This window comes from Ranitomeya imitator, chromosome 8, assembly GCF_032444005.1.
Source record: "Ranitomeya imitator isolate aRanImi1 chromosome 8, aRanImi1.pri, whole genome shotgun sequence".
NCBI classification, from domain to species: Eukaryota; Metazoa; Chordata; class Amphibia; order Anura; family Dendrobatidae; genus Ranitomeya; species Ranitomeya imitator.
In genome coordinates this window covers 17,936,977-17,999,188 of record NC_091289.1, presented here as the reverse complement: position 1 = coordinate 17,999,188, position 62,212 = coordinate 17,936,977, and the positions used below count along the sequence as shown (strand labels likewise).

Here is a 62,212-nt window from a genome sequence, read left to right as displayed (position 1 = left end):
GGGACAGTTGAGGAGGCAAACATTGTTACTCCAGCAGGTATTGTGCAAAAAATGTCCCTCCTGCTTTGCCGCAGAGTATTTCAATACTTAATGTCAGGGGTGTAACTACAATAGGTGCAGGGATCAAAACTGCCCCCAGGCCCTGGAGCCTAGAGGGCTCTAAAGCTTCTTTTGGCCCATATGAAAAGACTTTAGATTACTAGTACAGATCTGCAATAGTTTGGGTCCCCGTTGCATTGGGGAACACGAGCTTCAAGTTACGCCACCGCTTGATGTAATGAGATGAGCTACACGACACCTTCAAGATGTCTATACACTATAGATAAATATTGTCCGCACCCACTGATTTTAGTTTGACCCCTATTCTATTTGTGTAAGAGTCCTAAGGTCACATGTTGGTGCAAAGAAGGATCAGACATGTTTGGTTTTAATATGCCTGATCATTTGTTTCTGGCAAGGAAATATTTGATGCCAGAGTTGGGGTCCCCTTTACTATAGACACAGCATCCCTTTCATCAGGCTGTACACCTTAAAGCAGTTTTCTAATATTCTTCATTTGAGCTACATTTTACCATTTTTGGCTAAGACATGATTTTCTGTCATGATGATAAACATCCAATTGCAAAGATACGTCAACATAAGTCTGATATTTGCATACGAGTGCTATCTGCCATGTTTTTTAACGGACAGCACTCATACCTGTGATAATGGGGCATTCACATGTCCGATTTCTTTTTGCGCACCCCTGAAAATATCGTAGACGGCCAATTATAATCTGAAAGTTGCATCAAAATTGGCAATTCAAGTCAAAGGGTAGCGAAAAAATGCAGCCCACACTCTGATTACATCACAGACTCTCAGAATGGAGACGGTGGAGTTTCTTTCTTTTCATTTCTCCACTTACAAAAAAATCGGATCACAGTCCGATCAGAATAATTATTCTGTTTTTCTCTTACGTGAAAAAAAAAAATCTGATGTCTGAATGAGGCCTAACAAAAAGACATCACTCGGCTGACCCACGGATGGCATTCACATCCTATCGGTTTTTATTGTCTGACCTATTTTATCGAATGAGCGAGTTTTATCTGCAAATCAGATAAAAAAACAAACATGTCTCCATTTTTCCTTCAATTGTTCCACAATAAAAAACAGCTCCATAGATTATAATGGGTACTTGTTCTATCTTTAGTAAATCAGCCCCACGTGTGAATGGAATAAATGGTGCTATAAAAAAATAAATAATAATAAATAATAATAATAGTGTAAAGTGCTGCGGAATATGTTGGCGCTATATAAACAAAAATAATAATAATTATTATTATTTTTCAGGTTTCTGTCACCCTTCTCTCATTTATATAGATATAAGACAAGGACTAAACAAAAACTGATGACTTGTGACCTGTATAGTGATGTCTTTGGATGGCAATGCTCTTTTGTTTTTCCTCTCCTCTTTGGAATGTTTACAGTAGAACGTTGATACAATGTATCTTCTTGTAACAGTGCGCGTGCGCGCCCTCTGCAGGTCAGAGCAGGAACAGCAGCGCGTGTAGAATGTGTCATAGAGAACAGAGGGAGCTTGAGCTCCACACATTACGGTAGGATCCCTCCCACCTCTGTCTCCTCTGCCCCCCTCCCCCTGCCATGACAATCGGATACGTGGTGCCTGCAGCCCCCGGAGCTCCCTGTGGAAGCTTCTCACAATGTTGCCTGCAATGCTGATCCCCAAGGGGTAAGAAGCCCCCCTCCAAATATGATCTACAAGGGAGACCCCACACTATGAGGATCCATTGCAAGCTCCTGGTCAGCTTGCTCTGCCTGGGGGGGCTTCTGATCCTATATCTCTTCTTGGGGAATACAGATGAGCCCCCTGGTAAAGGAACCAGGAGATCCAAACTTCCAGCCCCCTCTGGACACAACCTGGTGCAGCCCACCACAAGTACCACCACCACTCCTAGGCACTTCAGAGCCATAGAGGAGCACAAACCAAAAAAAGAGTCCAGGGTGAAGAAGAAGAAAAGCAGCACGAAGGGGAGGCCAGCTAAAACTAGGTAAGAAGTTCTGGACGCAGCTGCTGCAGAACATCTTGGCTGACGGCTTGTACTTTCTATGATGATTGACAGCTGTGGTCTCTATAGTGAATGTGTTCTGTTTGTTTACAATTGTTTATTATTTATAGAAATTACTACAAAGTATCCATTCATATCGCAAGATACTGCGCCACGTAACCCTTGAATCATTTAGAAAGGATGGGGGTACGCGGACATTAGGTGGGGGGTTTCCTGGGTTTGGTTCATATCTTGGTTTTATCATTTCACCTTAATCAGAATATAACAATATTTTAAATATTACAATACATTGTTCTCTTCAAGGGATTTTCCTCTTTACGCCCCTTTCTGATATGTCAGTGGATAACGTCGGTCGCGGTCCATGACTCCCAGCAATTCCCAGAACTGTCGTGACTGGATCCGCACCCTCTTAGCACTGGATGGCGATTTTATTTCAAGCCCGTTTCTCGCATCCCGACTTTTACAGTCCGAGTATAGACAGGCCGGGGGTCTCCTGACCCCGAACTCAACAGCCTCATATTTGCTTTTGGGTGTCCGTAATGGGCATGGCGATCAGGGCAGTGTGCTGGGCGCAAAAATCCCGGATATTTAGACACAGAGCTAAAACAGCAAAGTGAAACTTTGCAAAAAAAAAAAGGACAGTGTTAATGGGTGTTTTAGGGAACACTATTTCGATGGCCTATCCCCTGTCAGATCAGCGCCAAATCTCTCCCACCATTAGCTGTTTGATGGGGCCGAGTGTCAGGTCCCCATCATTGTGGTCCTATGGATAGGCCATCAAAATTGTGATCCCAGAAAGCGAAAATCCCCTTAAAGTTTCTTAAATTCTTCATTTCGGGAACATTTACTGAAGTAAATAGAAGCAAAGTTGCTGTTTGCAGCCATTTCTGCGTTCAGCTCCGTTTACTGTTTTCAGTTCCGCTGGCAGCCGGATGTAATCAGCTGACTATTGGGGTGCCGGACCCCCCATCAATCTAATATCTAAAACCCAGGGGTGTAACTACAACAGGTGCAGGGGTTGCAATCGCACCCGGGCCCTGGAGCCTAGGGGGCCCTAAAAGTCCCTTTGGCCTATAGAAAAAGACTATTGCTATTAAAGATTTAAAATATTTGGGGGCCCCGTTGGAGCTTTCGCATCGGGGCCGATGAGTTTCAAGTTACGCCACTGCTAAAACCTATCCTTGGAATAGGTCATCAATTTCATAAATCTAGACCACTCCTTTAAAGGAAAACTCCGGGCCAAGTAGAGGGGGTATTCTAGGCTAGTATATTTTATTAAGGCAACATTAATGGGGCTACTGGGACCCCCACTATTGCATTCTATGGTCAGTCCCACAGACGTTGAGTGGAGCAGCAGAAGATCTTCTTGATCACCTTTCCATTCAAACTCCTCCTAGGCTGCTTGTTTGAGGCTGCAGAAAACGATGGACAAGGGTTCCCCCATTCTGGTGATTTTTGGGGGTCCCAGGATATGGACCGCTCTAATCTTGCATCACTCATCTACTATATAATTGTCTAAGGGTCACTTCCGTCTTTCTGTCCTTCTGTCTTTCTGTCACGGATATTCATTGGTCGCGGCCTCTGTCTCTCATGGAATCCAAGTCGCTGATTGGTCGCGGCAAAACGCCCACGGACCATTGCCACGACCAATCAGCGATGGGCACAGTCCAGAAGAAAATGGCGGCTCCTTACTCCCCGCAGTCAGTGCCCGGCGCCCGCATACTCCCCCCCCCCCCCCCCCCCCCCGGGTCACCGCTCACATAGGGTTAATGCCGGCAGTAACGGACCGCGTTATGCCGCGGGTAACGCACTCTGTTACCGCTGCAATTAACCCTGTGTGTCCCCAAATTTTTACTATTGATGCTGCTAAGTCATCTGGATAATTTCGCAATGCTTCCTGGGAACGGAAGATGGCTGCAGCCGCGCGCCTATCACCGGAGCTTCGGTGGATCCCAGGGGGTGAGTATATAACTATCTTTTATTTTAATTATTTTTTTAACAGGGATATGTGCCCACACTGCTATATACTACGTGGGCTGTGTTAGACGTGACTGGGCAATATACTACGTCGCTGGGCAATATACTACGTGGCTGGGCAATATACTACGTGGCTGAGCAGTATACTACGTGGCTGGGCAATATACTACGTGGCTGGGCAATATACTACGTGGCTGGGCAATATACTACGTGGCTGGGCAATATACTACGTGGCTGGGCAATATACTACGTGGCTGGGCAATATACTACGTGACTGGGTAATATACTACGTGACTGGGCAATATACTACGTCGCTGGGCAATATACTACGTGGCTGGGCAATATACTACGTGGCTGAGCAGTATACTACGTGGCTGAGCAGTATACTACGTGGCTGGGCAATATACTACGTGGCTGGGCAATATACTACGTGGCTGGGCAATATACTACGTGGCTGGGCAATATACTATGTGACTGGGCAATATACTATGTGACTGGGCAATATACTATGTGACTGGGCAATATACTATGTGACTGGGCAATATACTATGTGACTGGGCAATATACTATGTGACTGGGCAATATACTATGTGGCTGGGCAATATACTACGTGGCTGGGAAATATACTATGTGGCTGGGCAATATACTATGTGACTGGGCAATATACTATGTGACTGGGCAATATACTACGTGACTGGGCAATATACTACGTGACTGGGCAATATACTACGTGACTGGGCAATATACTATGTGACTGGGCAATATACTACATCGCTGGGCAATATACGTGGCTGTGCAATATACTATGTGACTGGCCAATATACTACGTGGCTGGGCAATATACTACGTGGCTGGGCAATATACTACGTGACTGGGCAATATACTACGTGACTGGGCAATATACTACGTGACTGGGCAATATACTGCGTGACTGGGCAATATACTATGTGACTGGGCAATATACTATGTGACTGGGCAATATACTATGTGACTGGGCAATATACTACGTGGCTGGGCAATATACTACGTGGCTGGGCAATATACTACGTGACTGGGCAATATACTACGTGGCTGGGCAATATACTACGTGGGCTGTACAATATACTACATGGGCTGTGCTATATACTACGTGGGCTGTGCTATATACTACGCGGGCTGGGCAATATACTATGTGACTGGGCAATATACTACGTGGCTGGGCAATATACTACGTGGGCTGTGCAATATACTACATGGCTGTGCAATATACTACGTGGCTGGGCAATATACTACGTGGGCTGTGCAGTATACTACGTTGGCTGTGCAATATACTACGTTGGCTGTGCAATATACTACTTGACTGGGCAATATACTACGTGGACATGCATATTCTAGAATACCCGATGCGTTAGAATCAGGCCACCATCTAGAATTCATGGCAGAGCATGACGCCGTCCCCTCCGGCCATCACACAATTTAACAGTTTTGCGGAGTTTTCCTTTAATTACTGTGACTTTTTCTGCATTGGGTGATATCATTGGTGGCAGCGTTTATTTCCAGGTCTCCCGGGGACTTGCAGTTTTAGAGTTGAAGAGTCTCCTATCTCAGCAGTACGAGTAACATTTCGGTAATCTATGCCTCCTGACTGCCGCCAGAGCCATAAAGTGCTCTCGATGTTAAATTGCTGCATTTAGCAAGCGATTCGCTCGATCTAAGCAGTAATGTATTAGTTTACGCGTCTCAGCAGTGCCATCCTTTTAATAGAAGCGCAAGTTTTAATTTGGGTGACAGTAAAACGTTGGGTTGTGGCGTAAAGTTTAGTCCGTTGTGATATTATCCATGGTGCGGAGCCAGTGCCATCCACATGTGTGCCGAGGAGCCGACATGGATGCATCTGTGCCCAGACTATCGGAGATTATAGGGTTACGGACACTGTGCAGGATGAGCCCCAGAGCTGTAGGAAGGATGGGCGATGAATGGCGCAGTATCAAGCTTGAAAGTTCCCCTGCAGTGACCCCAGCGATCCCTAGAACTGGACAGAGGTCGGTAATGCGCACTGCCGCTCCATTCATTCTAACGGGAGAGCCAAAGATTAGCAAGCGCTGCTCTCAACTAATCTCAGGCGCCCTCATTAAAGGGGTTGTCCTAGTAGGGCTTGTCCTTCTCATACGCCAAGTTGGGCCCTGATAATATAAATAAAGCCTGTACTCCCCTGCCGTGTCGGCACTCGCGGTCCCGGGACTCTCGTGCGGTTGTATGACACGTGGTTCCCGGCGCCCAGTTAGTGGTGGCGTCACTATCTCCACCTTCGGACAACCTGAACATGAAGAGGAAGTCAGAGATCAGCTGCAGCCCGTGTTCAGTTTGGCCAAAGGCGCCGATCCGGGTCACGTGTCGCGACAAAGTGGCGCCAGCACAGGAGGTGAGTGTAGGCTTTATTATTTTATTGGGGCCAAGCGTGAGATGTCCAAGTAGTGGACAACTTCTTTAAGAGTAAGTGGAAAGGTAGCGCTCATATCCGACCACCGCTCCATTGAGGAGCCCCTGTTCTCAGAGTCAAGGACCCTCAGCAATCGGAAATGTATTCCCTATAACTTTCAAACTTGAGAATCCCCCTTTACGTGAAACCACCCCCTGGACTCATCTGCCATATCTCCATCTGGTCAGTACCCCTTGCTCTGTAAAGTGGGTCTCATAGAAGGGGTGGTAGGCTTTAAAGAGGACCTGTCACTTGCCATAAATATGTCATTATTGTATCTGGTGTAAACGCCGCCGTTCCCCTGAATCCGATGATGTTTTTCTTTTGTTCCTGCGCCTCTCCGTTCCTGAGATATGGCCTCTTTTTGTCTGGATATAAATCTTTTTGTTTTTAGCCAAGTGGGTGGGATCCTCAAGAAAAATCTCACATAGAGGATTTTCAGTGTCAAGCCCAGTTGGCTAAAAAGACTAGATTTTTATACAGGGAAGAGGAGGCCGTATCTCAGGAACGGAGAGGAGCAGGAACAAAAGAAAAACATCGCCGGATTCAGGAGAACGGCGGCATTTACACCAGGGTAAGAAAATACAGATTTATGGCAAAGTGACAGATCAACTTTTAAATGTGACCACACAAATCCAATAGCTGTCAGCAGAACGCTGTTTCAGTGGCCGGCTATTCCTTCTGACGTCCCCGTGTACATACACTCTGATGGGCCCCAGCAAAACAAAGTGGGGATTTCAGGGGAGCCTGGGAGTGGGGCTTACTTATGTAACGTCTGTCTGGTTACATTACATTGATTTCTGTAAGGTTCGCCATCTTGGTGCCAGTCATTCCCTTTTCACTGATTTCTATATTTTAGGACATAATAAGCCTCCCCTTCATTGTGTCCTAAAGGATTTTATTGTAGGGTGGGCATCCACCGCCACAGTGACCAAGGAAACCCCCAACACCGACCCTGCCTGATGACTACTGTCTACCCTGTATGTTATAGTGGGGTCCAAAGGTGGGATGGGGTCTCAGGGGCCTTCTCCAACCTCCGTCTTTCTCTGGGTTTTGGGCTCGGCGGCTTCTCAGCAATTTTTGGCCCCAAGAGTAGCAAAGAGCCCTTCATTTTGGCAGCTGGGATCCATACACACGAAGCCTCGGAGGAAGGCTCAGGCTGTAATTTCATTTTTTGCTCCAGGTTTCTGCTGCGGTCTGTTATCCAGACTTCTCGGTTACGTAATATAGTTTTGGCCGGCGCTCTGCACTCGTTTATCAGGTTTTATTCTGTGGTTATTATAACAATGTTCTATTATAGTTCCACGTACATTCCTACTCCAGGGATCGACGGCACAAAGGTTCATTGGGGCAGAGTTGGGCAGTCGGTGCCGCCCTTTTTTATCCGCGGTGTGATCATTATTTTCAGATGTAAACTGTGTATGATAATTACGTGCTGAGAAATCTGGGTTTAAGCTCCTCTGCCTTCTCAGGGGACGCAGTCAGAAAGTTTTGCTCCTGCAGATTAACCTTTTTTTTTCTGCCAAGTTTCAGCAAAAGGTGAATCAGCAGCTGACAAACACATCTATTTCCACCCATCCTCACAAGGAACAGATAGTCTAAACCGGACCTGATACTTGTCATAAATGCTTTTTTTTCAGCCTGTATAAATGCCTCTGTTTTCCTGAATCCGTTGACGTTCTTCTTTCGTTCCTGCGCCTCTGCGTTCCTGAGATACGGCCCCATCTTCCAATATGTAAATATAGTATTTTTTAACAAAGTGGGTGTGGTCAGAAACTCTTCTCTGTGGGCGTCATCTTGATAGCCACTCCCATTATGCTACAAAGACAGGATTTACATACAGTGAAGAAAGGGCCATATCTCAGGAACGGAGAGGCGCAGGAACGAAAGAAAAATGACGCCGGATTCAGGAGAACAGCGGCATTTACACCAGATAAAAAATGTACATATTTACAACAAGCTCAATTCAACCTGTAAGAGTTTTTTTTTCTTCAATTCTAGACTTTCAAGGACAGTGAGTGTTTATTATGCCACTGGCATCTTGAAAACTTTTTTTAAAAGCGTTATTCCCACCTCTGATTTTTATGGCATTGATGGATTTAACTTCTTTAAGGTGTACTATGGTTCTGTGCAGAAAGAATATCATATTATCGGCAGCATTTCCGTTTACACTGGACAGTATTCTGCTGAGAACATTAATTTTAATGCCGACATGAATGATCCAATTACCTGACGATCGAGCTTGTTCCCGATCGGCCCATTTAATGGGGCCATATACATGATGAGATAACTGACAAACGTCCGTTCCGCAGACCGCTGTCCCTTTCCATTCCCCCCATTCACAAAATGGCTCCCCTCAACCGAGCGTTCATGGGTTTTCCTTGGAGAAAGCCTTTGCCGTATTCCTCTTCTCTGAAAACAAAAAGATCAGCCATGAAAATTCCCAACACCGAATCCATCTCTCTCCCGACACCTTCCGCCTTGGGCGGGCCGGGAAGCCCCCATACATGTCCGATGGCGTCCGGTCCCATCAGTTTCAGCCCATTCTAGCGTGCCTACTGTATTGTATTGTTGGCGAACCTTCAGACACTTCCGTATTTGGGATTTTAGAACCGCGTCTTATTTCTGGTTTTCTGTAGCAATTATATATCAATTCATGATGGATGTTGTAGAGTTTGGATGAAGGACTAATATTGGCGGGAGGTTAACGTCTAATAGAAGTGTTAAATGTACATTACGGCGGGCGATGCCAGCCAGCGAGGAGCAAATAAATGGGAATTTCCTGCGTTGTTACCGCACAGATACTTTTAAGTTTCAATTATAGATTGTTACCGAGCCGTCGGCGTGTGCCGTGACTCCGTAGGGTTTGGCAGGCGATACAATGCGGAATCGTTCGACGTCTCCACGTTACATTTCAGGGTTTGTGAGTTCTGACGGCTTCATAAGTAAAGACGAGAAACACAAATTTTCCTGTAGAGAATTCGAAGCGCAAAAACTCTGGTGGTGAAGACTATAATGTATCAGCATTCTCCGCTTCTTGTCTTAGTACGTTGCGCTCTCTGGAGTGTTCATCAGTCCAACGCAGATCCCCCGGCTCTGATAGAAGAAGTTATCTGTCCCGTATTCAGCAGAAGCTGAAGATTATAGGATCGCGGCTTGTCAGTCATGGCTGGCTATAGGAGACGGGCTGGTGGGATGCCGCCATTAGGGTATGTGCACACGTCAGGATTTTATGCAGAAATTTCCTGAACAAAACCGGAGATTTTCTGCAGAAAATCCGCACGCGTTTTTTTGTGCGCGTTTTTCTCGCGTTTTACTCGCTCCGTTTTTTGTGCGGATTTTTCGCATTTTTTTTTTCCGGTGCTTCCCAATGCATTAAATAGCGAAAAGTCCGCAAAATTAATGAGCATGCTGTGTATTTTTCCGCAATGCGTTTTTATCGCGGAAAAATATGCAGCATGTGCACAAAAATTGCGGAATGCATTCAAAATGATGGGATGCTTAAACGCAAAAAATCCGGAATGATCCATCCACTTGTTCCCTCCAACAGACTAGAGTTGGACCCTCACCAATCTGTAATTGATTGTCTGGGAGAAGCTATCAGTTTTTTTTTTTTTTTTTTTTTCCAAATAATTTTTATTGAATTTTAATTAAATTTTAACTGGGGGGGGTAAATCAAGGGGGGGAAAGGGGGGGAAAGATCAATCAGCCTAAACGAGGAGCTACAAGACTTGTCTAGAAGCAGGGGTATAATTATAGGGAATGCAAATAATTCAGTCCAGACTTGGGCACCGCATAGATCTAATTGATACACCTGTATCAGTCTTCTCTCACCACTAGAGGGAGCTTACTGTATATTAATTTGTATTCGGTGAGCTCCCCCTAGTGGTGGCTGAAAGAAGCAGAATTCTACCAACTGTAAAGGAAAGCTGGAGATTTGGAGATCTGTATCAGGAAATTCATCAATAAAGAATTTTTGGAACGAAAAACATGAAGCTGTGTAATCTCAGCTCAGCTCACATTGAGTTGGGAAAAAAGCATTTACTTGGCACAGAAAGTTGTTCAGATCGGATTTAATTAACTCCATGAAACAAGTTTGCAGTTTGTACTTTTGTGCATTGTTTAGCTTGGGTCTGATGTGGGGATACGTTCCCGCTGCTGCGTTTTTGGATCGGATTACTGTTTTATGTTTCCAGCTTTTTGTAATCTGAGAAATATTCCATTTGGCTTCCTGGCGGGTTCTTGGACGCAAAACCCCCGAATAAGTCATGTGACCCAAACTTGTTACGATCACAGACACAAGGTCTCCATACATCATCAGGGGGTGGGGGTGAGTCAAGTTTCTAGGAATGTATAAGAGGTTAATAATATCAATCATTAGGAATCTGACTTACAGCGCCCCCATGATCAGCTGGCTGGAAGTGGTACAGCGCCATCCATTATGTTGTGGCCTTGAGTGGTGTTGCAAGCAAATAGAAGACCACTTGCAGTACCATTCATGACCACTAAACTGTGTATGAAGCCGTGCCACTTCTGGTGCATTATGGCCTCTTCAATTAACTAATTGGTGAGGGGAGCAGGGAATTGGCTAATATAATATCGAGAACCTAAGCTATGGATAGGAATATAGTATTAAAGTCCCTGAAAATCCCTTGAAAAATGTATATTTAAGCCTCATCTTCCTGTCTGTTACACTGCCGCTCTGCTTGTTCAGGTCGTCTGCTGTGCGTTATCACAAGCTCACCAGAAAGTCTGTAACATTAGCTACTAAACCAGCATGCAGTGGAAAGATGACAGAAATCAATACTGAACCCCGATGGACCCCATTGTAGTCAATGGAGTCTGTCCTGCACAGTTGATGCTGTCATTTATGGTTTTATGCTCCCATGTTGGAATCTTTAGCTTAAATTATGTGCATTAAGCACCTTCTAGTGGTCGTTGTAAGTAGTCAGAATTTTATAATTTAAAGAGTTTTTTTATGATTTATATTTTCTTTACAATAGTAATTCTAAAAGAGAACGCAAAATAACCGCTAATCACCTCTTGATGTTACCGTCGTACACCGCTGCCACTCTCGTGATCCTTTTCAGTCTCTGTTGACTTTCCTGCAGAGATCACAAGTTGGACTTGCCCATGACTGTTATTTGCTGCAAGGATCACATGTCAGACTTGCCCATGACTGTTATTTGCTGCAAGGATCACATGTCAGACTTGCCCATGACTGTTATTTGCTGCAAGGATCACATGTCAGACTTGCCCATGACTGTTATTTGCTGCAGGGATCACGTGTCTGACATGCGCAAGACTGTTATTTGCTGCAGGGATCACATGTCAGACATGCTCAAGACTGTTATTTGCTGCAGGGATCACATGTCGGTCATGCGCAAGACTGTTATTTGCTGCAGGGATCACATGTCAGACATGCCCAAGACTGTTATTTGCTGCAGGGATCACATGTCAGACATGCCCAAGACTGTTATTTGCTGCAGGGATCACATGTCGGACATGCCCAAGACTGTTATTTGCTGCAGGGATCACATGTCGGACATGCTGAAGACTGTTATATGCTGCAGGGATCACATATCGGACATGCGCAAGACTATTATTTGCTGCTGGGATCACGTCAGACATGCACAAGACTGTTATTTGCTGCAGGGATCACATGTCGGACATGCCCAAGACTGTTATTTGCTGCAGGGATCACATGTCAGACATGCTGAAGACTGTTATATGCTGCAGGGATCACATGTTTGCTGTTGTTTGCTGCAGGTATCGCATGTCCAATAGGCGCAAGACTGTTTTCCGCATGTCACATGATCACATGTTGGGTTGGACATGCAGGTGACTACTGCAGCCAATTACAGGCAGTAGCTTTCTTTTTAATATCTTGTGGTTTTCTAGGAATTTAATATTATTGATCTATGCTTTGGCTGTGTCTTATTCCCGGCACCCCTCCGATCAGCTGATTGATTGCTTCTCACTAGACTGCTACATACTTTGTATAGTGGCTATAATTGGTACTGCAGCCGTCTTAACCAGTCCAGAAGGAGAACTTTGAAATTGACATGGTATTAAAGGGTGGAGATTCACTTTAAAATGAGCTTTCCGTGCTCTACGCAAATTTTTGCAGTCACGTTAGATGACTCCAGATTACAGAATCACGACAGTATGCAATGTGCACGCTGTCACGATTCCTATTTATTCCCGGCGCAAGTAGGCGGTCACGTGCCAACTAGATTCTCCTCCAATTTTCTCAATGATATAATCTGTGTCAAGCACAGACGCCCCTGATACTATTTTATGATGCATATTTTATTTTTAACGCTTACAGACCGGAAATCCATTAAGTAACGGTCCGTAAATGCCGGGACGTCTGATCACCCCAGCGCGGACCGTCCCGCCATCGTATGTCTGGCGTCCTCCTGCTCAGCGCTGAGCGGCACGACAACCGCCATTTATTAACTTTGAAGATAATTGTCGAATCCATAAAATAAAAATCGACAGCGAAGCTTTTATATCCGCGCAGGAATCAAGGGTTTACGTCTCTTCAGAGGATGGCTCTTGATAAACAGCTTGTCTAAGCAGATGTGAGGCCGAGAAACTCTTTATAAAGCTGTAATTGATTGATCTGCCACAGGGAAAATGGATACAAATGCGCTTTTTGATTTTCGGATTCCCTCCCGGTAATGGCTGGAATAAAAGACGCTGCTCGCGATTGTAGTAGATGGCGGGGAGGTTTTGGGTTTGGTTTTTTTATATATTTTTTTTGGCAGGTAAAAGTAACATTGTGCCCTCTATATATATATATATATATATATATATATATATATAGCTGTGCCGGAGGTGGCACTGGATGAACTGGATGAGAGGCATAATTAATGGGGGGTGGGGTGCATTTGTATTATGTCTTTTGTGATCCCTTTAAATATTCATACGGAAGTCTGTGGGATTCAGCCGAGTGTGCACTTTATGTTTAGTCGGGAATCAGCGGCAGAACCAAAGCACTGGGCATGCTGAAATTAACATGCCCAATCCTGCTTTGCCTGAATATTCCATTGTGAGAGAGAAAGTCACATAGATATTAGTTAATACATTGATCAGGACCATTACTGGTCACCTTGACGCTCCTGGAAGTGGGTAACCCCGAGAAATCGGGTAATCTGGGTCCCTCACAGAATCTCCTGCGAAGTTTATTGTGTCTAGCTTTCACATCGGAGTGATCCCCCAATGTCCAGGCGCACATTTAGGGGGTAGGAAATGGGGCGTTGTATCTAATAGAAAGGCATTGTCATCCCCCAAAATGATCCACGGTGTAAGAAGAAGCGTTGATCCCGTAAATCCTTTTAAAAAAAAGTTTCCAAGTGTGCCATAAAGAGTCAATCCGATCATTAAAAATGATCAGTGATCCAGTGCACAGGTGAACTCTCTGATGGGGGTGTGAACATTTGGGAACTCCATTGGGCTCTGCACCGTTCCAGTCATTCCCTATGAGAAGGCTGAAGACAGGCCAGATTGGGGATTGGCGGGATCCCAGAGGTCAGACCCCCTTACCCCAAATCCCAAGTTATCAATGACATGTCAGCTGACCTGCAATGTAAAGAATGGTGGACTGGACTATCTCTTATGGGGGAAGCGGCCTACATTTTAATTGTTAAAAACACGTTATAGTCGAAGAAAAAGAATGGAAGAAAGATTTTAAATAGTGCCAGGAACGCCAAATCTTCTTATAGAGCGGAGGATATCTGACCCAGGGGTGCAGGGGTTTCCTTGCTTGTCGCTTTGTAAGCAGCGACCGTGTGTGGACCCAGAAGATCTGGACCCGGATACATCGCTGGGGACACATAAAAACCCGTGAATGCGTCAGACACGACAGCCGTCAGTGCAGCTCCGAGCGCCCGCTGCCTGGTTTCCCAGAGCAACCTGATCCCATACTCAGGATGGAGCGCGGCAATCTGCTAGGACTGACAGCTGCTCCGTTATCAGGTCCCAGATGTCATTTCCACTTGTCTGTAAAGGGACCGTAAGAGTCATTTCAAAGAAACAGCGCAACTCTTGTCCACAGGCTGTGTCTGGTACTGCAACTTTACGTCAAATCAATGCTACAATATCAGAAAGCCAACGTCAAATATTCCGCCATTGCAGACAGCTAAAGTCACATGTCTCCATTACAGCTGACATAAAACACACTTGCCTGCCCCCCCCCCCCCCCCCTCCCATTACACCGAATACACTGCCGGCCACGGTTGTCTCCTTCCCCCATGATGCTGCCGGCTACAGTTGCCTCTTCCCCTATGACGCTGCCGGCCACAGTTGTCTCCTTCCGCCATGATGCTGCCGGCCACAGTTGTCTCCTTTCCCTATGATGCTGCCAGCCACAGTTGTCTCCTTTCCCCATGATGCTGCCACAGTTGTCTCCTTTCCCCATGACGCTGCCGGCCACAGTTGCCTCCTTTCCCCATGATGCTGCCCGCCACAGTTGCCTCCTTTCCCCATGACGGTGCCGGCTGCAGTTGCCTCTTCCCCCATGATGCTGCCGGCCACAGTTGTCTCCTTCCGCCATGATGCTGCCGGCCACAGTTGTCTCCTTTCCCCATGATACTGCGGCCACAGTTGCCTCCTTTCCCCATGATGCTTCCGGCCACAGTTGTCTCCTTCCCCCATGATGCTGCCGGCCACGGTTGTCTCCTTCCCCCATGATGCTGCCGGCCACAGTTGTCTCCTTCCCCCATGATGCTGCCAGCCACGGTTGTCTCCTTCCCCCATGATGCTGCCGGCCACGGTTGTCTCCTTCCCCCATGATGCTGCCGGCCACGGTTGTCTCCTTCCCCCATGATGCTGCTGGCCACGGTTGTCTCCTTCCCCCATGATGCTGCCGGCCACGGTTGTCTCCTTCCCCCATGATGCTGCCGGCCACGGTTGTCTCCTTCCCCCATGATGCTGCCGGCCACGGTTGTCTCCTTCCCCCATGATGCTGCCGGCCACGGTTGTCTCCTTCCCCCATGATGCTGCCGGCCACGGTTGTCTCCTTCCCCCATGATGCTGCCGGCCACGGTTGTCTCCTTCCCCCATGATGCTGCCGGCCACGGTTGTCTCCTTCCCCCATGATGCTGCTGGCCACGGTTGCCTCCTTCCCCCATGATGCTGCCGGCCACAGTTGTCTCCTTCCCCCATGATTCTGCCTGCCACAGTTTATTCATTTAATTTTTATTAATCAGTAAGATCTGAGCAGAGCAGCAGAGTTTGGGACTGTTCTTCTTTTCTCATGTAAATGGCGGAGGACTTAACAAGAAATAGCTGTTACAACAAAAGCCTCCGCTGCTGCACTCTGAACGCTCTGGACACTCTGCACGGCTCAGCCTAATCTGCTTTTATGACTTCCTACTGTTTTGTGTTAGATTTTTTTGGTTCCTTAAAGAGCCAGTAACCTAAAATGTAAAGCGTACGGTAATAAAGTATCACGGTATTAGTAATCATCACTGATACATCTTCATGTTACTGTGGGTTCTCGGAACTGAAGAAGACCATGGGGACAGGGATTTATCCTCACATTTGATCAGTTATCCCTTGGAAGATTTTATCAAAATTCTACCAAGGCTGATAAGTGAGAACAATAGCTTTGCATTTAAAGGGAATGTGTCATCAGAAAACGACCTACTGTCTAAATCAATGCAACTAATCAGCAGCAACTGATTAACTGCAGCAGTTATGTGAGGCGCCACCTGTGGGCAGCTGCCCGGCGCTGGTCTGGTAGACCAGTATGTTGCGTATTTTTTAATAACTTTTTTTGTTTTGTTTTTTATACTTTTTGATTTTGTCCCATTATGGATGAGCATAAAAGTATTGAACAACCCTTTTAAGAACTGCTGTGATTTGTAGTTCCTCCTCATTTTTTTTTCTTCCATCATTGTTTTGTATACGATTCCCTCTTTGGTTTTGCACGGCAGAATACTTGAAAATTAAGTACGGTATATTACTTGTGGATCGTAAATCCGGCCGCTCGGATGATGGATTTTAACGCGCGGTATTTCCCTTTTAATAATTCACGGTGTTACATTAAAAGCTGGAAGGTAAATACTAATTCACATAAATGAGCTCATTCAATATTTATGCCCCTCTGAAAGTAGAATTTAATTAAGACCTAAGCCTTCTCCGGTCTTACTGATACGCGGGATCGCTGCACAGTAGTCGCTCTCGTAAATCCGGCGGCAAAGCTTTCATTGTGACATTTTATTCATGGCTCTCGCTCGCTATTTCTCAGACTTTCATATTTTATGGAAATTGCGCTTCGCAAAAAAAGATGTAACTTGTGCGCTGTACCCCGAGACCGCCTGTGCCGGTGTTATTCTGCTGCGCTCAATGACGCCCCCTGCTGAGTAATGCACTTTGGATAACCTAATGGGGGGAGCAGAGTCGTGATTTCAGGCTCCGGCGTGAAATCTGCCATTAACGAGACTGGAGCAATTACGACCTCGGCACTGCCTTGTAGAAGAAATAGGTTGGACGCCATCTTTATTAACATCCCCTGTGTGAATGGAGCCGTACTGCGCATGGGTCCCCACCAGAGATGAGCAAATCCCTGATCCAGCGGCCAGTTCTCCATTGTTGCCGGACTGGCGCCCTTTGAACCACCTCCTACCTGTCGACATTCCCAGCTCCTCTTTTAATAAGCCGGTCTGGGTCAATATCATGTATGCGTCACACAGCAACGATAACGTCATCCCGAGGCTGCACATCGGAGGAGGCGCCGGGGATTCCGGCAGCCACGGTGACATGACGTGGCCGGTGTACCAGGGTCCTGCGAAACGTTTCCCAACCACCAAGTCCAGTTTCACTCATTCTGTTTCACATTTCAAGCACAGACCATAATTCCCAGATCGGCCATGTGTCTACAAACACAAATGTAACAACCATATATGAGACCATGTTGAGTTCAGGTTTGGTGACCCGCTGCCGGTCCAGACATCGCAACCCATCCTCGGACCATGAAAGTCTGATGTGTGAAACCGGCCAGAATGTACAATTAGATATGATGGAGCATCCTGCACAAGAAACCTCGTGGCTTCCAGGAGTTTTGGGTACAATCCAATAGTCTAGGAGATCTATCCGTTTTTTTGGGAGCCTCCTGGAGAGTTGGCGAACAGACAGATAGCTGAGTGGGGTCTTCATCAGTCCTATAGAGTGGATATCATGCACCCGCACAATCTTTCCGCTTAGATGGTGTACTCTGGGACTTCCATTCTCGGCTTTCAGATCCCAAGCGATCTTACATTTAGCCCCTATTCTATGGTGAGCGATGTATTTTGAGCTGGGTGGCAAACACTCTTCCATGGCTTCACTTAGTGGAATAAGGCTTGAGGGAACAAAGAATGACCGTGCATGTAAGAGCCGTTGAGCTCCACATCGGTCAAATATGGCTCACAGGTAGGCCTCACATATTAGTCAGTTGATCCATCAATATTAGTAGATCTTATGTGTATGGGGGATCTTCCAGCTGTACCCTAATCATGGCAGATATTACGGAGAAGGAGAATGGGAGCACCTCTGTGCAAGCAAAGTGAGTGGTTGGGAGCACCACTGTGCACAGAGGATAAATGGCTGGAAGCAACACTGTGCATGCAGGGTGAGTGACTGGGAGCATAACTGTGCACGGAGGGTGAGTGGCTGGGAGCACCACTGTGCACACAGGAGAAATGGCTGGAAGCAACACTGTGCATGCAGGGTGAGTGACTGGGAGCATAACTGTGCACAGAGGGTGAATGGCTGGGAGTATCACTGTGCATGCAGGATGAATAACTGGGAGCACCACTGTGCGTGCAGGGTGAATGGCTGGGAGCACCACTGTGCACGCAGGATGAATGGCCAGGAGCACCACTGTACTGTGCACGCAGGATGAATGGCCAGGAGCACCACTGTACTGTGCACGCAGGATGAATGGCCAGGAGCACCACTGTACTGTGCACGCAGGATGAATGGCTGGGAGCACCACTGTACTGTGCACGCAGGATGAATGGCTGGGAGCACCAATGTGCATGCAGGGTGAGTGGCTGGGAGCACCACTGTGCACGCAGGATGAATGACTGGGAGCACCACTGTGCAAGCAGGGTAAGAGGCTGGAAGCACCACTGTGCAGGCATGGTGAGTGGCTGGGAGCACCACTGTGTACACAAGGTGAGTGGCTGGGAGCATGACTGTGCATGCAGGGTGAGTGGCTGGGAGCACCACTGTGCACGCAGGATGAATGACTGGGAGCACCACTGTGCACGCAGGATGAATGGCCAGGAGCACCACTGTGCACGCAGGATGAATGACTGGGAGCATCACTGTGTGTGCAGGGTGAGTGGCTGGGAGCACCACTGTGCACGTGCACGCAGGATGAATGACTGGGAGCACCACTGTGCGTGCAGGGTGAGTGGCTGGGAGCACCACTGTGCACGCAGGATGAATGGCCAGGAGCACCACTGTGCACGCAGGATGAATGACTGGGAGCATCACTGTGCACGCAGGATGAATGACTGGGAGCATCACTGTGCGTGCAGGGTGAGTGGCTGGGAGCACCACTGTGCACGCAGGATGAATGGCCAGGAGCACCACTGTGCACGCAGGATGAATGACTGGGAGCACCACTGTGCGTGCAGGGTGAGTGGCTGGGAGCACCACTGTGCACGCAGGATGAATGGCCAGGAGCACCACTGTGCACGCAGGATGAATGACTGGGAGCATCACTGTGCACGCAGGGTGAGTGGCTGGGAGCACCACTGTGCAGGGATAAAAATTAGAAAGGGACACTGCCGTAAATTGGTGCTACATTCCCTTTATTGTCAGGATCCGTGGAGTCCGGGTTCCTTTCCCATCTTCGAGACCAGGATTGTACGTACGCCTTCCTCGGAGCTTTGTTTTTCTGTTGGCTTCATCCTGTTCGGAGCACAATAGAGCAGTGACGAGCCTGCGCCAAGTCGGAGAGGAAGTTGTGCATCTGTTGTTGTGCTTTGCCATTGAACAATACCCTGTATTTTTTTTTTTTTTGCCAAGTAAAAAGTTTTTGATCTAGTGTGAGCTGTAAAAGGCGAACATAATAAGGAGGGGATGTTGTGTGCGAGGTTTCTTGGGTACCTGGTTGATAATGTCTGTATCATACTTGCCAACTTTTCCTTATTGTTGTCTGGGAGGATCAGGTTTATGGTGTGCGAAACGCGTTGCCTAAATTCTATATTTTTTTGTAAGCACAATGTTTTTCTTGTGATATAACCTATCCACCTAAAATCCTGAGGACTAGAAAACTTTACAGGAGCGCTGCCTTGTGGGAAGTTTGTATAAAACCCAGAAGAATTCCAAACTCGGCCAAAAGGTCCTGGTTATTTTTTTTTTCAGGATCCTTCCGGATGTTCCTGGGGAGATGGTGTACAGGGTTGCTGTATGAAGCCATTGGTGGTACCAGCGGACGGAGTGCAGATTTCTTTGCCCAGACCTACACCATGATGCAACCCCAACTGGGTCACTGCAAAATCTGTGACTGGTCCCCGTCACGTGGCTTGTGAAACGCATTCTAACAACCCAAAGATTTTGAGTGACTTTATCCCTTAGTGACCCAATATTGAGCCCGGGGCTGGTGAAATCTGATGCACCGAGGTTGCGGATTCTATAATAATGTTTCCTCCATCTTTCCATAGAGTGACGGAACAAAAGCAGAAAGCCGTGGCCCCTGCGGAATGGATGCACCTGGCCGTGGTGGCGTGCGGAGAGCGTGTAGAGGAGACGGTCACTATGGTGAAATCTGCCGTGCTCTTCAGCGTGAAAAAAATCAGATTCCACATATTTGCTGAAGATGCATTAAAACCGGAATTTGACCGAAAGGTAAGTCATTGAGGGAAATATGCCAACAAAGACATCCCAGCAGAAAGACCACCCATGAGTCACATAACGGGGTCCTCTACTTCCCCACATCACTACTCTGGTCCATGTGGCCGCATCTGGTACTTTTACTTGCAGTGCCAGACACAGCCACGTGCATGAGGATGGCGCTGTTGGAGGCAATATAAGAGCTGCAGAAGTGATCGATCTGCGGGATGTCGGGGAATTCGAGACTTGACACATTTTATGGAATTGCCCTTTTAGTTGCTGCCGCTATAACTCCGCGTAAATAGTATCTCTGTATGCCATTGCTCTATCGTGAAAGTCCTTTTTGTCATCTGGGATTGTAGGGGTTAATGACTTTCCAAATAAACCACATAGCCTCCAACCATAGGAGACAACTGCTGTTACCTTGCCCGACCTTGTCCATTGCTGACATTGCTTGACCTTGTCCATTGCTGACATTGCCCGACCTTGTCCATTGCTGACATTGCCCGACCTTGTCCGTTGCTGACATTGCCCGACCTTGTCCGTTGCTGACATTGCCCGACCTTATCCTTTGATGACCTTGCCGCACCTTGTCCGTTGCTGACATTGCCCGACCTTGTCCGTTGCTGACATTGCCTGACCTTATCCATTGCTGACCTTGCCCCACCTTGTCCATTGCTGACGTTGCCCGACCTTGTCCATTGCTGACATTGCTTGACCTTGTCCATTGCTGACCTTGCCCCACCTCGTCCATTGCTGACGTTGCCTGACCTTGTCCATTGCTGACGTTGCCAGACCTTGTCCATTGCTGACCTTGCCCCACCTTGTCCATTGCTGACATTGCTTGACCTTGTCCATTGCTGACCTTGCCCCACCTTGTCCATTGCTGACGTTGCCCCACCTTGTCCATTGCTGACGTTGCCCCACCTTGTCCATTGCTGACGTTGCCCCACCTTGTCCATTGCTGACGTTGCCCGACCTTGTCCATTGCTGACGTTGCCCGACCTTGTCCATTGCTGACGTTGCCCGACCTTGTCCATTTCTGACGTTGCCCGACCTTGTCCATTGCTGACGTTGCCCGACCTTGTCCATTGCTGACGTTGCCCGACCTTGTCCATTGCTGACGTTGCCCGACCTTGTCCATTTCTGACGTTGCCCGATCTTGTCCATTGCTGACGTTGCCCGACCTTGTCCATTGCTGACATTGCCCGACCTTGTCCATTGCTGCCCCTGCCTGACCTTGTACATTGCTGACGTTGCCCGACCTTGTCCATTGCTGACGTTGCCTGACCTTGTCCATTGCTGACCATGCCCCACCTTGTCCATTGCTGACGTTGCCTGACCTTGTCCATTGCTGCCCCTGCCTGACCTTGTCCATTGCTGCCCCTGCCTGACCTTGTCCATTGCTGCCCCTGCCTGACCTTGTCCATTGCTGACGTTGCCCGACCTTGTCCATTGCTGCCCCTGCCTGACCTTGTACATTGCTGACGTTGCCCGACCTTGTCCATTGCTGACGTTGCCTGACCTTGTCCATTGCTGACCATGCCCGACCTTGTCCATTGCTGACGTTGCCTGACCTTGTCCATTGCTGCCCCTGCCTGACCTTGTCCATTGCTGCCCCTGCCTGACCTTGTCCATTGCTGACGTTGCCCGACCTTGTCCATTGCTGACGTTGCCTGACCTTGTCCATTGCTGCCCCTGCCTGACCTTGTACATTGCTGACGTTGCCCGACCTTGTCCATTGCTGACGTTGCCTGACCTTGTCCATTGCTGACCATGCCCCACCTTGTCCATTGCTGACGTTGCCTGACCTTGTCCATTGCTGCCCCTGCCTGACCTTGTCCATTGCTGCTCCTGCCTGACCTTGTCCATTGCTGCCCCTGCCTGACCTTGTCCATTGCTGACGTTGCCCGACCTTGTCCATTGCTGACGTTGCCCGACCTTGTCCATTGCTGACGTTGCCCGACCTTGTCCATTGCTGACGTTGCCCGACCTTGTCCATTGCTGACGTTGCCCGACCTTGTCCATTGCTGACGTTGCCCGACCTTGTCCATTGCTGACGTTGCCCGACCTTGTCCATTGCTGACATTGCCCGACCTTGTCCATTGCTGACGTTGCCTGACCTTGTCCATTGCTGCCCCTGCCTGACCTTGTCCATTGCTGACGTCGCCCGACCTTGTCCATTGCTGACGTCGCCCGACCTTGTCCATTGCTGACGTCGCCCGACCTTGTCCATTGCTGACGTCGCCCGACCTTGTCCATTGCTGACGTCGCCCGACCTTGTCCATTGCTGACATTGCCCGACCTTGTCCATTGCTGCCCCTGCCCGACCTTGTCCATTGCTGACATTGCAGAAGACTGAGACAACAAAAACGCAGGAAAAAATGCAGCAAAAACGCAACATGTGAACATAGCCTATGGGTGAAAAAACGCTGAAAGTGACCTGCTGCCATTTGCAAAAAAAAAAAAAAGTCAGGAAAAAACCCAATGTGTGTGCAAATGAGATTTCTGAAATTTCATAGGATTTGCATTAAAAAAGCAGCAAAAAATACAGTATGTGAACACAAGCTTAAAGTTAACTTCACGAATGCCGATACATTAATGTCAATATTTGTTGTTTTTAATGTATCACTTTTCTTCTAGCTTCAGGAATGGCCACGTCAGCTCTCCCGAAAATTTGACTACAAGATTTACCCCATTACATTTTCTGTTGGAAACGCTCAGGAATGGAAGAAATTATTCAAACCCTGCGCCGCTCAGCGCCTCTTCCTTCCGGTAAGTCGCCTGTGATGGGATCCAGGTTTCTTCTTGTTCTTCTGCATCTGGTCGTCCTGAGGATTATCTGCAACTTTTACTTTCTTCCTCCAGCGAGAGATTTTTTTTTTTAAATTTTTTTTTTCACGGCTTCTTAAGACTCTTTGGTCCGACGGCGTTTATTTTTTTCCCACTTGATCTTGAGCGTGCCACGGCGTGGAATCCTGATTCTGATGCCCGGGTAGTAAGAATAGTCGACCTATTGAAGGAGGAAAGTGTGTCCCCGTGAGAGAAACCGGGGTGGAACAATGGGACCATTTAAAAGGTTGAGGTGAACGGGCAGGGTTGTGTTGGCCCTTGAACCGTGTGTGTTTCTACTTAAAGGGACAGTCACCCTAAAAAAAAATAAAAAAAATAAATAAAAAAATTTAATATCATAATCATTTCACAAGGCTAAATTTTTATAAAAGAAACTTAGATTAAAAATTTCCCATCTTGTCCATTTCAGCTGGCTTGGCATAGGGGGCATGGCTTGGTAAGTTATCCGCAACAGTGATTTGATTCAGTGTCTATGATGGAGGTGCGATGCAATGCATGTAGAAGACATTGCAAACATGACTCGGTCTGATTTTCTGACACTGCGTGATCTCAGGTTAACAAAACAGGCTGATTTAATTTTTTAATATATATTAATAGTGGAGGAAGCCCAATTTTTCTGATACAGAGATCCAAATTAATTTCATGGGCAGAACCTACTGTTTTGCTGCCTGCAGCCACCACTAGAGGGAGCTCTCTGCATGTGGTGTTGACATTAAGTTGAATGTCGGCTCCCCCTAGTGGTGGCTGCAGTGACTTTTTAGAATTTTATGATTTTACTTTTGCCTTTTGTAGAGGGTTTGGAGTTTTGTATCAGAAAAAAAAACAATCTCAGACTGAATAAAGATGTATTAAGAAACTAGCGCAGAATTTTGATCCGTTTTATGGTGCTCAATCATAGACATAGCAGACACTTCTGTGTTTCAAGGAAGTCAAACTTTGTCCGTGGGAACAATCCCTGATTGAGTCCATTAGATGTATATCATTTCACAGTTTAATCCCCTGGTGGATGGGAACGCTCCGGACCCCCTAATACCAGAGCCGTGGGGGGAGGTAGCGGCAGCACCTGTTCTTTTAGATTGACTACAAGCATCTTGGCATTAGACTTCCTGCTGGTTTCTTAATACCATGCGACTCTCCGCCGTCCATTAACTCTTTACACCCTGCAGCCTGCACCCTGAGATTAGTTTAGGAATTCTCGCCTTTTACCGTATGATGGCGGGGTGGGATTCTCCTGTAGATGTTGGGGGCATTTGTGGCACATGTCGCTCAGGACAACACTGCATTTGGTTTCATTTTGCTCAAATTTCAGTGCCCACATCCCTGGTGTCTAGTGGCTTGATGCTGACACTTGTCCTTACATTTGGTGCCCATATCCCTGGTGTCTAGTGGCTTGATGCTGACACTTATCCTTAGGTTTGGTGCCCATATCCCTGGTGTTTAGTGGCTTGATGCTGACACTTGTCCTTACATTTGGTGCCCATATCCCTGGTGTTTAGTGGCTTGATGCTGACACTTATCCTTACATTTGGTGCCCATATCCCTGGTGTTTAGTGGCTTGATGCTGACACTTATCCTTACATTTGGTGCCCATATCCCTGGTGTTTAGTGGCTTGATGCTGACACTTGTCCTTACATTTGGTGCCCATACCCCTGGTGTTTAGTGGCTTGATGCTGACACTTATCCTTACATTTGGTGCCCATATCCCTGGTGTTTAGTGGCTTGATGCTGACACTTGTCCTTACATTTGGTGCCCATACCCCTGGTGTCTAGTGGCTTGATGCTGACACTTGTCCTTACATTGGGTGCCCATATCCCTGGTGTTTAGTGGCTTGATGCTGACACTTGTCCTTACATTTGGTGCCCATACCCCTGGTGTCTAGTGGCTTGATGCTGACACTTGTCCTTACATTTGGTGCCCATATCCCTGGTGTTTAGTGGCTTGATGCTGACACTTGTCCTTACATTTGGTGCCCATATCCCTGGTGTTTAGTGGCTTGATGCTGACACTTATCCTTAGGTTTGGTGCCCACATCCCAAGTGTCTAGCGGTAGATATTCACATGTGCAAGCAGAGCATCCTCCAGTTCAGTTCCCATGTCCCTGGTATCTGGCAGATGCCCACATATACAAGTGCCCTTGGTTTAGTGTCCAGGCCTCTGGTTTGATACTTACGTGTGCAGGTGTCCTCAGGATTAGTACTCTTGCCCCTTGTTCACATTTATATGCGAGCATCCTGAGGTTTGGTATCCTTGCTCTGTAGTAGATTCTTTTGTAACATATGTAAGTTTACCCAGTTTAATGACCACTTTCTTGGTGTCTAGTGGCTTGATGCTGACTGGTGTCCTTAGGTTTGGCGCCTCTCTCTCTGGAGGACCTGGCACACCCACCCACAGTGCCTCAGTCTCCGGAGGACCTGGCGTTCACACACACACACACATAGTGCCTCTTGCTCTGGAGGACCCGGTGTGCACACATAGTGCCTCTCTCTCCGGAGGACCTGGCACACCCACCCACAGTGCCTCAGTCTCCGGAGGACCTGGCGTTCACACACGTAGTGCCTCTCGCTCTGGAGGACCCGGCGTGCACACACAGACAGTGCCTCTCTCTCCAGAGGACCTGGTGTGCACACATAGTGCCTCTCTCTCCGGAGGACCCGGTGTGCACACATAGTGCCTCTCTCTCCAGAGGACCCGGTGTGCACACATAGTGCCTCTCTCTCCGGAGGACCTGGTGTGTACACATAGTGCCTCTCTCTCTGGAGGACCCAGTGTGCACACACACAATGCCTCTTGCTCTGGAGGACCCGGTGTGCACACTTAGTGCCTCTCTCTCCGGAGGACCTGGCGTGCACACACAGTGCCTCTCTCTCTGGAGGACCTGGCGTGCACACACAGTGCCTCTCTCTCCGGAGGACCTGGCGTGCACACACAGTGCCTCTCTCTCTGGAGGACCTGGCATGCTCACACAGTGCCTCTCTCTCTCTGGAGGACCTGGCGTGCACACACATAGTGCCTCTCGCTCTGGAGGACCCGGTGTGCACACACACAGTGCCACTCGCTCTGGAGGACCCGGCGTGCACACACACAGTGCCTCTCTCTCTGGAGGACCCGGCGTGCACACACACAGTGCCACTCGCTCTGGGGGACCCGGCGTGCACACACACAGTGCCACTCGCTCTGGAGGACCCGGTGTGCACACACACAGTGCCTCTCTCTCTGGAGGACCAGGCGTTCACACATAGTGCCTCTCTCTCTGGAGGAGCTGGTTCGCCCACACATTTTGCCTCTTGCTCTAGAGGAGCTGGTGCTCCCACCCACAGCGCCTCTCCTTCCGGAGGACCTGGTGTGCCTACACGTTTTGCCTCTCCCTTCGGAGGACCTGGTGTGCCTACACGTTTTGCCTCTCCCTCCGGAGGACCTGGTGCGCCTACACGTTTTGCCTCTCCCTTCGGAGGACCTGGTGCGCCTACACGTTTTGCCTCTCCCTTTGGAGGACCTGGTGTGCCTACACGTTTTGCCTCTCCCTTCGGAGGACCTGGTGCGCCTACACGTTTTGCCTCTCCCTTCGGAGGACCTGGTGTGCCTACACGTTTTGCCTCTCCCTTTGGAGGACCTGGTGTGCCTACACGTTTTGCCTCTCCCTTTGGAGGACCTGGTGTGCCTACACGTTTTGCCTCTCCCTCCGGAGGACCTGTTGTGCCTACACGTTTTGCCTCTCGCTCTGGAGGACCCGGTGCGCCTGCGCTTTACACATTCATTTCAATAGAAACCATGTAGCACTTTATGTCCCCTGTGGTGGCTCGGCAGCAGAATGGATCGTGCCCCGTTACTCCCCAGGTCACCGCTGCTCCCCAGGCCCTCCGTGGCACGAGGTGGGCAGCCCCGCTAAGTGCTATTGTCTGTAGGGTGCGGTATCCGGCCCTGTGACTTCACCATGTAACAGGCATTAGATGCGGAAGCAGCGACTGCGCGTTCTAAAATGAAATTGCTTCTCCTTGAATGAGCGGCTGTGGGGAGCGGCGCCATCCTGTGGGTGCCTTAAATGTTAAGTGTTCATCTCTCACCCCGGGATTGCTGGGCGAGATCACATCTCGTGGCGAGTTACAGATAATTACGAAGCGCGTTGAAGTGATTCGCGGCGCGGCGCAGCTGTTAGGTGGAGTGCACGGAGGTTAATTGCAGTGTTTTCCCCAGCGATATTGCACCCTTTTATCTACCTTGCTTCTGAGGTACAGAAGTTCTCACTTCCCTGACTGCTAAATAGCGGGAGCCAACGCGTTTCTGCAACTATTCAATTTACCGCTCCTGGTATTTAATTATCTCCGTCACCTTTTTCTGCTGATAATTGGCGTCTCGTGGAGCCGTGCGCCGCCCGCGTCACCGCTCGGGTCATTGCTGGGGTATCCTCCGGATGCTTTATGTCCGCTACGTGTGACAGTCCGCGACGTTTTGGGTTTTTTACGGAATTGCAAGACTAGCATTTGCCTAATATATCGGCAGAATGGCTCCTGAGAGCGTTGTCCTTTTCTAACACGTAATGTTAGGAAATTCTGAACAAAACTTGGCTTGTGTCACCATTTTTCGAAACCCTTAACATTTTTTTTTTTTTGCATCAGAAGCTGTAGTTTTGGACACATACGACGCTTTATTTTTTTTATTACATTTTTTTGTGGGAGATTCTTGAATTTGAAAAACAGCAATTTTGGCGTTTATTTTTTCTCTTTACAGCATTTAATTTGGGGATTATATAATTTTATATTTCGCTAAATTGTGTTTTTATACCGAAATATGCTATTTTTTTATATTTCTTTTTTAATGGGGAAAATAAAGTGTTTTTTTCCCCTTATTTATTTAGGTATGTTTAGAAACTTTTTCTTTACACTGAACTTTTTAGTCTTCACAGGAGACTTCAAACTGCAACTATTTGATCACTTAGACTTCAGTATTGCGGTATATAGTGAAACTCGGTCTCCTTTGAAGTCCTGTTTGCACAGCGTGTCGCCAAAAGGGTTAAAGGAACAGCGTAAGAACTAATTTCTGCTATAGCATTTGTCTGCAGCCACCACCAGGGGGAGCTCACTGCATACAGATTTTTACAGCTCTGAACTGGCATTTGTCTGCAGCCACCACCAGGGGGAGCTCACTGCATACAGATTTTTACAGCTCTGAACTGGCATTTGTCTGCAGCCACCACCAGGGGGAGCTCACTGCATACAGATTTTTACAGCTCTGAACTGACATTTGTCTGCAGCCACCACCAGGGGGAGCTCACTGCATACAGATTTTTACAGCTCTGAACTGGCATTTGTCTGCAGCCACCACCAGGGGGAGCTCACTGCATACAGATTTTTACAGCTCTGAACTGACATTTGTCTGCAGCCACCACCAGGGGGAGCTCACTGCATACAGATTTTTACAGCTCTGAGCTGGCATTTGTCTGCAGCCACCACCAGGGGGAGCTCACTGCATACAGATTTTTACAGCTCTGAGCTGGCATTTGTCTGCAGCCACCACCAGGGGGAGCTCACTGCATACAGATTTTTACAGCTCTGAGCTGGCATTTGTCTGCAGCCACCACCAGGGGGAGCTCACTGCATACAGATTTTTACAGCTCTGAGCTGGCACTAACTGTATAAATCCATGTGCACTGAGCTCCCTCTAGTGGTCGCTTTCTGCAGTCAGAATTTTATTAGGCAGCCCTGAAATAAAGCTGTGGATCTGCAGGCAGAATGCAGCTTCAATATTGACCTAAAATGAGATCTTTTTTTTTTTTTTTCTTTTTCAAAATTGAATAAATGTTCCAAAATTTGTAAAACAATTATGTATTAATATGAAGTGTGTTCAGTTTAATACTAAGCTGCTCTTCTGCGTTCTCATGAATATTAATGAACCTTTCAAAGGGGACACTGGAATAATTATATTAACGCTCCAAGCCAATAAAAATTGCAGTTTGAGCAGACGCCTGTAATCGTTTGCCAGAAAGCTTATTTCTTTGGGTGCTGTGCTGTATATTATGATATTATGACATATTATGTTTAGTTGTTTTTTTTTTCTCTAGGCTGTGGCAATCTGTAATATCATTTGAAAATGACATAGATTTTTTTTTTATTGTGTGTGTGTATGTATTATTTTTATGTGATGAATGTCCTTGGAGATAAAAATCCTTTATCTAGTGATAATGAAATGACTTTGGTGAGCTGTCCAAGTCTGTACAGTAAAGCCGACAAGTGTGTTTTTCTAGTAGAAGTGAAAATAGGAATATTGAAAGATTTAGAACATAAAAGAAACATTTTTCAAAAGAAAAATTTAAAAAAAAAAAAAAAAAAAAAAAAAAAATATATATATATATATATATATATATATATATAATAATTTTTTCATAATTTTTGTAGTGGTGAGGGAGAATGTTTTCTTTGTGTTTTTAAATCCCGAAATCTTCCAGTTTTCACCTCCAGTAGAGAACACATTTATCAGATTTACTGTATAGTCTGGGACAGAGCAGCAGAGTCATTTCATTATCACAGAATTTTAGAGGGTTTTTCCTCTAGGTATGTCGATCACCTCTCTATAGGGTAGTTGGTAAAATGTATGAAACATAGAGGAAGAATTCGGTTATTAATTTTTTTTTTTAATAAATGTCTTTGTGTTACCGGACAGATGATCCTGCAGGACGTGGACGCCTTGCTGTACGTGGACACCGACGTTCTTTTCTTGAGGCCTCTGGACGACATCTGGGCTTTTCTCAAGCAATTCAATGGCACCCAGCTGGCAGCAATGGCTCCCGAGCACGAGGTCCCCAAGATCGGCTGGTACAGCCGCTTTGCCCGTCACCCATTCTACGGCACCACGGGCGTCAACTCGGGGGTCATGTTGATGAATCTGACACGTATTCGGAAGCAGCAGTTTAAGGTAAAAAAAAAAAAAGGGTTAATAGCGCCGACTGCATAGAAAATCAATCATGGGGCTGCAATAACGCTGGATAAAATATATCTGGATGGATGAGTGAACTTAATGTGCCCGGCGGAGAGGAGAGGACCCGCGACTTATTAATGGTCTCTACAGAGGGAGAGGGAAGACGGTCCTTTGAGGGAAGAAAGATAATGGAATGACATTTTTCATACAAGGATTGTTACTATATAAAAAAAAGTATTTTATCAATATTAGAAAGTCTCCTTGATTCATCCATAGAGGTCATTGTTGTTGCACATGTTTCTTAAAGGGACGTGGCCTTTTTGCTATATACATAGACCTCTCCGCAGACCTATAAGAACGTTCATCCCCTATTAAGGAAAAAAAGAACATTTATCTAGGAAGATATATCAATGTCACCTCTGAGATGTTAAGGCTCCTCTGCTACGTATGATGAGAGCGGCGCCATAAATGACCCGTGACTATGGGGAGAAGGGTGTTGGAACAGATTTTACGGTACATTGCTTGGTCTCCTTTGCGGTTTTACCAAAATGCATTGAAGGAGGGGGAGATAAAAAGTGATGCTCCTGAGATGCCTCCAAGTTCCTTTTCCCCATATGCCGTGATAAATATTATCAATTACGTCTTTTTAGAAGAATTTCAAGTGGATGTGTCACTTTCAGTAATACATGCTGGCTGGATGTGACTTGTCCAGGACGCTAATGTCCTCACTAGCTCTCCTGTATTAGCACAGCTTCATTTCTGTACTGATTTTCCCTTGTACAGCCCGTGTTGTATCTTTTCTTACTTGCTGACAGTGATAAATATTATCAATTACATCTTTTTAGAATATTTCTGATTGGTCCTCAGAATTTCAAGTGGATGTGTCACTTTCAGTAATACATGCTGGCTGGATGTGACGTGTCCAGGACGCTGATGTCCTCACTAGCTCTCATGTATCAGCACAGCTTCATTTCTGTACTGATTTTCACTTGTACGGCCTGTGTTGTATCTTTCCTTAGTTTCTGACAGAGTGATAAATATTATCAATTAGATCTGTTTAAAATACTTCTGATTGAGCCCCAGGATTTCAAGTGGATGTGTCATTTTCAGTAATACATGCTGGCTGGATGTGATGTGTCCAGGACACTGATATCCTCACTAGCTCTTATGTATCAGCACAGCTTCATTTCTGTACTGATTTTCCCTTGCCCTTGTATCTTTTCTTACTTGCTGACAGAATGCTGAGGAATTTGTGATTGTTTCCCCCTCTTCTGCAATCTCTGTGTTCTTTCCCTACTCTCTACAGTCTATGTGATCTGTCCTCCCTGATGCTTTGGATGCTTTGCCCCCTCTACACACCTTGATCTGTTGTGTGCACACCCCTTCTTCTCCCAGTTACTCTGTTAAGATGGCCATACTCGTTAGATGTTCATTAGCTAAAGTCATCGGTTTATATGGAAACGGGTGACCCTCTAATATGTAAAGAGGTCTCCCAGCCCCCCCTCAGATGTCGTACGTTGGAGGAGTAAAGGATCGAGCGGTTGAATTTTAATTGATCGATCCTTTATTCTTAGGAGAGTAGTCACCACCTAAAGAGTTTGGCAGCAGGTTACATCCTCGTGAACATACACGCGTGCTCGGGCGAGCTTTGCATCTATGGGCACGGTAGATCGAGAGTGTTAACTGTCGCCCCAACAGGGAGCGTTTGACTTAAAGTCGTTTATTGTGTATGGCCAGCCTAACCCTAAGCAATGGAAGAGATAAAGCGGAAAGAGCCAAGAGCAATCTGCTGTCAGATCTGTGTTCAAAAGCAGCAGGACAGCCAGCTATATGAAGAAGTTACACAGACTCTACGGCAACTATCTGTCGGCAAACGTTTAATTCTGACTATTTGGAAAATTGGCTAAATTTGAATGTTAAAATCAAATTAATAATAATAAAAAAGAAATTCAGTGACAAGGTGAGAATAAAAAATGCCGCAAGTAGATATTGCGGTTTATTTTGGCGTCTATTAAGCTGCTCTTTGATAGGTCGGTCCAACATCAGTGTAAAAATAAAGGGTTCTGTAAGTGCTGCTACAATAAAACCGCGCACGGGAGCCGCCACCGTGCCTACAAGGCTGATGAATCGCTTACACGGTATCGTAAATCAAACCAATCTCCGCGGTAAGTCCTTCACTCAGCGCTACATTGACAGCCGTGCTACGGATCAGCGGGATCCTCTCTCAAGGTGAACGACAATGTTCATGTCCTCACTGATCTGAAACATGGATGTCAGCGGAGAACATTAGGGAGATGTACAGCGCCGGCTCCACTCCTGCCGCGGTTATTTACTGTAGTGCGCCGGATAATGGTTTACTGGATGCGCGGCGACTGTAGGGAGATAACCAGCGCCAATCAATCACAGGATGCCACCCACGGCTCTGGGAAATTAAAGGTAAATATTTATGACCTAACAATATTTTATCCTCTTGTGTAATTAGAGGGGTCTATAAAGGGGTTGTCCGTACCCTACAGGATAGGTGATAATTCCCTGGGCTCTAGGGGGTCCGACTTCTCAGACCCTCTAAAAATGCCCCATTAGAACACACCCATTCATTACTTATGGGACTTGGGACTGCCAGGTCTCAGCCATACATGTTCGGCCAGTGCTTTAACTTAAGTCTATGTTCACACGTTGCATTTTTGCTGTGTTTTTGTGCAAATTGAAAGCTGTTTTTTCCAGTGCCAGCCAAATCTAGGAGATTTCAGAAGTCTCATGCACACACTTGTTTTTTTATCTGGCCGAATTGGAAAACTGTTGCTTTTTTAAAACTGCATAGTCAATTCTTTCTGCATTTTTACACCCTTAGAAAGCAATAGGCAAGTGCAAAAAAGCAGCTAAAACGCCGCTATCAGTTTTTGCAGCATTTTTTGGTGAAAAAAAAACTTAGGTATCAGGATATGTAACTCATTTATTTTTATGATTTACCCAAGTATAAACCATAATGTCTTGATATATTCACATGAGCCTGGATGTTAGTAGTACAGTTTAATTAAATTAGTGATATGTGTGAAAGTAAACAATGCCCTACCAACTCAATGCCCTACCAATGAATTAAATAAACAATGCCCTACCAACTCAATGTCCTACCAATGCATTAAGTAAACAATGTCCTACCAACTAAATGTCCTACCAATGTATTAAGTAAACAATGTCCTACCAACTCAATGCCCTACCAATGTATTAAGTAAACAATGTCCTACCAACTCAATGCCCTACCAATGAATTAAATAAACAATGACCTACCAACTAAATGTCCTACCAATGTATTAAGTAAACAATGTCCTACCAACTCAATGCCCTACCAATGTATTAAGTAAACAATGTCCTACCAACTCAATGCCCTACCAATGAATTAAATAAACAATGACCTACCAACTAAATGTCCTACCAATGTATTAAGTAAACAATGTCCTACCAACTCAATGCCCTACCAATGTATTAAGTAAACAATGTCCTACCAACTCAATGCCCTACCAATGAATTAAATAAACAATGCCCTACCAACTCAATGCCCTACCAATGTATTAAGTAAACAATGTCCTACCAACTCAATGCCCTACCAATGAATTAAATAAACAATGACCTACCAACTAAATGTCCTACCAATGTATTAAGTAAACAATGTCCTACCAACTCAATGCCCTACCAATGTATTAAGTAAACAATGTCCTACCAACTCAATGCCCTACCAATGAATTAAATAAACAATGCCCTACCAACTCAATGCCCTACCAATGTATTAAGTAAACAATGTCCTACCAACTCAATGCCCTACCAATGAATTAAATAAACAATGTCCTACCAACTCAATGCCCTACCAATGCATTAAGTAAACAATGCCCTACCAACTCAATGCCCTACCAATGAATTAAATAATGACCTACCAACTAAATGTCCTACCAATGAATTAAATAAACAATGACCTACCAACTAAATGTCCTACCAATGTATTAAGTAAACAATGGCCTACCAATGAATTAAATAAACAATGACCTACCAACTAAGGGTATGTGCACACGATGCAGATTTAGTGCAGAACTGCAGCAGATTTTTCTGCAGCAGAAACGCTGCAGAACTGCACTGTGATTTACAGTACAATGTAAACCAATGTGAAAAAAAAAAGCTGTGCACATGGTGCAGAAAAATCTGCGCAGAAATGCTGCAGATTTCAAAGAAGTGCATGTCACTTCTTTTGTGCAGGAAAAAGAAAAAGAAAAGATGTCCGACAGCACTCACAGCTCAGAGCGCCCGTCCCGGTCCAGGGAACTCACTAGGATCATAGAAGACTCAGGCAATGAAATGACAGCGCTCCATCCAGGTGTATAGTCCAAACGAATAAGTTTATTGAGCCATCGAACAGCAACGTTTCGACCCAATGGGTCTTTGTCAAGCATTGGGTCGAAACGTTGCTGTTCGGTGGCTCAATAAACTTATTCGTTTGGACTATACACCTGGATGGAGCGCTGTAATTGGAGCGTTTGGACTTCTTTTGTGCAGTTCTGCAGCGTTTCTGCACCTCTCCATTATAGAAATCCATTGGTAAAATCTGCACAAAAAACGCACAAAAAAACGCACAAAAAACGCATAAAAAACGCACCTGCGGATTCTGCCAGGAGATGCAGATTTTATGCAGAAAATTCTGCACCAAATCTGCATCGTGTGCGCACAGCCTAAATGTCCTACCAATGTATTAAGTAAATAATACCCTACCAACTGAATGCCCTACCAATGTATTAAGTAAACAATCCCCTACCAACTAAATACCCTACCAGTCTATTAAGTAAACCATGTCCTACCAACTCAATGCCCTACCAATGTATTAAGTAAACAATGTCCTACCAACTCAATGCCCTACCAATGAATTAAATAAACAATGTCCTACCAACTAAATGCCCTACCAAATTATTAAGTAAACAATGCCCTACCAACTAAATGTCCTACCAAAGCATTAAGTAAACAATGTCCTACCAACTAAATACCCTACCAAATTAAGTAAACAATGCCCTACCAACTAAATGTCCTACCAATGCATTAAGTAAACAATGTCCTACCAACTAAATACACTACCAAATTATTAAGTAAACAATGCCCTACCAACTAAATGTCCTACCAAAGCATTAAGTAAACAATGTCCTACCAACTAAATACCCTACCAAATTAAGTAAACAATGCCCTACCAACTAAATGTCCTACCAATGCATTAAGTAAACAATGTCCTACCAACTAAATACCCTACCAAATTATTAAGTAAACAATGCCCTACCAACTAAATGTCCTACCAATGTATTAAGTAAACAATGTCCTACCAACTAAATACCCTACCAAATTATTAAGTAAACAATGCCCTACCAACTAAATGTCCTACCAATGTATTAAGTAAACAATGCCCTACCAACTAAATGTCCTACCAATGTATTAAGTAAACAATGCCCTACCAACTAAATGTCCTACCAAAGCATTAAGTAAACAATGTCCTACCAACTAAATACCCTACCAAATTAAGTAAACAATGCCCTACCAACTAAATGTCCTACCAATGTATTAAGTAAACAATACCCTACCAACTAAATGCCCTACCAAATTATTAAGTAAACAATGCCCTACCAACTAAATGTCCTACCAATGTATTAAGTAAACAATACCCTACCAACTAAATACCTTACCAATGTGTAAAGTAAACAATGCGGTCCCTCCCAATATTGTGATCAATAATAATGTTTCCCCAGTGATCAGGCACTTTCCATCTATCGTGTGATCCTTTTTTGTGTTCTAGGAACAGCCCTTGAAGATTTGCTCTGGGCACAAGCCTCAGGTGCAAACAGCATAAGGTGCTGAAACACTCTGTGCTGCCTTTATCACATCGGCCAGCTGCGCGCTTATGTCTAATTATCCTATTTTGTTTTTCTTTTTCTCATAGAATAACATGATTCCCGCTGGTCTGACGTGGGAAGAGATGCTCCATCCGTTATATCAGAAATACAAAAACTACATCACATGGGGAGACCAAGACTTACTAAATATCATATTCTCCTTCAACCCAGGTAAAAATGACTGCAATACTGCATAAGAGTCACTGCATTGTAGCTGTTCTCCTCTGGGGAAGTGCTGTCATCACTGACTCCAGCTTATCTGCACGGTATAGTGGGAGGCTATGGTAGTCTAAAACCTCTTTTTGTAAGAGATTACATTTTTGTCCCTTCACGGTGCTTTACACTGCAGTTCTGCTCTTTTTTTTCCAGATTATGTTAATAAAAAGGGATGTGGCTACATAATAACATATACCAAATTCTATTTTTATTTTTGCAAAAAAATTTTATAACTTTTTTTTTTTTTTTTTAGAGAATTTGTTTGTGTTTCCGTGTCAGTGGAATTATCGACCCGATCACTGCATGTACGGGAGCAACTGTAAATCTGCAGAAGAAGATGGCGTGTCTATCCTCCACGGTAACAGGGGCGTCTATCATGATGATAAGCAACCAGCGTTCAAGGCTTTCTACGAAGTGATACGTGACGTACGTGCGACGGATACTTAACAGCCGCAATCTAAAATTGTGAATGTGGTGATTTTTTTTGGTATAATTTTATGCCCTAACATACCTTTTTTTGTTTTTCCCCTCCCCTCCCCCGACAGTATCCCTTTGATGGAAATCTTTTCCAGTCCATGTATTACCCCCTACAGACAAAATTCCTGGAAAGCGTCCACACGTTATGCGGTCGGATTCCGCAGGTGTTCCTCAAGCAGATAGAGAACACTATGAAGAAGGTGTACGAGAGGCGAGTGATCTTCTACGCCGGATCTCGAGTCCGGAGCTGAGGATTTTTCACTTTTGGTACCATTCATTGCTTTACAAAAATTATTGAATTTTTTTTTTATGGATACTTTTTTTTAATCTGTGACATCTAATGCTATGCAAAAATGGACCTCAGCGGATCGGACAACTCGATTATGACATTTTTCAAGATATTTTGTGCATCTCAAGTCCAAGAGGAACGACTATATATTTCTTAGGGAAAAAATATTTCTAAAAATAAATATAAATTATGTTAAAAAAAAAAAAAGAAGAATCCTCGCAGATAACAAAGACTGTTGTAAACATTAGGCTTCACGATGCATCAAAAATTGGGGTGTTGCTCAATGCAGCCAATCAGAATTCATCTTCAGTCTTTTCCTCGGGGGTGTTGCCATTACGATCCAATCAGCATTCATCTTCTTTCTTCTCACCATGGGTGTTGCCATTAGCAGCCAATCAGAATTCATCTTCTTTCTTCTCATCATGGGTGTTGCCATTAGCAGCCAATCAGAATTCATCTTCTTTCTTCTCATCATGGGTGTTGCCATTAGCAGCCAATCAGAATTCATCTTCTTTCTTCTCATCATGGGTGTTGCCATTAGCAGCCAATCAGCATTCATTGATTTTATTTTCAGCGTGAGTGTTGCCATTAGCAGCCAATCAGTATTCATTTTCAGTCTTTTCAGCGTGGGTGTTGCCATTAGCAGCCAATCAGTATTCAGCACAATTAATAGAGAATGTAAGAAATTTGAATAGTTGCTATGGGAAACAGGTCTCATTCTTATCTGTAGCATTTTTTATATACACGAGGCCTAATTATCCCAATTTTTTTTTTTTTTTTTTTGTTTTTTACTTTTTTTTTAATCTTCTCTCCTGTTAGAAAAAATGATTGTTGTATTCCCGGGAAGGGAAGAGCTTCAGGTTACCTATAACGACCAATCAAGATAGCAACTTATGGAACGACCCCCCCCCCATACATGGTCACAGAAGGGATCTCTCAGATGGGAATGATACGCATAATGGTGATGACTAAAAAATTAAAAATTGGGATTAATATTGTAAAATTCCTATAATCCGGCATCTAATAATTCAGAAACCTCTGATACTCCAGTACAGAACTGTACGATAATCTGGAGTCTCGCAATCAAGAATATGGAATAATATGTCACCTCTTAGGTTTAATTGGTTTTTGACTACATAAATGAAGTAATTTAGCAAATTCATATAGAAAGAATCTTTTTTAACGTCTACAGTTTCTATGCGAACCTATGTGTCTCTATGGTAACCGTCCGCAAACAAACACTCCGATCCTACAGTCTTGCTACCTTTTTGTCTATCCATTACCAGAATCAAATAGGAGGCGGTAAGAGACAGATAAATGAAAACAGGATTGTAGGATCTGACTACACAGCGCTTCTTTGTAGTCTGTTACCATAGAGACGCATAGCTGTGCACAACAGCTGTACATACATGCTAGCCACCTTAGGGAGAGACCCAAGTTGGGCTAAATGTAGCGGGACGAAAGAGACCGAAAAGCCCTCTACTTAAAGGAAATACATAGTGGATGCTTTCCTGAAACGGAAAGTACTTGCAAGCAGCATAATACAAAGAATAGCAGGTTTACCCAGAATCCTTTGCAGTAGGCGGAGCTATGCAAATCATCTCTTTCCACCCCTGTCTAATCCACAGCGCTTGGAACCGCCAAGCGTGCAATGCTGCGGATTAGTTTCTAAATTTACACAGCCAACCAATTCTTAGGAATTGGTTGGCTGTGTAAATTTAGAAACTAATCCGCAGCATTGCACGCTTGGCGGTTCCAAGCGCTGTGGATTAGACAGGGGTGGAAAGAGATGATTTGCATAGCTCCGCCTACTGCAAAGGATTCTGGGTAAACCTGCTATTCTTTGTATTATGCTGCTTGCAAGTACTTTCCGTTTCAGGAAAGCATCCACTATGTATTTCCTTTAAGTAGAGGGCTTTTCGGTCTCTTTCGTCCCGCTACATTTAGCCCAACTTGGGTCTCTCCCTAAGGTGGCTAGCATGTATGTATCGCTTGCTCACCGAGCCCCACTCCATACAGCCAACCAATTCCAGCCCTGTGCTGATGAGGGCCTAAAGCCCGAAACACGTGCCCACAGGTAGGAATTGGTTGGCTGTGTAAATTTAGAAACTAATCCGCAGCATTGCACGCTTGGCGGTTCCAAGCGCTGTGGATTAGACAGGGGTGGAAAGAGATGATTTGCATAGCTCCGCCTACTGCAAAGGATTCTGGGTAAACCTGCTATTCTTTGTATTATGCTGCTTGCAAGTACTTTCCGTTTCAGGAAAGCATCCACTACACAACAGCTGTAGACATAAAACAAAAATTAGATTTTTTTTTAAATCAAGATCATCCACCAAATTTCTTCATTTTTATATTAGATGCATTAAAGAAATAAATTATGTATACACCCAAGTTATTTTTAGGAAGACCCCTTTAAATTGTGTTCAAGAGCTTTAGAAGTATTATTTTTAAATTAGAAAAAATTAATAAAATATATATTTTATATAAGAAAGCTGTGGAATCGTGGACACATTCTCACATTAATGGAACGTGTGTTCTCAACCTGCCAATGTTCGCGTTGCCTCTCGGCTTAAAATAAAGATGAGCTGCAATACCATGAACAACCTGTGAGCTGATGGGAGGCGCTGTTGGAATAAAATAATTCTATGGGGTTTTTTGGGGGTTTTTACTCATGGAAAACTCCTTTTAGGATGTGTTTTTTTGTTGTTGTTGTTGAGTTTTGGGAGCAGAAACTGAGTGAAAACTCCCAAGTTTTTTCAGAGTTTGAAGATTTTAAAGGAAAATTTGGACAAAAACTCCTTCAAAAAATAAAAATAAACCTCTCTGTGCACATAGCCTTAGTATTTTCAATAAAATTGCTGGATGATTTTTTTTCTTATAACGCTGCATAGTGATGTCCCTCTGTTATTCCTCCTGGAAATGTATGAATAAATTGACTAATGGGTGTAACACACACCCTTCACAATTGTAAGATATATATATATATATATATATATATATATATATATATATATATATATATATATATATATATATATATATATATATATATATATTCCAAAGACATACTGATGAGGAATTTAGATTGTGAGCGCCATCAGGGACAGCGATGATAATGTGTGCAAGCTGTAAAGCGCTGCGGAATATTTTAGCTCTATATAAAAACAAAAAGATTGTATGTGTGTATGTATATATATATATATATATAATGTTTTATTTTATTTTATTTTTTTACATTTCCAGGAGGAACAACAGAGGGATTAAAAAAAAAATAATGGGAAAGGAAATGCAAATAATTACTAAACTATACATGTCAGGGGAGTTAAAGCGTCATTATATTGAGGGTGGGTCTCATTGGAGCAATGGAGATTTACCCAAATTTTGAGCCCCCCATGGGCAGCTAAGGCAGCGGATTATTAAACCCGTCCCAATGTGGCATTTTCCATAAGACAAAGGACCGTACATTGTAATTCAGTCCTCGCCGCCGGGGCTGGAAGTCTGACAGTTTCCTCACATCCAGTTTTATTGCTGCCCATCGTCTCCGCTTTTTCACAGCATGCGGTAATTGATAGTGCCGCGACTACAGCGGGAAATCCAATACGTTCGCACTTAAGCGACTTTTGTGTAATGCTGATGAAGTGCGTCGCGCTGGAAGGAGGCGAAGATTAAAATGTTTGTTGTCAAACAGGTTATGATTCCGTGCGGGCGCAGGAAGGAGCCTGGTATTGATTGGCGGGGAGTTGGCACGAGGCATTGAGACGCCTACTGGTGCCATGCAGGGCGGTTTTAGGCAGTAATGTGCCCCAATCCAACAATTAAGGCTAATTAGAAAGCTTCCCCATCCCCTACGAGCAAACTTATTTATTTTTTTTTAGCCCAAAGTACAAAAAAAAAACGTAAAAAAAAAAACCCTTTAACATTTTGTTTAGTTAAAAAAGTTGTGCTTTGTTTCGCTGCTCACACACCTTTGATGCAGTCTGCGGTCATCGATCAGCGGAGATGAGCTCTAAAAATAACAAACACTCAGAAGGAGCTCACTGGTGGACTCTTAGTTAACTCATTCTGCAGCCAGCGATAGATAGTGAACTGCAGAGGCTGCGGAATGCAAATGGTGGAAAATGTTGTAATTAAGACCAATTGCAAAAATTATTTTCACCCCCAAATGTGTGCATTTAGCTAAAGGGTTGTAGAGCGAGGGTCTGCTGAGACACCCCCGTCTATGACCTCCTCTAGTTGTAGAATACATGGATGCTTAATCTGGGTGGGTGATAAATGTATAGTAACTAGGGGGGTTCCGACCCCTGAGACGCCAAGAATGTCCCCCTGTGTGAGTGAAGCGTTACTGAGCATGTGCAGTACCACTACTTCATCAGCTGTCTATGAGAGTGAGACAGCAATGGAGCAACGGTCGCACATGCTCAGTAACGCTTTATTTACACAAGGGACTTGAAGCGTTACTGAGCATGTGCAACCCTTTCTCTATTGACTGTCTAAGGCTACTTTCACACTAGCGTTTTTTTGCAATACGTCGCAATGCGTCGTTTATGGCAAAAAACGCATCCTGCAAAGCTGTTTGCAGGATGCGTTTTTGCCCCATAGATTAACATTAGCGACGCATTGCGACGCATTGCCACACATCGTAACCGTCGTGCGACGGTTGCGCCGTGTTGTGGCGGACCGCTGGGAGCAAAAAACGTTAAATGTAACGTTTTTTGCTGCCGACGGATCGCTTTTTCCGACCGCGCATGCGCGGCCGGAACTCCGCCCCCACCTCCCCGCACCTCACAATGGGGCAGCGGATGCGCCGGAGAAATGCATCCGCTGCCCCCGTCGTGCGGCGCATCAAACGCTAGCGTCGGAATCTCTGCCCGACGCATTGCGACGGGGAGATTCCGACCCTAGTGTGAAAGTAGCCTAACTCCATAGACAGCTAATGACATCGGTGGTGCTGCACATGCTCAGTAACACTTTATTTACAAACCGGACTTAGAGCCTCTCATTCACAGAATCTGTGGGTCCGTGAAACCCCAGCAATCCTACATTTACCATCTGTTCTGGAGTTATTACAAGTGGCCATCCCCTTTAAATTAACCCTTTATTGTTTAGTTCTGAACCCCTTATAGATTCTTTTTTTTTTTTTTTTTTTTAGGCGATGTGCATATGTGCCGGAATGGGCATGAAAGGGGCAGGGTTCTGCAAAACCGTGCCCAAAACTAGCTTTTTTGTAGCATCCTGGGGGCAGGGCTTAAAGTGTAACTGTCCTTTCCGGAGAACTTGCTGTAAAATGTCTGTGTCTTGTCTCCAGCTCCTTTCCATAGAATTTTCTGAGCATCATCTGTCATCTCCTATCTCAGTAATGGGGAAATCTTTATCACTGACTACATTTTACAAAGTGAAAGTTCGGTCCAGAAGGAGAAAGAAGCAGATTTCTCTGATAAGATAGATCACAATTTTTTTTATTTTCACGTGTACTATTGATTTATGAAATAAAATTTAATCCGACCGTCGCACTTTAAATGTTCCAAATTTGGTTGTCTTGTCGCTTCTTAGGTTTTATTATCTCTTTTGACTTCAGCCATCACCCAAATATCCATGTGGTGCACCCCACCCCCCAGGGCTCCATATTATTTCCGTCATTATGGGTAATACTACTTAGCATGTTGCCTTTTTTTGTTTGTTTATTTTTCATTATGACATATGTGCATTCTATTATACTGGAACTGTCAAATCTGCCTTGTGACTTCCTGAGGAATCTCCGTATTGATGGTTTATGTCTCCCAAGGAGACAATGAAGAAGAAAATATGTACAGTCATCATTTACAGGCGGACGGGACGGCCGGATAACGCACATTGCTGGCTAGTGTGTTGTTCTCCAGCAGTCTGCAGCATGGCAGCTCCCCGGCTGTTGTGACCTTACCACTCCCGGGGCATGCTGGGAGATGTCAGGTCACAACAGCTGATGGCAGACCAGTGAGGTAGCATGGGGAGACTGTTCTGTGGATGGATGGGGGCGCAGAGAATGACTGCTCCCAAATTTGTGCGGTTTATTAACACTTTAAATGTCTGATTTTTTTTTTTTTTTTCAAATTATTTGCTAATTTTTCCAATATCTCTCATGTGTAACATTAAGTTTGAGAATAAAGAAGGTAAAACAATTCTTGATGTCGTCATGTTCTTATCTGCTTATTTTAGGGATTGGGACAGAGAGATTGGGTGGGACAACCAAAACCCACTTTAGGCTACGTTCACATTTGCGTTGTGCGATGTTGTGTCGGAGACGCAACGCACAACGCCGAATTTTGGACGCAAAAAAAATGCAACTTGCTGCGTCCTCTGCGCCCTACGCTTGCGGCAAAAAAAACGCATGCGTCGCAAAACGCAGCACAACGCATGTCCATGCGCCCCCCATGTTAAATATAGGGGCGCATGACGCATGCGTCGCCGCGGTTGCACCCGACGCAACGCAAATGTGAACGTAGCCTTATTGTGGCTTCTCCCCCAGTGCAGAGTGGATATGCTGAAAGGGAATTGCAATATTACGTAGCGCCAGTTGTGCCAAGTTCAGGAACTCTCTTTACCATCTAAAGCCGCCGCCATTTTTTATTGCTTTGATTTATGGGCTTAACCGCGTGGTCCAGGTCTGGACCAAAATCCACAAAATGGCCCTGAAATTGGCAACCTTATACATATGCCTATGAGGCTGTAGCATTCGGGCGATAAAACCCATGGCAGGTCTGTAATAATTTACTTCTCATTGCCGAGGTTACCGACCACCTCTGCAGTTCTGACAGAGGTGGCTAGTTTCTAGGCAAGGAGTGCGTGTCTGCAAGCTTCGCTCTGCAGCTGGCCGGACCCTTCTCCGATGTAAAGTTGACTCTGCTTGCAACAAGGAAGAGCGCTCAGTACTGATCATCGGCTCCCCCATGCCACCGTCCCGAGCTGTCAATCTTAAGGAGGCAAGAAGGCAGACGAGGGAGTGATGCTGCCCTGCAGATAGATGACGCGCCAACTCCTTTAATTCTTTGCGCAGAATTCAGCACTGGAAAGAAATTATTAAATCTGTAGCAAATACACACAGATACATTTTTTTTTTTTCCAGCAGGTTTTGCAGCAGATATGTTGCGAAACAAATCTTCACCAAATACGCAACGTGTGAACTTATTACCAAGGTTGAATTCGCAATCTGTTAAATTCATCCGAATGGGGTTGTGTCATAGGAATGGGACAGATGCCGAACTTTCCGCAGCAAATATCCTGAAGCTACGCTCACTTGTTGCCTATTTGGTGTAGATTTTTATATCTGTAGTAAAATCAGAACCTGTTCCATTCATATTTTGTTACGGATTTAGCGCAGATCTCACCTTGTCTATTTTATAGGGCGAGATCTGCGCTAAATCTGCAGTAAGAATTGACTCATAGCAGATTTACGCGCGGAAAATATCTACGTTGCTGGTGCTGTATTACGCTGCAGAATTTCTGCACTTAAATCTGCACAGAAAATCTGCTCCGTAAACGCAATGAGCGAACAGCATTTCTGCATCTGAAATCTGTGCGTCATTTCCCACATTATTCTTGCATTTTTATTGCCATAAAACCGTAGATCCTAACTTGTCCGATGTTTTACACGCAGCCATAGACTTTCATGGGTGCACTCGATCCGATGGTCAGATGTACCCGCAGCACTGATAAAACATTGCATAGCACTCGGCTGCGTTATACGCTCGTGTGAGCGAACTCTAAGGCTACGTTCACATTAGCGTTGTGCGGTGCAGCGTCGGGCGCAGCCGTGGCAACGCATGCGTCCCTATATTTAACATGGAGGCGCATGGACATGCGTTGTCTTGCGTTTTTTGACGCATGCGTCATTTTGGCACAACTGTCAGGGCGCAGAGGACGCTGCATGATGCAGTTTTTTCTGCGCCAAAAATCATGCAAAAAATGAACGCATGCGTCACAAAACGCTGCGTTGTGCATGCGTTTTGCATGCGTTGCCGACGCTGCGCCGCACAACGCTAATGTGAACGTAGACTAACTCGCTCTTTTCTCTGCGATGTGCAGTCACTGATCAACAGTTCCCCCTCGGGTGGGGTAGGGGGTGCCAGCATGTTTGTGCCTAGCACATACAGTCATTTAATGAACCCATTTTTCTCTGTTTTTGAAGTCTGGCCTGACCAGGATTCGAACTCCCAACCTGTAGCATTGTACTGGCACATAGAGCTACATCTTTATATACCAGTGTATTTCTATATACCTGTATTTTAGGGGTAAAATAAAAGTCACAGACTTTTTTTGTTGTTGTTGTTCCTATAATATTACTAAAAAAAAACAATTACAATAATGTCATTTTAAATAGACTTTAAGATAAATATTCCAAATTGACAAATAACACAAACATATTTGGTGTTCCTGTAATTGTAAAAACTTGCACAAAATAGCAATCGGAATATTTATGAAGATCAGAAAATGGTGAAAAAAAAATCTGTTGCGACTAAATGTTTTTCTCCCCATTTAAACGTAAAAAAATGCATGAAAAAAAAACGCACTTTGCTTTTTTAAGTGTAGAATCAAACTTAATAAATTCAGCCGTGGTATAGTCCTCCCAAAAAAATGTCAACTCCTATAGGACTAAAACATAACTTTTACTAAACCGATTAAAATAGGTACAAAAAGTGCAAGGTGCAGACTAACAGACAAACAAACACATGTACGCTGCGCTACAGATATAACTCATGGAGTCTCAATACAACATCAAACGCAGCATACCCCAATATCCTCTACCATACTCCAGAAAGCCCTCAGGCACGGGTTAGAGGACACAATAGGTATAGAACACGGGTATATGACACCCCTCTCTACGTCCGCACTTTATAGGGTGAAAAGAACCGGATACACTGATAACCCATATACAGAGTGCTATGGACGGATGTTGGCGTCGGCTGGATAATGTACATGCAAGGAACCCCGTAATCACCCCCTGATGAGGATTTACCGAAACGCGTCGGGAGAGGAGGGGATAGTGTCCACCGCCAGATAAAGTACCGAACAAGGAGTTAATATACGGTTCCGGGCGGGTGAGACCGTTCTGTATTTTCTATTACCAGTCTTACTATCATTGGACAGGCACTCTAATTAGGGTAACACGCTAGTGGTGGGCTTAAATGCCAAGTAAGTTGTGTTATAGAGTGTTTACTGTTCGCAACCTCCGTCCATAGCACTCTGTATATGGGTTATCAGTGTATCCGGTTCTTTTCACCCTATAAAGTGCGGACGTAGAGAGGGGTGTCATATACCCGTGTTCTATACCTATTGTGTCCTCTAACCCGTGCCTGAGGGCTTTCTGGAGTATGGTAGAGGATATTGGGGTATGCTGCGTTTGATGTTGTATTGAGACTCCATGAGTTATATCTGTAGCGCAGCGTACATGTGTTTGTTTGTCTGTTAGTCTGCACCTTGCACTCTTTGTACCTATTTTAATCGGTTTAGTAAAAGTTATGTTTTAGTCCTATAGGAGTTGACGTAGAATCAAACTTGTCTACTCTAGAAAAAAAAAAAAAAGTAAAAAACTCTGTTTCAAATCTACACCAAAAAAAGCATCAAATAAGGTGGAGAAATAATAGAAAGTGCAGCAAAGATGCAATAATCCGAGACGATTGTTATTGCGTAGTTTGACGCAGACACCTGCAGATAAAAAGCAGCAGTGAGGATGAGGATTCACAAGTCTGCGGTCACGTAAAGTGACCGCAGACTTGAGCCCCAAGTGTGGACAGGCCCTTTAAGGTTATGTTCACACAGAGTTTTTTTTGAGGCGTTCAAAAAAACCTCACGTGTTTCAAGCAGAAACCACATCTGGAAATGCTTTTTTGGGGGGAGGGAGCATTTGTCTTTTTCTGAAGTGGTTATGAAAAATTTTAGGAGTCTTTTTTTTTTCTTTTTCTGAAGTAATTCGAATACTGAAAATCGTCTAGTAGTTTGAAGCAGATTCCATCAGGAGCCGCTTCAGAGAAGTGACCTGGACTTTTTTTCTCCATCAGGTATTTTTCAAAATCTTTGGAGGGGAAAAAAAAAACACTCCAAAAAAATGGACAAAAAACTGGATTTCCTATAGAAATAAATGGAAGGAATTTTCCAAGTGTTTTTGAAGCAGTTTTTGAGAAGAATTTTCTGGAGGATCCGTTAAAAAAAAAAAAAATCCTCAAAACAGCTGAGTTTAGACCAGCAGATGCAAAATTGACCATTTTTCATCCAGAAACAGGCAATTTTTTTTTTCATATTTCTTTCTCCTATATGAATAGGAGCAAAACAATTTCCTATGTTAATAACTGTAATAAATCTGTGAAAAAGAATACGACACACGGATGGTAAACCCATATATGATCCATTTTTTTTTTGGTCTTATAAGGGGTTGGTCTCATCTACAAAACCGATCACAGTAGTACATGCTATTTTTTTAACATCCGGACCACCGATCCATGTGTAGAATAATGTGAACCATCACATTGACTTGCGTTGGTCCGTGTTCGGTCCTTTTACTAGCAGTTTTGGGTACTGACAGCAAACGGACGCTCATCTGAATGAGCCCAAACTCTGTGGGAATGTCGGCAACAAATCCTTTCTATCCTGTAAATTTCTTGGTGCCACCGCCATGGATCTGACTTGTCATTCCAGCAATCCCTCGGGTGATCGATTGGATTTACCGCAGATCTGGAGAATTTTGGGACATCACCTTGGACTCTTTATCATGTTCCTAAAAGCATTCCTGACCGACCATTATTCAGATGAAACAGGCACTGCAATTAGGGAATCCTGCTGCCATGGAGAGGGGGTATCTCGTCTGTACAATGCTCGGCAGGTGACCATCACATCCACATGATGCCAGGACCAGAGGTTTGCTGGGAGAACATTGTCCCATCACCCTGCCTCGGCTGGTTTGTCTTCTTTCCATAGTGCATCCTGTTGCCATCTCTTCCCCAGGTACTCTCCACAAGGAGAAACGGTCCCCATTAAATCTCCAATCAGAGGTTTCTCACCGAGCCAAATCATACCTCCTACTTTGCTCTGATGAGGGGCGTACTCCCCTGAAACAAGTGTCTGCAAAGTTCGTATCTGGCTTAGCTTTAATCCTAAATCATGTGGCAAGGCTCGTTAAAGCGTCGATATTGACATTTAGGATTTCTATATCCAATAGGAGTTCTTGTCCTCTTCCTCTCTGAAGAGGACATTTGCGTATTTAATTCCCCAGGTAAGTGACACACATGCACCTGGCCGCCCTCTATTTCTTCACGGTCCAGTTTTGATGCTCGCATACCGTCGTAGGTGGTTTTCCAATCTCATAAAGTGATGCCATATCTCAATGACTAGTGGAAGTCAATCTCTATCAACCCCACCTATCCAGAAAATAAAGGGGCCCATGTACTGGTGTCCTCTTACTGCTGGAGCAGAAGATATGAAGAATTAAAAAGAGTCACAGATACAAACACTGGTCCGTGCTGCTGCTCTCTAGTAAGTATTTATCTCACCCTGGTGCAGTATCTACAGCTACACTGCTCAGTACTGCAATATAATGTCCTCCATGCTGCTGCTTCTGAAAGCGTGAATCGGCGTAGTCTTCCTTGTGTTACTGCAGTCTCTTCCTTGTTAACAGGAAGCGGCTGCAACCAGAGACAACAACACCCGAGTCAGGTGTAAGTATAAGGGGTTTTCCAAAATTTAACCAGTTGCAAAGGCCTAAATAAACAAGTCATGTAGCTGATTTCATAATATGCAGATGCAAAGGAAAAAAGTAAATAATTGGTGAATTTGCTATGTTATCTAACCAGAAAATCCCAGGTAACATCATTAGGTGAAAGCATACAAAGAGGAGTAATAGGACATACAAAATGGCGACCACTCTAACAAAGTGCTACATAGACCCCGGAGAGCAGGAGTCTCATGTCTGTGTGTGCTGTGTATGGGGGGCATCATAGCAGATAGTCTCCAGAGACTAGAGACGGAGCCTGCAGTGGGGAGAGGGGCCGGTTCTGTGTGGTACTGTTAGGGCCCGGGCACACGGCTGTATAAAGCGGACGCAGACCGGGACGTAGTGCACAGACTGGCCGGTGGCTCTCCCGACCTGAGCGTGATGGCTTCATGTATTTCTATGCAGCAGTAACGCTCGGATTGGGAAAGTGCCGCCGGACCGTGCACGGCACTCTCATCTTGCTCCCATTTAGTCTATGTGCACACGTTGTGGATTTTGCTGCGGATCCGCAGTTTTCCATGCGGTTTACAGTACCATGTAAACCTATGGAAAACCAAATCCGCAGTGCCCATGGTGCGGAAAATACCGTGCAGAAACGTTCTGTTGTATTTTCCGCAGCATGTCAATTCTTAGTGCGGATTCCGCAGTTCCGCAGCGGTTTACACCTGCTCCACAATAGGAATCCGCAGGTGTAAAACCGCAGGTGAAATCCGCACAAAAACAGCAGGAATTTGGCAGTAAATCGCAGTGCGTTTTACCTGCGGATTTTTCAAAAACGGTGCGGAAAAATCCGCACACAAATCCGCAACGTGTGCACATAGCCTTACACGACCGTCTGACTACGCCATAACTCTGCCCCTTTCACTGAGTTGCAATGCCAGACACAACCCGTTGATAGGTGTGGTGCTGTTTTTTGAAAGAACGTAGCCTTCGTGTTCTACTCCTGGAAAAGCCCTTTTAGGCTACGTTCACATTTGCGTTGTGCGCCGCTGCGTCGGCGACGCAACGCACAACGCAAATAAAAACGCACCAAAACGCACGCAAAAACGCTGCGTTTTGCGACGCGTGCGTCGTTTTTTGCAGAAATTTGGACGCAAGAAAAATGCAACTTCTTGCGTTTTCTGCGCCCGACGCTTGCGGCAAAAAAAATGCATGCGTCGCACAACGCAGCACAACGCATGTCCATGCGTCCCCCATGTTAAATATAGGGGAGCATGACGCATGCGTCGCCGCAGCGTTTCCTGACGCTGCGTCGGGAAACGCTAATGTGAACGTAGCCTAAGTGCAGCTAATTACGTCTGACATGTAGCAAGCAGAGAGCTTGACGTTTTGAGATAGTGAGTACACTCTGGCTCATATTGTCAGAAACCCCTTTAATACCCTCAGATTTTACTTTTCTGGGGAGAAACATAAGGCTTAATTGACTGCAAGCAAAATTTTCTTTATTGTCTATAGCAACCAATAGCAGCTCAGCTTTCATTTTACCAGAGCACTATACAAAATGACAGGTGGGCTATTATTGGTTGGCACTATAGGAAATGAAAGCTAAGCTGTGATTGGTTGGCACTCTACAAAATGAAAGCTGGGTTGTGATTGGTTGGCACTCTACAAAATGAAAGCTGGGTTGTGATTGGTTGGCACTGGACGAAATGAAAGCTGAGCTGTGATTGGTTGTTGACACTCCACGAAATGAAAGCTGGACTGTGATTAGTTGGCAGAGTATACCAAAGTAAAGCTGCGCTCTCATCGGTTGCTATATGCAACAAAGAGTGTTCATTTCTCAAGAGAACCATAAGAGTCTGCACAAAGTATCCACATAGTTAGAAATGCTGAGCGTTGTCGTATTCCCACAACCATTACCAAGATCCACTGACTGTGAGAAACAGAGAGAAAAAACAGCATTACCAGCAGTTCAATCATCCTGACGTCATTTTAAAACCCACCAATCAGGACGGAGCCGGCCTGCAGACCCCACCAATCAGCGAGCTTTCCGGGATTCCCGCCCTCCCGTCACTTTGCTGTCACGCGCGCGCTCCCCTGTCTCCTGACGTGCTCGTGCCCGCGGCGCTCCCTGTAGAGAAGCGCGCCTCCGCCGCTTCCTCCTCCTCTGCGCGGTCCCGGTGACGTCACGAGCGCCATATTGAACGACAGTTTTTGCTCCTCGTTCCCGAAGCTGCTTCCGCCGCTGCCTTACAGACTGCTACCGGCGACCGCCCGCTGCTGATCTCCTATTCCTGTCCGGAGCAGAACAGGGGGCCCCAAACCGGGGAGAAAGGGTTGGGGTCTCCTGGTTCTGGAGGTGAAAGTGTGGCTCGGAGGCTCGGGAGGCAGCCGGTGTGCGACAACCCCTCTTCCGGCCATGGACGTCGACCGGCTCCAAGAGGCTCTAAAAGGTTAATGCTGTTCTTCAGGCTCTGACTATGGTGGTAATGGGAGGGAGAGACTATGGGGGTGCCGGGTGTGTAATGGGGGGCAACAATAAGGCTGTCAGGATGGGGGAGAGCGCGGAGGCTACAGGGTCCAGGGGAGGTGACCGCAGAGGCTACGGGGTCCGGGGGAGGTGAGCGCGGAGGCTACGGGGTCCGGGGGAGGTGAGTGCGGAGGCTACGGGGTCCGGGGGAGGCGGGGGCTACGGGGTCCGGGGGAGGTGAGCGCGGAGGCTATGGGGTCCGGGGGAGGTGAGCGCGGAGGCTACGGGGTCCGGCGGGGGCTACGGGGTCGGCGAGCGCGGAGGCTACGGGGTCCGGGGAGGTGAGCGCGGAGGCTATGGGGTCCGGGGGAGGTGAGTGCGGAGGCTACGGGGTCCGGGGGAGGCGGGGGCTACGGGGTCCGGGGGAGGTGAGCGCGGAGGCTATGGGGTCCGGGGGAGGTGAGCGCGGAGGCTACGGGGTCCGGCGGGGGCTACGGGGTCGGCGAGCGCGGAGGCTACGGGGTCCGGGGGAGGCGGGGGCTACGGGGTCCGGGGGAGGTGAGCGCGGCGGCTATGGGGTCCGGGGGAGGCGAGCGCGGAGGCTACGGGGTCCGGGGGAGGCGAGCGCGGAGGCTACGGGGTCCGGGGGAGGCGAGCGCGGAGGCTACGGGGTCCGGGGGAGGCGAGCGCGGAGGCTACGGGGTGTGGGGGAGGCGAGCGCGGAGGCTACGGGGTGTGGGGGAGGCGAGCGCGGAGGCTACGGGGTGTGGGGGAGGCGAGCGCGGAGGCTACGGGGTGTGGGGGAGGCGAGCGCGGAGGCTACGGGGTGTGGGGGAGGCTACGGGGTGTGGGGGAGGCGAGCGCGGAGGCTACGGGGTGTGGGGGAGGCGAGCGCGGAGGCTACGGGGTGTGGGGGAGGCGAGCGCGGAGGCTACGGGGTGTGGGGGAGGCGAGCGCGGAGGCTACGGGGTGTGGGGGAGGCGAGCGCGGAGGCTACGGGGTGTGGGGGAGGCGAGCGCGGAGGCTACGGGGTGTGGGGGAGGGCGAGCGCGGAGGCTACGGGGTCCGGGGAAGGCGAGCGCGGAGGCTACGGGGTGAGGCGAGCGCGGAGGCTGCGGGGTCCGGGGGAGGGGCCAGGCGGAGGCTGCAGTTCTTGGGGGAGGCGAGCACGGAGGCTGCGGGGCCCGGGGTTGGCTAACCTGTAGGCTGCGGGGCCCGGGGTTGGCTAACCTGTAGGCTGCGGGGCCCGGGGTTGGCTAACCTGTAGGCTGCGGGGCCCGGGGTTGGCTAACCTGTAGGCTGCGGGGCCCGGGGTTGGCTAACCTGTAGGCTGCGGGGCCCGGGGTTGGCTAACCTGTAGGCTGCGGGGCCCGGGGTTGGCTAACCTGTAGGCTGCGGGGCCCGGGGTTGGCTAACCTGTAGGCTGCGGGGCCCGGGGTTGACTAACCTGTAGGCTGCGGGGCCCGGGGTTGACTAACCTGTAGGCTGCGGGGCCCGGGGTTGACTAACCTGTAGGCTGCGGGGCCCGGGGTTGACTAACCTGTAGGCTGCGGGGCCCGGGGTTGACTAACCTGTAGGCTGCGGGGCCCGGGGTTGGCTAACCTGTAGGCTGCGGGGCCCGGGGTTGGCTAACCTGTAGGCTGCGGGGCCCGGGGTTGGCTAACCTGTAGGCTGCGGGGCCCGGGGTTGGCTAACCTGTAGGCTGCGGGGCCCGGGGTTGGCTAACCTGTAGGCTGCGGGGCCCGGGGTTGGCTAACCTGTAGGCTGCGGGGCCCGGGGTTGGCTAACCTGTAGGCTGCGGGGCCCGGGGTTGGCTAACCTGTAGGCTGCGGGGCCCGGGGTTGGCTAACCTGTAGGCTGCGGGGCCCGGGGTTGGCTAACCTGTAGGCTGCGGGGCCCGGGGTTGGCTAACCTGTAGGCTGCGGGGCCCGGGGTTGGCTAACCTGTAGGCTGCGGGGCCCGGGGTTGGCTAACCTGTAGGCTGCGGGGCCCGGGGTTGGCTAACCTGTAGGCTGCGGGGCCCGGGGTTGGCTAACCTGTAGGCTGCGGGGCCCGGGGTTGGCTAACCTGTAGGCTGCGGGGCCCGGGGTTGGCTAACCTGTAGGCTGCGGGGCCCGGGGTTGGCTAACCTGTAGGCTGCGGGGCCCGGGGTTGGCTAACCTGTAGGCTGCGGGGCCCGGGGTTGGCTAACCTGTAGGCTGCGGGGCCCGGGGTTGGCTAACCTGTAGGCTGCGGGGCCCGGGGTTGGCTAACCTGTAGGCTGCGGGGCCCGGGGTTGGCTAACCTGTAGGCTGCGGGGCCCGGGGTTGGCTAACCTGTAGGCTGCGGGGCCCGGGGTTGGCTAACCTGTAGGCTGCGGGGCCCGGGGTTGGCTAACCTGTAGGCTGCGGGGCCCGGGGTTGGCTAACCTGTAGGCTGCGGGGCCCGGGGTTGGCTAACCTGTAGGCTGCGGGGCCCGGGGTTGGCTAACCTGTAGGCTGCGGGGCCCGGGGTTGGCTAACCTGTAGGCTGCGGGGCCCGGGGTTGGCTAACCTGTAGGCTGCGGGGCCCGGGGTTGGCTAACCTGTAGGCTGCGGGGCCCGGGGTTGGCTAACCTGTAGGCTGCGGGGCCCGGGGTTGGCTAACCTGTAGGCTGCGGGGCCCGGGGTTGGCTAACCTGTAGGCTGCGGGGCCCGGGGTTGGCTAACCTGTAGGCTGCGGGGCCCGGGGTTGGCTAACCTGTAGGCTGCGGGGCCCGGGGTTGGCTAACCTGTAGGCTGCGGGGCCCGGGGTTGGCTAACCTGTAGGCTGCGGGGCCCGGGGTTGGCTAACCTGTAGGCTGCGGGGCCCGGGGTTGGCTAACCTGTAGGCTGCGGGGCGCGGATCCATTTGAGGACGCTAAGAGGGTACTGTACCCTAGTGGCTTCAAGAAGTGAGTGTGTGAGGAGGCTTTGGCTGTAGGGACAAGAGTGTGGAGGCTAGGGGGGGATTGAGTTTGAGGAGGGAGGTGAATGCTTACACTACGTATGTGCGGTGTGGTGAGTGTTGAGGTTTTGAGGGTCCTGCAAAATAATGAGAACTGTGACGTGTCTGGGAGCAGCATGTGCACCAGCCACATCCAGAGGAATTGGACAGTCAGACGTTTCTTCTGTAGCTAACTTTATTTACCGGTATTTTATTTTCAACGTTGACAATCAGTGAATGTAACAAGCAAGTTACCACCAGACGTGTCAAAACAATATCCTGTTAAATTAGTTGTTTGTTTTTTTTTGTTTTGTTTTTTACTACTAGTTTCCCTCCATTCAGAACTCTGGCAATACACATTGATTTGGTCTAAACAATCGGTTGAAGAATTGTCTGAAAATGTCAGACCTGTCTGACTTTGTCCCAGATGATAGTGCTGCTAAAATGATGATTTGGTAATAAATTCTACCGAGGCGCAGAATCTGTTTGTTTGGTTTATTTTGGGTAGGAAATTTTTATGTTGTAAAGGGGTTGTCCCGTGATAAGTTATCTTATACAAGGCATGACAGGTGATAAGTTCTAGATTGGTGGGGGTCCGACTGCTGGAAATTGGGCATTTTCATGGAGCAGCAGTGTGAATGTCCGACCACCACCCCATTCATTCCATATGGGACTGCCAGAAAAAGAGTGCAGCCCCTTAGAGAATGGATGGTGCGGCGGTCGAGCATGCACGCTGCTGCTCCATTCTAACGCGGGGATGAGTGTCCCATTCCCAGCAGTCGGACCCTCACTGACATGTGATCCCCCTAGTCAGTGGATCGGTGCTACTTTATCATCACTGGACAGCCCCTATAATGCACAGAGGGGGCACTGGTGAGCAAAGATGGAGGATTTGTTCTGGTGAGTGCGGTTCTTTTGTCCTACCAAGGCGAATCCGGACTAGTTTTTGAGTATGATGCAGGAAATTGACCCGATCTTTAATTCTGGATCTTAGGAACCTGTCTTGAAATTTGTCGTAGGCTTCTGGACTTACTTGCCAACTGAAAACACTGAACTGGTTTTGTCATTTTCCCATCCCGAAAAGTTTGTAGAAGTTTCCCCTTTATTTGTGCATTGTTTGGGTTGCTGCACCTCCGTGCCCTGTGAAGCCGGTCGTCGTTCCAAACTTGCCCTGCTCGACTAGCTTCCTGGCCTCCTTGGCTTCGGCTTTGTTGTCGGTCTTGCCAGGGCCAGTAGGGGAATTCTCGGAGAGATTGATGCGAGGGCAGATTGATGCGAGGGCACGGAGCAGGGTGTGTCGGGGAGGGCGAGCAGGGTGTGATGAGAGCATGCTCTGTGTCCTGGAGACACGGGCATTATGCGAGCACTGGGATAATGGTTGTCTGCACTCTTTCCAGGGAGTCTGTCCCCAACCCCCTCCCAGCAGGACCAGCACAATCCAGCTTTTTGCCGTCACAGCCTTCAGCTGTTTGTTTCATTTGTAGCTAGGGGAAAAAAAATAAGAATCCGTTTTGGCGTCTGGATCGCTGCAAATCACATTTGTATATTCTGAGCTATTGGATGTTGAGGTTTGATCAATTCTTGTAAGAGAAAAAGTAGCACTCTGGCGATTTTTATTACTTAGCTACTTATCCTTATTTATTATGTGCAAAGTGCATGTGTTAAAATACTTCCCGGTGACTGGCGACACCTCTCCAGATCTGTGTAGAGCAGAAGTCACGTTCTCCATGCCAGACTAGCACCAAAAACATCGCGAAAGCGGCTCACGGTCCACGGTGTGGTGCAGCTAGTCAAGAGTGTGTGCACGTGGTGCAGAGGCGGCCGGGGACGAGTGATGGGGTATAATACACGCACTGTGCATACAACTGTAAGGGTACGTTCACATCAGCGTTTTGCGGGGCTGCGTCGGGCGCAGCCGCGGCGACGCATGCGTCATGCGCACCTATATTTAACATGGGGGCGCATGGACATGCGTTGTCTTGCGTTTTGTGATGCATGCGTCTTTTTTGGCGCAAGCGTCAGGGCGCAGAGGACGCAGCAAGTTGCATTTTTTTTTGCGTCCAAAATCATGCCAAAAAAGGACGCATGCGTCACAAAACAATGCGTTTTGCATGCGTTTTTGTTTGCGTTGTGCGTTGCATCGCCGACGCAGCCCCGCACAACGCAAATGTGAACGTAGCCTAACTAGGGGGTAGAGTAAAAAACAAAAAATAATAAAATGGCGGCACTGCAACTTTATCGCACCAGACTGATGGAGCAAAAGGGCAATGCTATATATCGCCTCTAACGTGGCGTGCCACGGATCATGCCACTCCTTATTTGATCCATGTAAACGCCTGCATGAAAGTATGGAAGTATAATAGGGCCACGATCGTGCCGCTGCACACCCCGTTATGTCTCTGCACAACTTATCCTCATATATTCGGGATGGGACACTGGTTTTCGTACGGATCCTACTCCTACTATTTTTGCATCCAGTCAGTTCAGGCTGCAGATTTTTTGCTTGGCAATGCAGATGGTAATATCTGGGATAAATCTGCACTGTTTGTAGATTTCGCTGCCACGGATGATATATTCTACCTGTGTGATTGTGCTCTTATACAGCCCCCTGGATCCCCTCAGATAAAGGAGCAGGGACTTGCTGACCATCACCATAAACCAGATTCCTGTTTAAGTTTTGCGTAAACTTTCTTAAAACCATTTACTTCTCCCGTACTGACGCATTGAAGGAAAAGTTCTCTTCCTGCTCACACCACACCAGAGCGTTTCTGACCCCGTGTGCCCTTGTCCTGTCCAATCAATATTCACACTTATCAATTCTTCCTGTATGGGGGATATCTCCCCTGCGGACGCTCCGCTGTTTTGCTAATGAGTCACTGGTGCATCTTGTGATTTTTGCATCTAGTTTCGCCTTTCGCTGCGTTAATGGTTTTCTGCTGCATTGAACCTGAGCTATAAGTTCAGCTTTGTGTAAAATGTGCTTTTATGTTTTAGGAGGATGGGTTCACACCACTTCCCGGTCCCCGCTCTGCACCCCTGTCTGGATACCAGAAATCTACCATTTATCCCAACGGAGCCATTGATTTTAATGAAGTAAACGGAGGGGAAATGTATGACACGTTTGACCCCCGTTTGTCTCATTGAAGTCAATGGGTATGCCCCTGATGCCGTGCAGAGCGGGACCAGCCAATAAAAAGATTAATTGGGGAAAAAACATTGACGCTGAGTATTTTTCTTTTTTTTCTTTTAGATTTTGAAAAAAAAGGGAAGAAGGAAGTGTGTTCAGAACTGGATCAATTTCTGAGCCATGTGGCGAAAACCGGAGAGACCATGTAAGTGGGGATGGGAATGGTCTCCTGACCGGGAGATTTTATATATTAATATTTATTTATTCCTTTTTGTGCTTTTGGTTTTTCCTCCTCCTTTTCCAAGAATCATAGCTTTTTTTTTTTTTTTTTTTTGCTGCCGATCAACAAACATATGGGGGGTCATAACATCATAGGCACGGCTTCATGCAGAACGTAGCCGCATCGGAATACCCCCAAGGGCATGACGCACCAAATTTTTAAGGTCTTTTTGGAGCAGAAACTTTCCAAAAACCACAAGTTTTGATTTGACGAGTTTGTGCTTCAAAAACTGAACATAACCTGCCGATTTTTGCTGTCTAAGGGCACGTGGAAAGAGTGGTTACCACACAACAGCAAAGTTTTATAAGCAAGAATAACAAGTCTGCAGACGAGCGTTTGTAGGGACCCTTGTTTCCGAGATGTCGGCAATCACCAGAGTGAGCAAAATGCTTGTTTGTCTGGTGATCGGATGATTTATTCCAGCGTCAAAATTGTTTTCTGCAGCACATCGCCCCATGTTGACTGAGGATGTGCTGCCAATTATGTAATGCTGTCAATGGGGACAGAAGGATCTGCTAAGCGTTGTTTCCTGTCGCCATGATTGATTTGTCAGCCTGTGTAAAGGGGCCAATAAATGAGCACCAAACTGTGCCTGTTGCTAGTCTGAAATCAGAACCATTAGCTATGTACAACATAGAAAAAGCAGCAGAGAGTGAAGCAGCAGTGCTGAGTACAGCAGTCAGTGATTCTTCCCAAACAGTGGTGGAAGACAAAGCTGCACAAGGAGTCAGTGTGCAGCTGATCGGGGCCCCGGTGCAAGATCTCTACCAGAGCCCCCCACCATTCTTGATTATTTATTTATATATGCATGCCCTCTAGCCTGGTATACATGTCCCCCCGTTCTGTCGTTGTTCTTTAATGAATAGAAAAAAATAAAACGACATTCTCGCCAAGGGCTTAGAAGTCATGGGGCCCCATAGCAAAATTATAATGTGCTCCTCATTGTCCTCCATATAGTATAATGCGCAGCCCGGCGTCCTCCATGTAGCATAATGCGCAGCCCGGCGTCCCCCATCGAGCATAATGCGCAGCCCGGCGTCCTCCATGGAGCATAATGCGCAGCCCGGCGTCCTCCATGTAGCTTAGGCTACTTTCACACTAGTGTCGTGCACTGCACGTCGCTATGCGTCGTTTTGTAGAAAAAATGCATCCTGCAAAAGTGCTTACAAGATACGTTTTTTTTCTCCATTGACCTGCATTAGCGTCGCATTGCGACGCTTTGCCACACGTCGCAACCGTGTGGCAGGGCTGCGCTTAGTAACCCGATATTTACCCTGGTTACCATTGTAAATGTAAAAAAAAAAACACTACATACTTACATTCCGGTGTCTGTCACGTCCCCCGGCGTCAGCTTCCCTGCACTGTGTAAGGGCCGGCCGTAAGCAGAGAGGTGACGTCACCGCTGTGCTCTGCTTTACGGCCGGCCGGCGCTGACACAGTGCAGGGAAGCTGACGCCGGGCTGCGCTTAGTAACCCGATATTTACCCTGGTTACAAGTGAAGACATCGCTGAATCGGCATCACACATGCCGATTCAGCGATGACAGCGGGTGATCCAGCGACGAAATAAAGTTCTGGCCTTCTAGCTCCGACCAGCGATGTCACAGCAGGATCCTGATCGCTGCTGCGTGTCAAACACAACGAGATCGCTATCCAGGACGCTGCAACGTCACGGATCGCTATCGTTATCGTTCTAAAGTTGCTCAGTGTGAAAGTACCTTAATGCGCAGCCCGGCGTCCTCCATGGAGCATAATGCGCAGCCCGGCGTCCTCCATGGAGCATAATGCGCAGCCCGGCGTCCTCCATGGAGCATAATGCGCAGCCCGGCGTCCTCCATGGAGCATAATGCGCAGCCCGGCGTCCTCTATGGAGCATAATGCGCAGCCCGGCGTCCTCCATGGAGCATAATGCGCAGCCCGGCGTCCTCCATGGAGCATAATGCGCAGCCCGGCGTCCCCCATGGAGCATAATGCGCAGCCCGGCGTCATCTAACATCTGCTAATAACGATAAAAACCCTGTACTGCCACAAATCGTCTGATTTTTATAAATAAAAGTACAGACTGGATTATCATTCAACGAGCATTTTGGCAAAGGTTTTGTTTGTTTGTTTGTTTGTTTTTCAAATTTTGCATCACTCACCACCTATTTATACTTCATATTTCATACAACAAAACTTGGAGCAAAGAATCCCAAAACCATTCCTTAATAAAAAATGTTTATTAAAGTAACCAAAATTAATATACAGACTATATAAACAAGGTACAGACAGAGCTCGTACACAAAGGACAAAAAACACTGAAATCGCTCCCTGGGTGCCGTCTAACAGCACTATGAACATGTCTTACTGAATGCAGATAAAGTAAACTATTTAAAAAAAAAAAAAAAAAAGTGCATAGCGCCTAATAATGTGAAAACAGCGCATGCTCATGGTCTGGCCACATCGATGTCTTGTTGTGTAACCCATACTAAATCTTTACATACCATATTACCGAATATGGACGGACACTGGCACTGACTTTATGGCCATATTACCCCTCTCTTCTTCCATGTAAAGATTTAGTATGTTCATAGTGCTGTCTGTATATGTATTTTGGTTACTTTAATAAACTGAATTGTTACATTTTATTAAGGAATGGTTTTGGGATTTTTTGCTCCAAGTTTTGTTGTAGGACATATTTGGTATAGGAGTTACCCTTGATACTCAGTGGTCGTCCATGTTATGGGTATACCCCTGTGATTTTCTCATGGATATGTATCAGTGGAACTTGTTTTTACCATTTATACTTCATGTCTGTCATATGGCATTACTTTTTTATTGTAGAAAGCCACTTTTTTTTTTTTTTGGGTGCAGAATCCTACCAGAAAAATGACAGAAAATATTCATTTGACTTGCTGTAGATCTTAACCCTTTAAGGAACCAGACACTTTCTATTTTCCTCCTCCTTTCTCCTATAGCCATAACTTTATATACAGTTAGTGTATATATTATTATGATGTGGTTACGATGTGCTTGCGTCAACCGGCATGATAGGAGCCGGCACGTGCATGCTCACCGGCAGTGGTGTGATGTACATGCTGCTGTTGGTGATTGATCGGAGCGCGCTCTGGTCGCTGCAGGAATATAGAACCGCCGGCTTCTGCCCGGTATGACGTGGCCTCAGTTCTTAACCCTGCTGTTGTCTTCGGTCAAAAACGACCGACCTTGAACTTCAATATTCTTGAAAATATTCAAGATGCGGCTCTGAAACCCGTGGCCGACCGACCCATCCTCATTTAAGTCAATCAACCACAAGTTTCAGAACCGCATCTTGAACATCCCAAAAAATACCAAAGTTCAAAATAGGTCTCCCCAGACCGAAGACAACAGCAGGGTTTTAATTAACGACCATCATGAAAATGCACGACGCAGGTCATTAAGGGGTTGAATTGCAGCAGGTCAGTTTCCACATGGAAGAGAATGCAACGTGCAGATGAGTTCTGTATCCTGAGATTCTTTCCTATTCTTAAGTTCATTTTTATAAGGCACAATATATGCCGCACTTTACTAGGTTGCTGTAAATGCCTTTTTTCAGCTGTTTTTATAATTTTCTGCAGTTTTGTGTTTTTTTTTTTTTTTTTTTTTTTATATATATAAATTAATTTGCTGTGAAGTTCCACATGATTCGGTCGCGTCCTGATGCTCGAGGGCATTTTTCATTACAGGCTGCCTCTTTTCTTTTTGCAGAGTCCAGTGGCCCCAGTTTAAAGATTACTTCATGTTCAAGCTTGAGACGGTGATGGATGACTTCCGATCATCTGCACCGGAGCCCAGAGGGCCCCCCAATCCCAATGTGGAGTACATCCCCTTCGATGAGATGAAGGAAAGAATACTGAAGATTGTAACTGGTTTTAATGGGTAAGTAACGAGCCGCTGGTAACCAAGAGATAATCCAACCAGAAAACTGAGCAGCTGCAACCACAGCAAGAAAGTGATATGGCTCCCATCATCTCATGATCTAGGGAAACTACAACTCCTAGCGTGCCCTAACTATTGTACCTCCCGGCACATCAGCTGCAGATCCTGTGTGCCCAGCACGGGGGCACATCCTCCATAGAGGGGCTTGTGAACATATTCACCCCCTTCCAGTGGCTTTTTACTCATTTTCTTACATTACAACTTGTGCGCAAATATTTTTGTAACCAGATTTGTGTGTGATGCATCAGCACTAAAGTTGTTGAAGTGAGAAAAATATAGGTATAAATTAAATTTGTCAGATTAAATAGCTAGAAATTGGCATGTGCATACGTATTCACCCCATTTGCTATGAAGCCCCTAATATTTTTTTTGGTCCAAGCAATTCCCTTGTTAAGTCCCATGCGTAGTGACAGGACGTCCCGTGTGTGCAATCTACATCCCCTGGCAAAAATATGGAATCACCAGCCTTGGAGGATGTTCATTCAGTTGTTTAATTTTGTAGAAAAAAAATCAGATCATAGACGTGGCACAAAACTAAAGTAATTTCAAATGGAAACTTTCTGGCATTAAGAAACACTAAAAGAAATCAAGAACAAAAAATGTGATAGTCAGTAATGGTTACTTGTTTTTAACCAAGTATAGGGGAAAAATTATGGAATCACTCAATTCTGAGGAAAAAATTATGGAATCATGAAAAACAAACAAAAAAACCCTCCAACACATCACTAGTATTTTGTTGCACCACCTCTGGCTGTTTT

General features: G+C 46.5%; 2 protein-coding genes across 2 annotated transcripts in view; both read left to right on the top strand.

Moving 5' to 3' along the window:
- Positions 1-1,578: 1,578 nt before the first annotated feature.
- GXYLT2 (glucoside xylosyltransferase 2) lies at positions 1,579-38,257 on the top strand. The gene is made up of 7 exons (XM_069736472.1): positions 1,579-2,048; positions 20,169-20,352; positions 22,981-23,112; positions 29,847-30,098; positions 36,064-36,187; positions 36,486-36,658; positions 36,778-38,257. The coding sequence occupies exons 1-7, from the start codon at positions 1,777-1,779 to the stop codon at positions 36,958-36,960; spliced, it is 1,320 nt and encodes a 439-aa protein (XP_069592573.1). The 5' UTR covers positions 1,579-1,776; the 3' UTR covers positions 36,961-38,257.
- A 12,594-nt stretch (positions 38,258-50,851) lies between these two features.
- PPP4R2 (protein phosphatase 4 regulatory subunit 2) overlaps positions 50,852-62,212 on the top strand; it is a 22,838-nt gene continuing 11,477 nt past the window's right edge. Inside the window, exons 1-3 of the mRNA XM_069736470.1 lie at positions 50,852-51,131; positions 57,342-57,423; positions 61,224-61,394. Coding sequence (XP_069592571.1) covers positions 51,098-51,131; positions 57,342-57,423; positions 61,224-61,394 — 287 coding nt within the window. The 5' untranslated portion in view covers positions 50,852-51,097. The remainder of the gene's footprint in view (positions 51,132-57,341; positions 57,424-61,223; positions 61,395-62,212) is intronic.

Coding starts and splice junctions, on each gene's coding strand:
- GXYLT2 (XM_069736472.1), top strand. CDS start 1,777: ATGAGGATCCATTGCAAGCTCCTGGTCAGCTTGCTCTGCCTGGGGGGG. Junction 2,049..20,168: donor GGGAGGCCAGCTAAAACTAG/GTAAGAAGTTCT, acceptor ATCTTTCCATAG/AGTGACGGAACAAAAGCAGA. Junction 30,099..36,063: donor TTCGGAAGCAGCAGTTTAAG/GTAAAAAAAAAA, acceptor TTTTTCTCATAG/AATAACATGATTCCCGCTGG.